Source organism: Copadichromis virginalis, linkage group LG3 (genome assembly GCF_057382275.1).
Source record: "Copadichromis virginalis isolate Kocher_CV1m ecotype Utaka linkage group LG3, C_Virginalis_male_GT1.1, whole genome shotgun sequence".
Classification (NCBI taxonomy): domain Eukaryota; kingdom Metazoa; phylum Chordata; class Actinopteri; order Cichliformes; family Cichlidae; genus Copadichromis; species Copadichromis virginalis.
Window position 1 is genome coordinate 27,541,790 of NC_140620.1, and position 72,089 is coordinate 27,613,878.

The window sequence follows — 72,089 nt, forward strand, 5'->3', positions numbered from 1 at the left end:
CACCACCTGGGTCTGGGTGCAGTTCCCCCCTCAAGGGGCAAGGGTACCTAGACCCGGTTTGTAGAGTACGCTTGGGGAGTGTGATCGTGTGTACAGCGTCTCTTTATGTCTGTCTCCACGTTGGTTGAGTGTGGAGTGCATATGAGAGCATGAGGGTGGGAATGGATGTTTGTGTCTGTGTGTGCCTGTATGTCTGTGTCTATATGTCAGGTTGGGTGTCAGGCGCCACCTCTCTGGGGACATCTCAGGCCCTCCAAGGTTTGGAGGCCTATCTCCCCCTACCACCACTTCCCCTGCCAGTGGCGGACTCCCTCAGACATCGGTGCGTTGGTGGTTCTTTGTGTCCGGGGATGGGCGTCCAGGTACACACCGGCTCACTCCTTGATGGCCGCTTATCGGGGCCTGGAGCCTGGGGCTCGCTCGGGCCACTTCAGAGGTGGGGTGCCCCCGGCCTCTCGGCCTGGGGCTCGGTCACTCAGGCACGGCTGGCTGCCGGCGGAGCTCACGGGCGCGTCACTGCAACTCCCCCTGGCTTCTGCTCCGCGGCTGCTGAGTGAGCCCTCATCTGGGACTCTCCTCAGCTCTTTCTGGGACAGTGGCGCGGCTGCCCCTCTGTTGGTCTTCCTTGGTCTCTTGTGTTCTGGGGGCCTCTGGATGTCTGGAGTTTTGATCTCCTCCATACCTGCTTCATGCCCTGGAGGACGGGGCTGTGGCCCCCCCACACCCTCTAGCAGATCATTACATGAAGGAACCTTTTAAAAACAAGCGCGTCCATGCTCACAGGTGTACACACGGGTGATCACACCCACAAACTACACCCTTTTTGGCTCCTACCTCAAAGCACACTGTGTTCTGTTGATCTTATGTGCTGCACAATAATGTTTAACATTTAGTATTTACTGTCATATTCCCATATATCATTGTGATGTTGTTTATTCTATGACTCTTGTTCTCTTCTGCTTGTTTTCTTTTTTCTTTCTCAACAGGTGATCCAGGTGATTGATATATGCATTTTTTTTTTTTCTGCCCGTTCTGTTGGTTTTTGTCTTTTGCCCTTCTCCCCCGTCCCTCTTCTCAGCTGTTTCTCTTTCCCTCTTTCTTTCTCCCCTTCTTTCCCCCAGTCAAGTCTGTCCCGTATTCAGCAAGTGAAAATAAAATAAACAATAAAAGGTGAATCAAATGGACCATTACGGCAAGGCTGGGATGGTCAATTTGGTAAAGTAAATCCGTTGGGCATCTTTCTTTGCCTTTAGACAACAATTCTGATGGCAAAAGAGCCAAACGGGACAGGCCAAAAAAAGAAAAAAAAAAAGGCATGGTAGTAAATACATCATAGTTACCTCGGGTGTTTTTGTGTCTAATTAACAGTAACAGTAGGATTGTAAACCATGTTGGATTAGCAGCAGCTGTTATTAAATGTTGTAGCTTTAGTCTTTTGTAGAAACATGTTTCCTTGGCTCAGCTTTCGATAATGGTACAGCAGCTCTATGTGATCAGCACTTCATAGCTCTTACCAAAATGTTACCTTGGGGATCTCAGACAATCTGTGGATCAGTTTTCAATAGAACTGTTTCCTCATGTTAATGTCTGTGGTACGTTTTTTAGTTAAGGTATTTAGCACATCTTTTTAAACTGTGGGAGAAGGTAAACTCTACAGAGAGGCTCCAGCTGAGCGTGAAGTTTGAACCAGAGCCTTTGTGCAGCAAGACCACATCAATAACCACGTCACAAACACAATCTTCTTGTTTCTCACTAAAGGGCAGCTACACTAAAACTTTATTATAAAACATTGCTACATATTGGGGTAAACTTTAAATTAAATGGAACAAATTTTGTTTAGAAAGAATTTCTTTCAGACTGTTGAAATAAATTCATACTCAAATAAAAACTAGAACACTTCAGTTCTGGACATGTTAGCAAACCTGTTAGTTATCCAAACCTGCATGCCCTGTGTGAAAAAAGTGATTGCCTCCTAAACCTAATAAGTGGTTGGGCCACCCTTAAAGGCATCTACTGCAATCAAGCGTTTGTGATAACTGTCAATGAGTCTTTTACAGCACTGTGGAAGAATCTTGGTCTACTCATCTTTGCAGAATTCTTGTGCTTAAGCCACATTGGAAGGTTTATGAGCATGACCCCAATTACTTTGTTCTCATTTGTTCCTGAATTTCCTTGGATCACAGCGAGACATGTGGCTTTTAAGAATCTCACGGTCTACTTGTCTTTGTCAAGCAGGTCCTATTTAAGTGATTTCTTGATTAAGAACAAGTGTGGCAGTATTCAGGCCTGGATGCAGCTAGAGAAATAGAACTAAACTTTCCAAAGATGTGGTACACCAAGGTTAATTTATGTTATAATGGTGGGTGGGGTCAAGCAGCAATAATTAACACATTAATTTAGAAATTGTATTTAGTGTTTACTTGTGTTATCTTTATTATTTAAATGTAGTTGATGATCTGAAACATTTAAGTGTGACAAAATTAAAAGAAAAAAAAACAGCAAGGGGGCAAACACCATTTCAGCTCATAGCAGCTCCATATGATATGCCTATATCCATCATGCACCTGAAAGCACAAGCCAGTGTCATGAAACTTATATCTGTCCCTTGCTGCAACCCGGCCCTCGAGGACTGGAGCTTGACACCCCTGTTCTAGAGTCCAAGCGCATTCCCAAAGAAGAAAAGCTTTTAAATCACTCCAAGTTATTTGCATATAATTTCAGATTGGTGCAACTTTCTTATTGCAAAATAACAAAAATTTCTTCAGAAAGTCTAAATCTAGTGTTCTAATTAGCTGCGCTGTAAACATGAGTGAAACCATCATCAGAGAGCCTCCACTATTTTCCGTGGTTCAGCCATCCAGTCGATTTCTTCCAGGTAATTTAATCAGGATACCAGTTACTTGGGAGTTACTTAGAAATAGAGCAAACCTCATTCCAGGCTTTTAATTGACCCTTCCCACCACTGGATTCCTGGTTAGTCAGTGCTGCTTATACCAAGTACAATGCCCCGAGACATGATTATCCAAAGAGTCAAAACATCACTTTCTATATTTATATAAAACATCAGAAACAAACTTATGTTAAATAAGAAAGATGTGCTGCGTTCATATTAGAGGTTTCATCTCAGAAAAAAAAAATACTCAAAAGATGTTTGAATCAAGTTTTTATTTAAACTTTAAGACAACATAAACACTAATAAACAACAGAACTAAACAATGAACCATCAGAGCAAAACAACTTTAACCTTCATCAAATCTAGGATCAGGATTTTCCTGATACAATAATAAAATAAATAATATAAACTGAATAAACAATACTGAGAGGATATAACTGGTTCAAGTCATATCTGCATTCTTAGCAGCAGTGTTCAAGTTGATTGTTTGCTATTATCATTTAAAAACAGCAAAAACTCAAAAGGTTGAAGGTTTACTGAACAGGCACATGATTCGTGTCTCACAGTGACTCCAAAATAATTTCCTGTCTTTGAACAATTAAAAAAATTAAAAACTGTCAACGTGTTTCTCAATCAATCATAAGACAATTATGTGATAGTTTTTCCATAATTATTGATCAGAAAAAAATACATGTTAATTAATTAACATGCTGGGAAGTAATACGGACTCATCAATTATAATTTGAAGCCCATTTTAGAAAAATGCCCGAAACAAGAGATTGTACAAAGATTGAACTGTTTGACTTGTACAATTATCATCTGCCTGTAAAGGCTGCCCAGTTAAATTTAATGCTATGATTCTTTTTCCACATCTTTCACACTGTGGCAACCGAATCAGCCAGTACAGTGGCATTACTGTAAAATTTAGGAAGGATATAATATAATATGCTTTTTTTAAATACATTTTTCCTTATTAAAACTGTACTTTAGATGTGTAAATGGCCTTGGCCTTAAATCAGTTACATGATTTGGAAATTCAGCAGTAAAGGTGTAAACACAAGGAGAGTTATTAATAATTGTAGGTTACCAAAATGTAGACACATTTGGTCTGCTCTCTGCTAGAGTTAAAGACCCACAGATTTTGAATACTTTGCCACTGAAAAATAAAAATATTAGTCACTAAATTTTAAATGCAAAGGTAAAGTTATGTCTTTAGTTGACAGACACACCAGTGCCTCCAAACAAGCTCGCGGAATTAAAATTATGAAGTAGCAAGATGCAGTCTCACTGAATCTGTCTCAATTTGAGTTGACAGTGAAGACTAAAAACTACCAGTTTTAACATTGTGTTGATAGGGAGGGTTTTCTAAGCTCAGCGCTTGCCCTTGTGATCGGGGGCAAAAAAACAAAGTATTGGTTGAACAATTCACCACATCAGGACCTCCCCAACATTGGACACTTTCAAAGCTCGTCTAAAAACCCATTTTTATTCCTTGGCTTTTAAATCAGAATGAGTTTGTACTCTTACTCAAATCTAATTTTTTGAGAGAACGAGGGCCTCTGTAAAGAGGGCGCAGAAACCCGATAAATTAATTAAAACATAATAATTAATCAACAATAATAATTATTGCAAATTATAAATAATTAATACATTTTTGAATATACAATAATTATTCTAAAAAAATAAAATAAAAAGTATCTTTATGCCGCCGAAACCTGTGATATGGTATTCTCTCTTTTTTTTTTTTTTTAGATTATAATTCTAATTATTTTTGCTATAAAGACACAATTTCCTACTTTTCCCCTATTGCGGGGGTCCCGGGACGTAACTCCTGTGACAACAGAGAATGCTGTAGTCTAAAAGACCCGTTTTTATTGTTTTTCGCCACTGACACACTCAGCACAAGCTGTGCTGACACAAACCAAAATGCTGCAAAAAATAGAAAAAAAAATCAGTTTTTAGCCAAAGAACACAAATGGACTGATGTAGAAACAGAAGATGTCTATCAGCTTTTTGGTCTCTGGATTTACATATCGCTGCCAAGACTAAGACTACACAATCATGGAGACACAATCATGCCTTGTCTGTGCCCCTTCCATCAATGACATATAGACAAGAGACAGGTCCAGAGCCATATTTTGGAACATCCACCTCACTGATCCTGAGTAGGTGGTAAAAAATTATGAAATCCTCTGTGGCAGCCAGCTTATTAACACCCGAGGAGGGAACTGGCAGTTGATGAAAGGATGGTGGCACCTAAAGCAAAGCCTGGCATGACACAATACATGACGGACAAACCAACTAAATGAGGGATGAAAGGTTTTACATTGGCTGAATCAACCTTTAGATTCATCACATACACTGTTAAGACTTTAAAAGCAAGTGATGCTGTCTTATGTCTTATGATGTGGTGATGAACCTTTTTCAGCTGTTGCTTAGCACAGGATGCCATGTTTACATGGACAGTTGTTTTGTACCAGTCCCAAATGTTCCTGGATCTGACCAGCACAAGATGTGGTGCATGTAGTATCTACACAGGGAATGCCTGGGAGGGAGGGAAAATACTCTCAACAAAAAAATGCGAATTAAGATCTGTGAGATGGATCAGAGATGACCCACTTGATATTGTGAAGTGGATGGACACGTGGGAGGTGCCTGTGTGCACCACCATCCACCTGTATGTCCAGGGTGAAGAGAAAGGTGGAGGATGCAGATGGACACTGGGCTGTGAGAGGGGCTGACATACTAGACCAGTTCATTCAGTATTAGTCCACCCACAGCAAGACTGCTGCAGGTACGGGACTGTGCTCTTACACTTCCTGGAGATTGAGACAAGAAAAGCATTCATCTTGCACCGTGAGGCGATCAGTGCCATGCAGGTGCTGCCCATGGCACACAAAGAATTTGTGGCGGAGCTGGTGTGTCAGCATGGAGACAGGCATTCCTCACAGCAGAAGAGATGAGAAGATTGTGTTCCCATTGTCACAGACAACGATGCCGTCCAAAAAGGCACTAAAGGCAAACGCTTATTTATACACCGTCTCGAGGTGGACAGCAAGAGGAGTGACACACCCCGGAAATATCAGGACTGTGATGTGCCCCTCTGTCTTGTGGTGGACAGGAACTGTTTTTGTAGAGGCATCTTATTGTGACACCTGATTGTTTTATTATGAATATTGTTGTTATTGCTGTTTTTTAAGGGTTTGATTTTATACTTTTTTATATTAACTGGTGCATTAGTTACTTGCCAAATTGCCCATAGGTGTGAATAATTGACCATCTATGTTTTAGCTCAGGAGCTGACCTGTCCAGGGCATACCCATATCAGCCTACGTCAGCTGTGATAGGCTTTGAAATGCAGAAATCTTAATGTATCATCCTTAAATAAAAAACATTTATTTTTACTGCTCTGCTCTACACAAAAAATACTGACTTCTTCACTCAAGTGTTGCAGTCATTAAACTTCTGGTCAGTGTGAGCTTTATGACCAACAGACTACTACTACTACTCACAGCTATCTTATCTAAGCACGAAACTTCAAGTAGTATGAATTTTCATGTGCCTACTTAAGTGTGGCTTTTGAACAAAGCTTTTGCCACAGATGCTACAAGAATGTGGTTTCTCTCCCGTGTGAAGTTTTACGTGAGTTTGCAGTGTTGATTTATGACTAAATTTTCTCCCACACGTGCTACACGAATACGGCTTCTCACCTGTGTGACTTCTTACATGCGTTTTCATTCCTGATTTCTGAATGAATCTTTTCCCACAAGTACTACAAGAATACCGCTTCTCACCTGTGTGGACTCTCCTGTGAGCTATGATCCCTGACAGGTCAGTAAATCTTTTCCCACAAGTGTTACAACAATGTGGCCTTTCACCTGTGTGAATTCTTAGATGGCGTTGCAACTCTGGTTTCAGACCGAAACTTTTCCCACAGGTGCTACAAGTAAATGGCTTCTCACCTGTGTGTGTTCTCAAATGACGCTTCAAATTTGATTTCTGAATGAATCCTTTGCCACAAGTGGTGCAACAATGTGGTTTCTCACCTGTATGAACTCTTAAATGTGCAGTCAGATTAGATGTATGTAAGGTTTTCCCACAGATTTCACATTGTACATACTTTTTCACTTTGTCAGATTTACTTTGACTCTCTGACACAGTGGTGTTGTCCAAGCTCTGACTGTGTTTCCTCTTCTTCAGCTCTGCATTTTTACTTGATTCTGAGTCCACATGCTTGTCTTCATGATCTTGGCTCTCTGCTTCAGGAGAGCTGTGAAAAAGGAGCTGCTCTTTGTTTGACTCTGGTTCACTGTGGTCACTTTCCTCATAAGATCGAGTCACCATGAAGATATCAGTCTCTTGCTTCAGTTCAACCTGCTCTCCCTCCTGACTGCTGCGGAGTTCCTCCTGTTCTTCTTTAATATGTGAAGGCGCTGGATCCTCCTGGTCCAGACTGGAGTTCTTCTCCTGGTTACAGACCTGCTGGTCTGTGAGAACTTCCTTCTCACAAATGTGTTGGTGTCGGAGGTCTGAAGAGACAAATTGGGAGAAATGATAGAAAAAAAAACAACAACAACCCAAACATCTGAGGAACATATTCTGATTTGAGCCCTTGTCTCTTGATAGTAGTCACTTCTGTGTCATTTTAAATCTCAGTAACCTTCTGCTCTTAACTCTTAGGCCTGTGTCTTGGTTAAAGACAAAGGAAGAGGGGTGGGTGAGGCATTGTTAGAGAAGAAAAGGCAGGAACATGAAGGTTAGAGTACAGGCTAACCTTATCTTGACCTCACTGGTACTTTACTTTCAGTGTCATCTCTGCAAACCAACACAGTTTGTCACCATGGAAGATGTCTGCTCCACCTCTGCTGTAGTTGTCACGCCTCAAGAGTCTGTGCATGGACCTCTTCTTTTCACCATCTATGCCCTTTCTTCATTACCACCTACTCAGCTGGACTTGGCACGGTTCACCACACACGCATACTTGGTTATAATGGAAAATCGATCAATTTGAGTTGAGTCGTGGCGTATCGTGCAGAGTCGATTTGAATAGGCATTAATGGAAAAGGGGCTTATATGTACCCCCTGCTCAGATTTCCCACCACCATGGTCTCTGCTTCCATTTCTATGCTGAAGATACACAACTTACCCTCACAATCACGTGCCATCTAACCCCCCCCAATATAAACAGTAATAAAACAGTGCTCCTGTTTGTGGCCCCCAAAGTCTCACTCAAAAATCCTTCACTGCCCCGACCCTCAATACCTGTGCGACCTGCTGAAGCCAAACGCACAGTCTCAGACACTATGGTGCTCTGCCTTGCATCTGCGTTCTGTCCCTCGCGTTAACCTCTAGTGACAGAGCCTTCTGTGTGGCAGCCCCGACCCTCTGAAACGCTCTCCCATCTTAGTTTTGCAAAACCTCATCACTGGACTCTTAAGAAACGTAAAACTGACCTCTTCAACAAAGCCTTTCAAACTCTAGCATTTTTGTATGTTTATAAATTGATTTATTTAAACTCCTTTGTACCGTGCCCCTGGGTTTCTTGAAAGGCGCTATACAAATAAGTTTTGTTATTATCATTGTTAAATATAGGGATGTGACTCCCCCATTCCTTATTTTCCTACTGGCCCCTTTGCTTTTCTGTAGAAACGAGAAATCGACTGGTATTTATTTCAGGAACAAGGGCCGCGTGCAGGGTTGTAGTAACTACAGTTAATAAGCCAGATATGCGAAACGTTAGCAGAAGTTAGGTTAAGGAGAGAGGTGATGATGAGCAAGCAGTAGTATGACTTCATGTTGCTTATTACAGTTGGACCTTCAATTCTTCCTGTGCCTCTAAAAAGACAAAAAAAAATAACTTTAAGCTCTGATTAGGATCCTACGTGAGTCATATTCATTGTCATTAAGCCCATCACAGTTTTACATACCCTTTCTGTGCAAGTTTATCTCAGGTTTCCAGATGGTCCCCAGCAGTCTGAGCTGCTCTTCATCAGTCCAGACGATAATGCCTTCAGTCTGCTTCAGTCCAAGCTGCTCTCCCTCCTGACTGCTGCAGAGCTCCTCCTGTCCCTCTTTAATCTGTGGAGGGTCTGGGTCCTCCTGGTCCAGACTGGAGTTCCTCTGCTGGTTACAGACCTGCTCCTCATCCAGACCCTCCTCTTCCTCACAGTCATGCTGTTGTGGGAGGCCTTGAGAAAACAAAGAAACACAGGAACAATAATCGAGAAGGTGTTGATACAAAAAAAAAAAAAAAACACACACACACAACACTATTTTACAAAAGCATGAATCAAAACCTGAATAAATGGTGATCATTTACACACAAATGTTTTAGAGACAGTGAGCTCAGATTGTGGCATGACTGGTGTCACAGTGAGATGTTGATCGTGTTAAATAAACTACATAAATATAAAATATTTTCATCAGCTGAGGCGCTCCCTGGTGGCACCCTCACATGCCTTGATGCACTGCAGCTTTTTGCAGGAATGTTTTCCACATTTGAAATGATCTGGTGTAAATTTTTAGAGCACAATATGCTTACAGTTAGGGCTGGGCTATATCATACCGTTCACGGTAATACCGGTGTAATTTTGGGCAACGATAGGAAAATGACATATCGCGATAGAATATGGTAAAACGCGCACGCGCAGTGCCTTTGTTTACATACGCACATGGTGGCGACGCAGAATGAGAAGAAAATGAGAAGAGCGAAAGTGGATCGTTGAATGAAACGGATGAACCAGAACTGGTTTGTAAAAATGCTGCAACTTCATTGGTGTGGAACTGGTTTAGCTTTCGTCCGTCAGACACACAACAAACCACTATTTTTGGTAGAGCGTGCTAGCGGGCCGTCGTTATTACCATGTTGTTTGGAAAATACAGCACACTTAAAATCAATCCTTTGATTTTTCTAAAAATCGACAGTGCCCCTTATAATCCCGTGTGCCTTATGTATGAATTCTGGTTGCGTTTACTGACCTCGAAATGATTTTATGTACACGGCACTCGAAAATCTGTCAAATGTTTTAGTGCGACTTTGCTAAGCTACGAAGCCGCACCACTTGATGGATTGTTGGAGTATTACGGCTATCGTAGGCAGGAGCCTCGCGGAGTGATACGTACTGTGCTGCATTGTGTGTGTGTGTGTGTGTGTGTGTGTGTGTATATAACCTCTTTTTAAGTTTTGTGGATATTATACATGGTTATGGTCATAATATGTCAGCCCATTTCACTGGAAATGCCTTTTGGTCAAACTGTCAGCAAGGAATTTTCATTTCCACTGTTACGTTTTTATATAACTTTAATGCACATAAAAACAGCTGCTTGTTTAAGTGAAAATACATTGATGGGTTTTTTTGCACTAATAAAGTTGTGGAGTTGTAAAGTATTTTGTCTAGTGTCAATTATATCGTCAGTTATATCGTTATCGCAAATTTTCAAATGTATATCGTGATAAATGTTTTTGGTCATATCACCCTGCTCTACTTACAGTCTACAAAAATCACAAGTCCAAAAAGGCTAGGCAGCGCCTGTACCACCTACGACAACTGAGGAAGTTCGGGGTCTCTCCGGGGCTCCTCAGGACTTTCTATACAGGCGCTGCGTAGAGCATCCTCACACAGAACATCACATCATGGTAATGGGAACAGCTGTATTAAGGACCAAAAAGCTCTTCAGAGAGTGATCCGTACAGCAGAACGCTGCTGCAGGACTGCTCTCCCCTCCCTGCAGGACTAGAGCAGCTCAAATACTGAAGGAGTCGTTCCGCTCCAGCAATAAACTGTTCCAGCTTCTGCAATCAGGCAGAAGGTTCTGCACCATGCGGACAAGAACAGAGAGGCTCAGGAGGAGCTTCTACCCTCAGGCCATCTGTGTGTTAACTCAGCCCCCCCCAATCAACCATAACGAACTGAGAAAGGACTCACATATTCCCATTTCATGCCTGATCCTTCTGACTTCATTGCGGCACAAGCCACTTTAACACCCCACTCACACAATGTACATTCCCAAATTTTGAACTGTAAATTTCCAGATTGTTTTATTCTAACTTAATGTACATAATTCACTCACTTATCACACGTAATGTCCTCTTTGTATATATCTACTTACTTACTGTATATATTGTTTTTTGTCTCTCTATTTTGCACAGTTGAGGAGCGTATCAGGTCACATTTCACTGTGTGTTAAACTGGTACAACTATGTACGTGACAAATAAAGTGATCTTGAATCTGATATTAAGCTTGTTTTATTCCATTTCATTTTACTTTTTAAAGCCTTTTATTAATGATTATCATAGAAAAGAACCAGCCTACCCTAAACAGAAACAGTGATGTCTCTTATTGGTGGATGTAGCAGTGACCATGGACCCGCACCAGTCCAACATAGCCCGTCACTGGACACTGACCCACAGCACTGCTAAATACCCACTTTAACTTCTTCTAGTAAAATCAGTCACGCTGAAGAATCTGAGCTTGAACAGCACAGAGTTAAAAACATGTCCATACCTATGATGTGTGAGTTTCTGTCGGGTGTCCGGCTGATATCCAGCAGTCTGTGCTGACGGTTGATCTCCTCCTCATACTGGACGATGGTTTTTTGAACCTCTGAGAAGATTTCTTCACAAACAGCAGTTAGTCTCTCCTTGATGAACTCTCTCAGATACTGAACTGAACTCATTGCTGCTTCAACTCAGGCTGGGCGGATCGATACAAGCATTGATAGAAGCGATACCGACAGTGGTATTGGTACCAAATCCGCACTAATGTGACGGGATCAGTACTTTAATTTGTGTCTCTCCTTTAAGTTCAGTCCACTTCATCAAACAGCAGCCATGGCCACACACCCACAGCACCTCTCGTTCTTCACAGCTTAATGGCATTTGGCAAACAGATCCATTATCGTCACCTGTGCAGACAGGAGTAAAGCAGGGAAATCAGGTACACACTTCCTGTGTGGCTCTCCCTGACAAATTCTTCCAATTCTAGCAAATTACTGCATCCAAGATAAAAATCACAGTGCTTCACTCATGATATGATGTGATATATGTGCAATGTATATGTTCTGTCATCTTTAAATCACGTCCTCACAGTGAAACTTTTGTCATTCTTATTTAATCCAATAAAACAGAAACAAGTAATCTGAGCTGCTTTGATACTTACACCATCTCAGAACAAAACCATCTCCGTGGTGGGGAGGTCTAACCTCATAGCTAATTTATCCACTGTACATCTTACTTTGCTCATAAAACTTAATAACAGCAGCCAAGCCGTTGCCGTTACATTTCTCCCTGTAATATGCCTTTTAAACCAGCACTATTTCCCCTGTTTTATTTTCTTTTTTCTATTTCAGGTACTCCCCATACCCCCACAGACGCTCTTTTGTTGTCAGGCAGCAGACTGTGGAGTTCATTAACGCTTATTTGACTGAGTCGTGTGTCTTTATCTTGCTGAACCACATCCCTACAAACACTCATCAGAGAGCCGTTTCTCAGTATTTTAGCACTCTTCATCTCCCTACAGGCGTATTTATCGCTGTTGTAGCTGAATCTGGTTCCACTCACCGAACGACGACCGTCTGGAGACGATTTTATGATCACTTTAAATCCGTCCTCGTGTCTCGTTGTCACGGTTACACTGCGCTCACTGTCCGTTTCCTCCACCTTACAGGTTTACTTTCACTCTGCTTGTCGTTTTTCGCCTGTTTTAACGTATTTCCGCTCTCCCGCCATCTACTTCTGTTCGCATTTCACTTCCTGATACGTCACTTCTCTCCTGCCCATTCACAACCAGCTGGCCAAACCCTGGTCGGCCCCGCCCCCTCCACTTCAGCTCTACTGTGGTCACTTGGAAGAGCTAAGTTTCTTTGTCTACTCTAAAACTATTTCTGTATTTTATTTCTCTAAACTATTTTATATCGCACAGAGACAGCGTTAACATCTAAATGTGCATCAGATGTGCAACATGTTGAAAGACACGGAACAACTGACGGAAAAAGTGTGGACTTTATACCAGTTTTTAAATTGTGTTGATAGGCCACGTAAAACCAGAGTTATGATAAAAAATATATGCAATGTTTGGTTTTCATCCTGAATACTATTGTTGTTTATATTTACTGTGGGAAGAAACGGGAAAAACAGCATCTTATAAGGAAAACGCTCGAAAGCCTGTGAGCAAAACCCCAAAAAACCCCACCCTTTCCGAAGGGTGGGGTTTTTTGTATGTACAATGTCGACCAGTCAAAAAAATGATATGGCAACATGACATTTAGTTGTTTAGGAAGGGGGACGTGAGGGGCGGGGTTAGGGGTGACAGTGTTTTGAGATGTGACAGATTTGCGACGTTTAGCGCAAATCTTGTGTAGTCAGTGTGTAGTGTAGCCAATAGTTTTGTTGTGTGTGTCAGAACAATGAGGCGACTGCTGAATGTTACAGGAGTGATACATGTGCTGTTGTCAGGCCTGCAGGTATCAGGCTGTTCTCCTTTATCTTATAGTGGACAGAATCTTTTTTTTTTTGCAGTGGCACAAATAATTTTTGTGGCATCAAATTTGATGCATAACAGCTGATTGTTCTGTAAATAGTTTGAAATGTTTATTTAAAAAAATGCCTTGGCTGCATTTTTATGTAAACAGCAGCAAAAAAAACCCTCAGTTCGACCTCCTTGGCTGTAATTGGTCCAGCCCAGAATCGATCATGACCAACTGCCCAATCCACCACCATTCATTTATACCGTTAAAAAAAGAAAAGAAATTAAACCCCATCGGCCTATAAAAACGAAAAATGATGGCCAGTCCAACCCTGGTTGTGGCTAAGCAGCTCACAACAGCTTTGGACAAATGAAGCATTCTTGATGTTTGTCGTTTCAGTGTGGCTTTCGTAGATTTCAAAAACTTTGCCTAAATGTCTGCGGGTGGTTTCAAACGCTGCAGCAAGGCCCCTGACCAAATCTTCTAAGTACTTGCATGTGACACCATTGCTAATACAGCTACATTGAATTCAGAGTCCATTTTAAGATTCTAGTTCTGACTTTTAAAGCTGTTAATGCACAAGCATCATTTTATATCATTGACCTTCTATCCCTAGCTGGTCCCTGAGGTCATGTGATCAGGGCCTACTTGTTATACAGCATACTAGGCTGAGAACTAAGGGAGACAGAGCTTTGATTGTGATTGTTTTCTTGCTTTTGCTGCAGATGTAAGGACACGTATTGGGAATTTACTCAAATATATAATGAATAAAGATAAACATTTCCTTACCTTTGTGGCAAATAGCCTCATTTATTGTGTCCATTGTGACTGTTTAGTTGTTGGCTCAACGGAAAATCCAGCAAATGATGCTACAAGAGGGTTCAAGGCCAGGAACGTTTATCATAACAGTCACTGAATCGAAGGACCAAAGATCCTTCAGAAGCCAAAAACTGATTGGCCTACCAATGTAATGGAAAGCTCCTTAGAACCAGATGACCCTGAAGTCAAAGGTGAGTCCACAGTAAATGTTACTAAAGTACAAGCCTTTTCTGATGCTATGTGTTGATTGATAGCGTACTTCTCAGAGTGGAAGAGGCTCGAGGTTGCTGTTGCTTGGTTCCTTAAAATGAAAACAATCCTTTGTGGAATAGGATGTAAAAAAAAAAAGGAAACGGTCATCCTAAGTCAAATAATCGTACCTGTAAAAGATGTACAAAAGAAAAGGTAACGATAACACAAATGTGTGGTCTATCCACAGAAGATCTTCTGGAAGTTGAGCTCGCCCTTATCCGATAATGCCAGCGACAAAGATTTGGAGAAGAGATTGCTACGTCGTTAAGTGGAAGCAATAAATCCTTAAGCTGACATGATAAGTACGGCTGGAGTTACTGGACTTTCTCAGTACCACAAGTCTCATACATAACAGAGGCATCAGATTTCCCTGCCCTCCTTGGGATGTCTAGAGGTAAGAATCAAGTGCACCCAAAGGAACTTTGCATCAGTGGCCATATGCTTACCATGCAGAGCAGATATTCGGAGCTGCTGCAGAGCATTGCAGTTGTAACTTGTTGTTTTATGTGATTAAGTTGTGCGTTAATGAATCTGTAATTGTTGTTCCTTTGGTAAATTAATTGCCGTGATTGGCCTTACTGAGGTAGATTAACTTTTTTATTTAAAGGTTGCATGTTAGTGCAGAATAAACAGGTTAGTTTGCTGCACTGTGATGGATTTCATGCTCAGAGTTCGGTTACATTAAGTGTAGCAGAGATGAATTTGAGTTAAGCTGATGGTGCTCAGATTCATTCACTAAATTCCACCTGTATAAATCCCACAGCTGTTTTACTTTTGTACATCAGCCTTTTTTTAGACAGTGTTTCACCTCCTGTAGTGGCAGCGTTACATCTGTTGATTCCCCTGCAGCAATGTGAAGCTTATTCACACTGCCCAAACCCACTGAGTGAGTAGTCATGATATCATTTATGTCATGTGTTTTCCACGATCGCTATGAGACGCAAATGATCAGAATGTGAATGTTAACACATCTTCTTATTTTATTTCCATCACACCAAAACAATAAGCAGTGCACGCCCTTTGACGTCCACACCAAGAAAAAAGCAAGGGAAAAATATTTTGTTTGTATTTCTTATTGACTTGGGTGAGTAATAACCACAATCAATATTTTTTTTTCAATAGACCCTGTAGTTTTTAAAATATTGATCTCTACCAAATGCTTGAAAAGTCACTGGTAAAAGTATGAAACGTCATGCAAATACAAGTACATTAGATAATACAGTTGAAAAAATCTAATTATAATTATAATTAAATTAATAACAAACTATCCAGGGCACAATAAACTGTATCCCTGTATCCAGGGATACAGTTTATTTCTAGTAGCATGCCAGTGACCATTGCTGGCTTTCATCCCATCAAAGGAAAGTATTACATCAAACAACAAAATACATGTTTTTTAATCTGCAAATGTGACAAGTGTGCAACAGCACAAAATTATCACATTCAGACCACTTCTGATTGAATGCTACAGTGCAAAATCATTTTTGTTTCAAAAATTAAAAATAAAAACAGTGCAAATCAAGCACATCTGCTTGTGGTTTTGGTCTATGGTGTAGCATTTATTCTGTGGTCCTGGAGAGCTGGATCATGGTTGTCCAACTCTAGATGCTGGCTTGTTAACTTGGTTCACACAGCCAGGTGGAAACCTTTTGAGAGCCATCGGTTTCTGATCCAGTAGGGCACAGTTCCTCTTGTAGACCAGGTATTCAAGTCAAGGATGTATCTGAACAGTGGAATATGCTATCTCCGTAACTTATAACTCGTGTAATATCATATCAGAAAGCTTAATTCCTCTTATATGCTAATTATATACAGGGATGAGTGATGGGCATGGAATGGTAATCTTTGCATTGGACTCTTTGCTCCACCGTTTGACGAATGAACCACAGGCATTGTTTAGGAGGTTGACACATCTCTTTTCAAACCATTTCATTGCAATCAGACCTTTATCAGAGCCTGTAATAACAAGCTCCATGGCCCTTCTTCATCAGGTTTTTGGTTTTAGTGTGGGAAGCATGGTTTTTCTGCTATCGGGGGAGCTCCACCAGTGCAGTTTGGTCATACAGTGCCAATGCACCTGACAGGTGTGCAAGTTCTGCACCAAGCTGAAACTTGTGAAGAGGTTCTTTTATGGGTTTGCATAGTGTTTTTTACAACTTTGGCCCCTTAGAGGTAGCTTCTGTTCCTTTTCACTGGGGGGAGAATTGAAGAATGTAGATCCCCCTTGATACAGCAGCAAGTCATGGATGATGCCAGATGAACTTGCTTGGCAGAACAATTTAAAGCCCCACTCATCAGTGGACCTGTTGTGGCGGTATGCAAATTGTAGAGGGTCCAGTGAGTCAGGTAGTGAAGAGCAAACGAAGTTCCTGACCAGCTTTTCGAAGCATTTACGATGGGGGTCAGGGCTACAGGTCGCCAGTCGTTCAATGCTGTCATGCTTATTAATGCTGTCAAGTGACATACATCTTTTTAGTAAGTCCTCTAACACTACCATGTATCAAAAAATTATATCTTCCTACCTTAGTTTCATCAAAAACACTCAAAATATGTTGGATGTTTTTTTGTTTCTGACTTCTTGGTTAGGAGAGATATAAGAAGAGCCAACAGTTCACATTCACAGTGCCTTCTGGTGGATTTTTTTGGCATTACAGATGTAAACCAATTGGTAGTGTGGGATTATAATATTATTTTATGCCATGTTAGACCCTTAATTAAAGATTGTGAATTATTATGTAGTTTTAGTTTGCATTATTCTCCTGAATTAGAAGAAGGTAATAACTATTACATTTGTTAGACTGATTTGCATTACATTAGACTGCTGATTTATTGTGAATGAATGATATTGTTTTATGATGCATTATACTGCTGAGTTATAAGAAATACTGTTCGCAGAAAGTTATCGCCTTATTTGTCTGATTAAAAGAGAACAGAACATGCTGGAGAGGTTTTCTGCCCCATCTCAGCAGGAGCAGATAAACAGGGAGCCAAGGTCGTAGCTTAGGCGCCGTGTGAGAGAAAGAATGTGAATGTTTAGGCTTTTATGATAAGGTGGGGGCCACTAGAGGCTATAAGAGTTTGATCAATGCTCCACCATTTTGAGATCTGATGCTGTCTGCGTACGGTGTCCATCTCCCACGCGTGTGATCATTAAAATCATCGTTTGACTCAACCCGGCTGGACCAGTGTTGTTATTGTGGTTTTTCCTCTTGTATCCATCCCCAATATTTGAATCCGTAACAGTAGAAAAGACTCAATAAGGTAGATCAATTTCAGTGAAAGCCCCAGTTAGATATAGGGCCTGAAAATGTACCTTACCAATTGGTTGAGCAGAATGCTAAAGGGTTACATTTTATGCTTCCCACACTAAAAGTTTCTGACCATGTGTAGGGAATTATCATCAGTTGTGTTACACTTTATTCTGCTTCAGCTGGAAGCTGGTGAAGGCCATTCAGAGAATGTGTTGTTAATTCAAACTGGAAACGTAAGGCTGGAAGCCCGTTTCAGAAATCGTGGATCATACCATGAATCTCATTTTTGATTCACTTATTGAAACTTCAAACATAAGGGAAGTACTCTTAAACTGTGTAAAGGACCCGGCATGACTCAGATGTGGGATGCTTTATATTTTGCCCAGCACTCTGCTGGCACTACCACAGTTGTGTTTTCAAATCAAATCAAATCACTTTTATTGTCACATCACATGTGCAGGCACACTGGCACAGCACATGCGAGTGAAATTCTTGTGTGCGAGCCCCACAAGCAACAGAGATGTGCAAACACAACAACACAAACGAGCAAAATACAAGAATGGCCAACCTGAAACTAATAAATATATGTACAATATATAATAGTGTATGCATTTCTGGATGTGTATACTAAATATTTTCCTGCGTGTGTGTGTGTGTGTGTGTGTGTGTGTGTGTGTGTGTGTGTGTGTATACACATTTTTACAAATTAAATAGTAAAAAAAAAAAAAAAAATTAATAATAATAATAATAATAATAATAAAATATATAAAATATACAGAGTTGAATATGTGCAAAACAAGTGGCATTTATATACAGTGTGGAGTGCATAATGTTGAAGTTCCAGTAGTGAAGCTGAGGTGTCTATGATGTGTTCAGCAGTCTGATGGCCTGATGGAAAAAGCTGTCTCTCAGTCTGCTGGTTCGGGACCGGATGCTGCAGAACCTCCTTCCTGATGGAAGTAGTCTGAACAGTTTATGGCTGGGGTGACTGGAGTCCTTGATGATCCTCCCCGCTTTCCTCAGGCAGCGCTTCCTGTAGATGTCTTGGAGGGAGGGAAGCTCACCTCCAATTATCCGTTCAGAGCACCGCACTACTCGCTGGAGAGCTTTGCAGTTGTAGGCGGTGCTGTTGCCATACCAGGTGGTGATGCATCCAGTGAGGATGCTCTCAATGGCACAGTGATAGAAGGTCCTGAGGATGCGGGGGCTCATGCCGAATCTTTTCAGTCTCCTGAGAAAGAAGAGGCGCTGCTGCGCCTTCTTCACTGTTTTGTTTGTGTGTACTGACCACGTAAGATCCTCAGCCAGATGTACACCAAGGAACCGGAAGCTGCTCACTCTCTCCACAGCAGCGCCGTTGATGGTGATGGGGGTGTGTACTTCTCTGCACCTCCGGAAGTCCACTATCAACTCCTTTGTCTTTGCGACGTTGAGGGTGAGATGGTTGTCTTGACACCAGTGGGTCAGGGCGCTGACCTCCTCCCTGTAAGCCGTCTCATCACCGTTGGTGATAAGACCCACCACTGTAGTGTCGTCCGCAAACTTCACAATGATGTTGGAGTTGTTAGTGGCTGTGGAGTCGTAGGTGTAGAGTGAGTACAGGAGAGGGCTCAGTACACACCCCTGTGGAGCACCAGTGTTCAGTGTGATGGGGGATGAGGTGATGCTGCCCAGTCTGACCACCTGGCGTCTGTCAGACAGGAAGCTAAGGATCCAGCTGCAGAGGGAGCTGCTCAGTCCTAGATCCTGCAGTTTCCTGTCCAGCTTCGAGGGAACGATGGTATTGAATGCTGAGCTGTAATCTACAAACAGCATCCTCACATACGTGTCTCTCTTCTCCAGGTGTGACAGGGCAGTGTGTAGTGTCAGGGCTATGGCATCATCAGTGGACCTGTTGTGGCGGTATGCAAACTGTAGAGGGTCCAGTGAGTCGGGTAGTGCAGAGCAGATGAAGTCCCTGACCAGCTTCTCGAAGCATTTGCTTACGATGGGGGTCAGGGCTACAGGTCGCCAGTCGTTCAATGAGGAGATGGTGGAGGATTTGGGTACAGGGACGATGGTGGCCATTTTGAAGCAGGCTGGGACTACAGACAGAGAGAGGGAAAGGTTGAAGATGTGCGTGAACACTCCAGCCAGCTGAGCCGCGCATGACCTGAGGACGCGGCCGGGAATCCCGTCCGGACCAGTAGCTTTGCGTGCGTTCACCTTCCTGAAGCACTTCCGCACATCCTCCTCAGACACAGTGTGCGCACTGACGTCATCCGCGGTGCGCACACTGTCCGGTCTCATGGTGTTCGCTGTGTCGAATCTAGCGTAGAATACGTTTAGATCCTCACATAGAGAGGCCGTGGTCTTTTTACACTCCCCCTGACACTCACTCTTGTGCTGCTTGTCCAGCTGCTTCACCCTCAGCTCATTTGTCTCCTCCAGCCACAGCAGCTACTTAAACAGGGAAGGTATGCTTAGATGATGCTTGCTGGCTGTGACAACCAGCCTCCCTTGACACCACACCCTGAACCCATTGCTCCACCCCCTCCACTGAAGCTGAGCTACAAAGCACACTCTGCCACAGTCTGCTAATAAGAATCAACATCCCACAAAACATTGGATAGACCCCCGACTACATTAGGACCGTGTTAGTGGAAAATGATTCTATGTTTCTTTACCTTCTTTTAAATGTACAAAGATGCCTTTTCTCTGCCCTTTGTCTATGGTTAGATTAGTTTAGAATTATCCTTTTAGACTTTCCCAGCAAAGACATATTGTTTTGGGACATATTGTTTTAGATTGTTTTATCTCTCACAGCTTTCTCCCAGCTCTCTGCTGACGAGATTAGCGCCACATATGGAGTTGTTTATTTTATCTGTTTATTATTTTCTTATCCTGTTCTCACTGTCTTTCCTATAAAAAGTGCCAAGCCTCTATTCACGGTGTGAGTTGTTTTTAACAGCTTACCCGTGTGCACGTTAAAGCATCAAAAGTAATTCTGTCTCATTGTGTCTTTATTTCTCCTGGGTTTTTTACAGAGTTTTCCCCCAACAGACCCAAAATAGACATGAGCTTCACGTCTATATTGGGTCTGTTGGTCCATGACCAGTTCACATCATGTGGACATCTAAACATGTCACTCCAACCTTTGCGCAGTTGGGAGCATTGTCCAACTTATTTTGAGACGCTTGTCTCGTGAATCCTGTATTCTGATTTTTTGGGTTTTATGGATATTTTTGAATTTGTCCAGAAATTCTTTGTATGATAACCAAAAACATTACAATGGATGTCCTTTTTGTTCCATTAAGTATGTATGTGGGAAGAAAACAATTCAAATGAGGTGCTTGAATATGATACATTTACATATTGATTGTTGTTTTTATCTGTAGTATTTTCTCCTCTCTGTGTCTGTGTTTTTCTGAAGAATGACAATGTGTATTTCCTGCTGTTTGTCTCCACTCTGCACTTTAGTCTTTCTTCCTGTCATGTCTTTGTTTGTCCACCAGGTGTCTCCCTCAGCTCATTTTCTCCAAATCAGAAGCATCAGATTTGTGGAGATGCTCTGCCTGCCAGACACAGCTCAGGGCAAAGAAACATGTCAATCCTCCACAATATACAGGCCTGTGTGTTATTTAGCTTTTATATTTCAATGTATAAATGATCGAGTGTCATCAAGCATTTCATCTGAAGAATGAGATTAAACGTCATCACTCTAGCTATAGTAATAATAATAATAATAATAATATCAAAAACCTCAAAGATTCAATTTTTTGTTATATTTTTAAAAGTTCAAACCTCAAAGACATTAAGTTTACAGTCATATATGATCGAAAAGAAAAATCAACAATCTTCACATTTCAGAAACTGGAACCAGCTTTAAATGTGACTAAAATAATGATAAAACAATAAATTCTCTAATCATTGACTAACTGATGAATCACTGCAGCTCTAATATATTTTTGCATTTGACAACCCACTACAGCAACTACAGAATAAAACCACTAACCAGACTGATGACAGATTTCAAACATGCTGAATATGAAGAGTAGTATCATTTAAACTCACATGATTATCAGCCATAAGAACAAATTCAGATTTATATTGATGTAAGGTATATAAATGTAAGTACAGTTTGAATCAGTGCAATATTATTTTCACACATCAATGGACCACTGAACTTCTCAGCTTCTAAAATGTAAAGCCTCATTTAGAAACTACACAAGTACATATAATGGTCAGGGATCAACATGAACCTGTCTTCTCTATTTGACTTTAATCAACTTTGCAGTGTCTCCATCTCCATAAAGCCAAAGTCCAGCATAGAGCGGCTGAGTGAATGTGGTCTGGACTCTGTGGATGAGAGTCATGGTTTCAGAGATGCTGTAGAAAGACAGAATACCTGCTCTGTGATCCAGGTACACTCCTACTCTGGAGGACTGAGGACCTAAGAGGTCAGTTTGGACTTTGTTGTGCCAAAATTTATAACTGTTTGTGCCACAATCTAATTCCCAAGATTTGCCATTGTATCCAAATCCACATTCATTGAGGCTCCCTGCTCTGCTGATATTCTTGTATGTGACTGCGAGACCAACTCCTCTACCTCTCCACTCCACCTCCCAGTAACAACGTCCAGTCAGACTCTCTCTACTCAGGACCTGTACACATCCAGTGAATCTGTCTGGATGATCAGAATAAGACTGTTGTTGTTTCATAAATGTTACTTTTCTGTTCCCCTTGGATAACAGTAGATATGCGTTTGCTGTGTTTGGATCCAGTGTGATTTCATGTGAATATTTTAAGAATCCAGCTCTGGTCTTTGGCTCTGCTGGTGACAGTAAAACATCCACTTCAGTGACTGTCAGTGAGATGTTTGTCCATTCCTTTCTCAGAATGTCCTGTAGTTTATCTCTGGTCTCTGACACAGCTGCTGTCACATCCTCAAAGTAGCTCAGAGGATGAATATTGATGCTGGATGAGTGTGTAGACTCACTGAGTGCTGACAGTGAGGGGTAGTTGTGTAGAAACTGGTTGTGATCCTCTGTGTGTGAGAGCTGCTCCAGCTCGCCGTCTTTCCTCTTCAGCTCAGCGATCTTCTGCTCCAGCTTCTCCTGAAGCTCTTTGACTCGACTCACTTCAGTTTCCTGCTGGGACCTGACCTTCTTCTTCATATTGGATCTTCTTTTCTGGATGAGCCGGATCAGCTCAGTGAACATCTTCTCACTGTCCTCCACTGCTTTATCAGCAGAGCCATTGATGGCCTCCACCTCCTGTTGAAGCAGCTTCACATCTTTCTCTCGCTCCTGGATTCTCTGCTGGATGTTTAGTCGTCTCACCTCGAGCTCTTTCTGCTTCTCAGTCCTTTCTGCTGCAGCTGGGACTGTTTCATGGCCTTTATGTTCATCAATTGTGCAGAGATAACAGATACTCTGCTGATCAGTACGACAGAAAATCTTCATCACCTCATCATGGCGAGAGCAGATGTTCTCCTGGAGCTTCTTGGAGGGGGCCACCAACTTGTGTTTCTTTAATGGAGCTGCATCATAGTGAGGTTCAAGGTGTTTCTCACAGTAAGAGGCTGGACAAGATAAACAGGACCTCATGGCTTTCCGCTTCCTCCCAGTGCAGACATCACAGGCCACATCTTCAGGTCCAGCATAGCAGTGATCAGCTGGAGCAGCTTGGAGTCCAGTCTTCTTCAGCTGCTCCACTAAAGCTGCTAACATGGTGTTTTTCTCCAGGACAGGCCTCAGTGTGAACGTCTTCCTGCACTGAGGGCAGCTGTGAATTCCCTTCCTGTCCTCTTCATCAAAGTGGGTTTTAATACAGTTCCTGCAGTAGCTGTGTCCACAGGTTGTAGTCACTGGATCCTTCAGTAGATCCAAACAGATGGAACAAGAGAAGGTTTCTCGGTCCAGCTGAACTCCTTTCTGCGCCATTTCTCCTCTCAGTGTCAGTGACTGTGTGAGTTTCTCTTCCTTATAACTGAAACTAGTCTGAGCTCTGATCTCAACAACATGTTTCTGCAGTGAATGGAGCCTGTCAGCTCTTACATGTCACCACATGTTGGTTACACCCATCTTCAAACTGTAGATCTGAAGGTGAAGGAATGAGAAAACATGTGGACAGAGAGGAGGTGCTGTGTTAAAGATCAGGAAGAAGAGGGAGGGTTATCAGGCTGTGCTTCACTCCAGGAAGAGGAGCAGTTAAGAGAGCGAAACTGTGTTTTTAACCCTTTTTTAATTACTGCTCACATCAACTTTTACGCTTGTTAACCTTTCTTTTATATAAATGAATTAAAAAATCCATCGTTAATGAACATTGGACATACATGTCTCATGTTTATATTCACATGACCAGATTCTAAACCTGTAACTGTCAGAACAGTAGAGGCTGTTGCATTAATTAAAGCATATAGCTCTCTGTAACAAGATGAGAGCTAGATAAATGCCAACAACAAATATGTAAACTGCATTGCTTTGAACAGTCTAAAGTCTGAACATATAATTACAGATATTACTGCAGAAAGTTAATAACTCCAAAGAATCTTGCATTTTGTTTTGTTTTTGCATTTATAATCACTGCGGCAACAGAAATAACCCAACCATCTTCATTCGCTTTATCCAGGGCCGGGTTGTGGGGGCAGCAGCCTAAGCAGAAAAGCCCAGACCTCCCTCTCCCCAGCCACCTCCCTCCAGCTTATCCGGGGGAACACCAAGGCGTTCCCAGGCCAGCCAAGAGATATAATCTCTCCAGCGTGTCCTGGGTCTGCCCCGGGGCCTCCTCCTGGTGAGACATGCCCGTAACACCAACCCCAGGTGGCATCCTTGTCAGATGCCCGAACCACCTCAGCTGGTTCCTTTCGATGTGGAGGAGCAGCGGCTCTACTCTGGGCCCCTCCCGGATGGCCGAACTTCTCACCCTATCTCTAAGGGAGAGGCCAGCCACCCTTCGGAGGAAGCTCATTTCCGCCGCTTGTATCCGCGATCTCGTTCTTTCGGTCACTACCCACCGCTCGTGGCCATAGGTGAGGGTAGGGACGTAGATCGACCGGTAAATTGAGAGCTTTGCTTTTACACTCAGCTCCCTCTTCACCACGATGGACCGGTGCAGCGTCCGCATCACTGTCACCGCACCAATCTGTCTGTTGATCTCCAGCTCCCTTCTCCCACCACTCGCGAACAAGACGCCGAGATACTTGAACTCCTCCACTTGGGTCAGAACCCGGAATGGGCACTCCACCCTTTTCCGGCTGAGAACCATGACCTCGGATTTGGAGGTGCTAATCCTCATTCCCACTGCTTCACACTCGGCTGCGAACCGTTCCAGTGTGAACTGGAGGCCTTCACCCGATGAAGCCAACAGAACCACATCATCCGCAAAAATCAGAGATGAGATTCTGAGGCCACCAAAGTGAAAGCCCTCCGCCACTTGGCTGCACCTAGAAATCCTGTCCATAAAAATTATGAACAGAACCGGAGACAAAGGGCAGCCCTGGCAGAGCCCATCACCCACCGGGAACGAGTCCGACTTATTGCCGGCAATGCGAACCAAGCTCTTGCAACGGCTGTATAGGGATCAAATGGCCCGTAGCAACGGGCCAGACACCCCATACTCCCGCAGCACCTCCCACAGGACACCCCGAGGGACACGGTGGAATGCCTTCTCCAAGTCCACAAAACACATGTAGACTGGTTGGGCAAACTCCCATGCACCCTCAAGTATCCTTGAGAGGATAAAGAGCTGGTCCAGTGTTCCGCGACCAGGACAAAAACCGCATTGTTCCTCCTGTATCCGAGGTTCGACTAGCGGACGAACTCTCCTTTCCAGCACACTGGCATAGACTTTCCCAGGGAGGCTGAGGAGTGTGATCCCCCTGTAGTTGGAACACACCCTCCGGTCCCCTTTCTTAAAGATGGGGACCACCACCCCGGTCAGAAGTCCAATAACAAAATACCACTCGGGTTCAGATCAGGGAGGCCGTTCCTCCCAATCACGCCCCTCCAGGTCTCGCTGTCATTACCCACGTGAGCATTGAAGTCTCCCAGCAGGACAACAGAGTCTCCAGGTGGAGCACCTTCCAGCACCCCACCCAGGGACTCTAAGAAGGCTGGGTACTCTGAACTGCCACTCGGCGCATAAGCGCAGATGACAGTCAGGACCCGCTCCCCGACCCTAATGCACAGGGAACAAACCCTCTCATCCACCGGGAAAAACCCCAATGTACCGGCAGCAAGCCGAGGGGATATTAGAATACCCACCCCAGCCTGCCGCCTCTCACCAGGGGCAACTCCAGACTGAGACAGAGTCCAGCCCCTCTCCAGGAGACTGGTTCCAGAGCCCAAGCCATGCATAGAGGTGAGCCCGACTATATCTAGCGGTACCTCTCAACCTCACGCACTAACTCAGGCTCCTTCCCCACCAGAGAGGTGACATTCCATGTCCCAATTGCCAGTCTTGGCAGCCGGGGATTAGTCCGCTAGGGCCTCCGCTCCTGGCCACCGCCCGGCACACAATGCACCTGACCCCTATGGCGCCTCCTGCAGGTGGTGGGCCTGCGGGAGGATGGGCCCATGTCCCCTTTTCGGGCTGTGCTCGGCTGGGCCCCATGGACTAAGGCCCAGCCACCAGACGCTCGCCCTTGGGCACCCTCGCCGGGCCTGGCTCAAGGGCGGGGCCCCGATAACCCTATCCCGGGAAGGGTAAATTGTTCCCTCGATGTTTTCTTCATAAGGGTCTTCTGAATCGCTCTTTGTCTGGTCCTTCACCCAGGACCAATTTGCCACGGGAGACTCTACCAGGGGGCAAAAGCCCCCAGACAACATAGCCCCTGGGATCCCTGGGACCCCTCCACCACGATAAGGTAACGATTCACAGAGAGGAAATAACCATGCTCTTTATATGAAAATACAAGTTTTTCCCTTTTTTCCCACCTGTTGTGAGCAGCACTTTGTCCCCTTCACCTCCATGTGTTCCTTTTTCATACGAATACAAACGGCTCTTTTAAGAACCATTCCTGTACTTATCGCTGCATTTCTCTCACACACACACACACACACACACACACACACACACACACACATATACACTAATAAACACACACACACACACTTTCTCTCTGTCTCTCTTTCCAAAGCTCTTCTGGAAGCCCTCCTGATTTCAGGTAAGTATTATCTATACCTTACTGTCTCTAATTGTTTGTGAGCACGGAAGTGCCATTGCCTGCTCTACATCTATTGTTTGGACTTTTTTTGCTTATCTTCCTAATGTAGTAGAGAGATCCTGAAGGACGTCAGAGACACAAAAACAGTTTTCATCTAAAGCTAGTCCATCTTCCAGAGGTCGTCTAACTTCCACGATTATTAATGCTAAACCAAGTCAACAGTCAAGTATCTTTTGTCATTAAGTGTATTTTAAACTAAATTCAGCTGTCTATTAGCTAAGCAGCATATAGTACTGTATTTATTTACTCACTGTGGAAACACTGGGTTGGGCTTATAGTTCATATCCCTCCTGTATTCTGGTCTGTGTTGAAAATAATAGTCTCTTTTTTAAAAAACATTTTCTATTGAAATCGTTTAAATGATGCTGTTAGGACTAGTGGATGAATCTGTTACATAACTGATTGACTTCATGTGTTTTAAATATACTTTTATTCTCAGACTAGAGCACTGAAAACACATCAAATTCAAATTTTATTTGTCACATACACAGTCACACACAGTACGATATGCAGTGAAATGCTTACACAACTGCTCATGACCTAAAGAAAAAAAAAAGGCTATGAATAAGATAGTAAATAAATATGAAGATTAAAAAGGGTAAATTTAACTAGGAAGGAATAAAATAAAATATATAACACACACACACACACATATATATATATATACATATATATATACATATATATATACATATATATATATATATATATATATATACATATATATATATATATACATATATATATATATATATATATATATATATATATATATATATATATATACATATATACACATGTATATATATATATATATATATATATATATATATATATATATATACACATATATATATATATACATATATACATATATATATATATACATATATACACATGTATATATATATATATATATATATATATATATATATATATATATATATATATATACATATATATATATATACATATATACACATGTATATATATATATATACACATACATGTATATATATATATATATACACACATGTATATATATATATATATACACACATGTATATATATATATATATACATGTATATATATATATATATATATACACATGTATATATATATATATACATGTGTATATATGTATATATATATATATATATACACATGTGTATATATGTATATATATATATATATATACATGTGTATATATATATATATATATATATATATATATATATATACACACACATGTATATATATATATATATATATATATATACACATGTATATATATATATATATATATACACATGTATATATATATATATATATATATATATATATATATATATATATACACACACACACATGTATATATATATATATATATATATATATATACACACACACATGTATATATATATATATATATATATATATATATATATATATATATATATATATATATATATATATATATATATAAGGGCTACAAGGCTACTGATTGTATCTCTTGTACTTTATCAACACAGTATCTAAAAACTTTGCACCGTAGTGGTTAAAATCTCATTCTAATAAGAGTTAAAAGCGCATTCGGTTATTAGGTTTACAGGGTTATTGAATTATGGTTAACGGTTGGTAGAATTTATTTTGCCACCCTTCTCCAAATCTGTGCCCCTACCTGGCCCCCCAACAAAAATTTTCTAGACACGTCACTGCCTGAGCGTTTCTCGTGAACCTGAACTTTGAACATGTGAACAAACATTGGGCATGCGCGGAACTAGGGCTGTTTGATATAACGATATATATTGGATAACGATATAAAAACGTCTATCGTTTCATTTTACGCTATCGTTTGTTTTGTGGTGTTGCAAAGTAAACAGTTTACGGCAATATTTTTTCATTGTTCTGATGGTCACTGTAGCGGTTATATTAATTTAATTTAATTAAGTTCTCTCTTTCTCTTATATGTAATATAACCACACTACTGACGGACAAGCACCTGTTTTTATGTGTTGTGGTTAGCAACAACGACGGTAACACCATCACGTGTCCGCTTGTTTATGTTCCACATAAACCTTTCACAATAAAGCTCAAGATCCTGTTGAGACTTCTCAAAATAAACTGAATCATGTGAAAGAGCAGATTATTTATGGATGAGAATTAAAAAAGAGCCGCCAGGTGCTAAAAAACAAACCTTAGACTCAAACGTTAGAACAGGCTTTTCCCCCGCAGCATGCCGTGTAATAAATACAAAGAAAACGGCGGCCGTTACAACTTATGTCTAAAAATGTATAGTTTCATGCATCGGTTAAAACACTTGACTCCGGGTGAAGGAGGCGCAGCTGGAAACACTTCACACAAGTCGAGCTGCCCGCTTCACAGAATTTACAGAAAATGTTACATTTTTGTGATTTATATCGTTATCGGGACGATAGAATTCTTATATCGGGATATGAGATTTTGGTCATATCGCACGACCCTACACGGAACTGCTCTGGGGTCGGAAGTCTGTGATCGGACATTGGAGTGTCCATCCTAAGCGGGTTTTGACTGCTGCAGGAGATCCAAATGGTCCATGTCTAACTGGTACAACAGGCGTAATAAGGTGGGTATGATCAGAGCCTATGAGCAGTAGAGGAGCTGCGTTGCTAATAAAGGGTAATGGGATACCTCCGTTGGAGAGATTATATGGGTAGGTGTGGTGTGAAAGTTCTAAGTAATTTGTAGCGAAGGCATTATTAATTGTGTAAGTTTTCTCTGGGTGTGTGATGGGTGAGATTTTGAAACTTACAGAAGAACCTTGAATATCCAAGGACCTATGCTGGTCCACAAACACATCAGCCCTAGTAAAGAAAGCCCAGCAGCGCCTCCATTTCTTGAGGGTTCTGAGATGGAACAGGCTGCAGACTGAACTCCTAGTGTCCTTCTACCGTGCCACTATCGAGAGTGTGCTGGTGCATGCCATCCCTGTGTGGTACGTTGGTTGCACAACAGCTGACAAGAAGAGACTACAGAGGGTCATCAGAACTGCAGAGAAGGTGATCGGCTGTCCACTCCCCTCCCTGGACTTAATTGCCAGCTCAAGATGTCTCTCCAGAGCCAGGGCAATTATAAAGGACCACCTCCATCCTAACCACCACCTCTTCAACATCCTGCCCTCTGGAAAAGGGCTCAGCTCGATCAGGTGCAAAACCAACAGACTAAAGAACAGCTTCTTCCCGTGGGCTCTCAGAACTCTTAATGCAAACTAAGAGTGTGTACAGACTTCCCCAACACATCCACCCTGACACTGCTGTTGATCATCTATGTGCAATATTTTTGGCTCATGTGCAATTATTTTGGTCCACACCATGTATATAGTTCCACTCACATATGTATAAATATACAAAGTTTTTTATTTTATTCTATTTATTTAATTATTTATTTTCCGCCTTTGTTGTATATTGGTTTCTCTTCTTCTTACTTTAGCACCTTTGTGGTTCAGCTACCCAATTTCGCTGTGCAAGAAACCGCACAATGACAATAAAAAGCTCTAAGTCTAAGTCTCTGAATGGTTTCAACTTCTTGATTGACTGTTCTGAGTGATAATTTTTAGCTTTCCCAGTTAGGTGGAGATGCTGAGCTGCTAATGTCAGAAGCATGATACGTTGGAAGCCATCATCAAGTACTGCATGTTTCCAGGGGTTTTTTGCCATTACGCAGGAGCACTTTCACAACTTTTAACAGTAAAGTAGGACAGTCACTCGGTCTATCAAAGTACAACATCCTCCCTACAGGATTAACTTCAGTTCTAGGTCTCTGAATCACCTCACACAGGATCTGTAGATGTTGTCCCATGCAGGTAGCACAGTCTTTTCCCAGATCGCACTTTGCAGCCTGATGAGTTCTAGCACAATGCCAGCACCATTTGTTTCCCTTTATTCAGTTTATTTTCTCATTCTTTGTCTAGTTAATAAACTCAGGGCACTTGCTAATGTGGTGTTCAGGTGAGCAGCAATATGCACATGCTGCCTTAGCTGTTATGATGGGTTGTGCTGCCTGTACAGGATGGGATGCATTTGTCCCATGTAATATTGTTCTGAGTGGAGAGGTGTACTTACGGGCAGGTCGTGGCTGGTTAAAGGATGAGACAGGACTGTCCTTTCTTGGTTGACACTTGCACTCTATTTGCAACCAGGACGAGAACAAAGGTAAGTCATACATCATATCTCCTTGTTTCCTATAAATGTGCCGTTTGAAGCAAGTAGAATTTGACAACCCACTACAGCAACTACAGAATAAAACCACTAACCAGACTGATGACAGATTTCAAACATGCTGAATATGAAGAGTAGTATAATGTAAACTCACATGATTATCAGCCATAAGAACAAATTCAGATTTATATTGATGATATATAAGGTATATAAATGTTAGTACAGTGTTATGGTCTGTCTAGGCGTGGCAAGACCATAACATAAGAGTGATCCATCCCCATCTGATCCAAAGCAGCACATCACGCAATTAATACTTTTTGACAGTGATTTATTTACAATGAGTGAATTTAGAAACAAAGGAAGGGAGATTATTATAACTTCGAACCTAAGGACAAAATAACAAACAGAAGGGAGCCTATCTCAGGGATAAATCAAACTTACCTATTCAAAAGAATTAAACCAAACCACAACGACTTACCTCCCTAACTAACAAAAACAGGAGAAAACTGTAATCAAACAAAAAGGCGGTCCACCCGTACATGCTCCTGCATTAAACAAACATTACTATACAGTAAACACACAGTCTGCCAGTTGGGATGGGCCGAGGATGAATGACTGGCCGTCCAGGGGGGTGTCTTCTTATATGCTGCCTCCTGGTCATTAGCCAATCGGTACAAACCGTCCCACTGGATGCACCAATCATGGAGAGGCACCTGCACACTCAGATTTGAATATTAAAATTACGACAACAGTCGTAACAAAAGTTTGAATCAGTCCAACATTATTTTCACACATCAATGGACCACTGAACTTCTCAGCTTCTAAAATGTAAAGCCTCATTTAGAAACTACACAAGTACAGTGGGGCAAAAAAGTATTTAGTCAGCCACCGATTGTGCAAGTTCCCCCACTTAAAATGATGACAGAGGTCAGTAATTTGCACCAGAGGTACACTTCAACTGTGAGAGACAGAATGTGAAAAAAAAAAATCCATGAATTCACATGGTAGGATTTGTAAAGAATTTATTCGTAAATTAGGGTGGAAAAAAAGTATTTGGTCACCTCAAACAAGGAAAATCTCTGGCTCTCACAGACCTGTAACGTCTTCTGTAAGACGCTTTTCTGTCCCCCACTCGTTACCTGTATGAATGGCACCTGTTTGAACTCATCATCTGTATAAAAGACACCTGTCCACAGCCTCAAACAGTCAGACTCCAAACGCTGCCATGGCCAAGACCAAAGAGCTTTTGAAGGACACCAGGAAAAGTATTGTAGACCTGCACCAGACTGGGAAGAGTGAATCTACAATAGGCAAGCAGCTTGGTGTGAAAAAAATCAACTGTGGGAGCAATCATCAGAAAATGGAAGACATACAAGACCACTGATAATCTCCCTCGATCTGGGGCTCCACACAAGATCTCATCCCGTGGGGTCAAAATGATCATGAGAACGGTGAGCAAAGATCCCAGAACCACACGGGGGGACCTGGTGAATGACCTGCAGAGAGCTGGGACCAAAGTAACAAAGGTCACCATCAGTAACACACTACAACGGCAGGGAATCAAATCCCGCAGTGCCAGACGTGTTCCGCTGCTGAAGCCAGTGCATGTCCAGGCCCGTCTGAAGTTTGCCAGAGAGCACATGGATGATACAGCAGAGGATTGGGAGAATGTCATGTGGTCAGATGAAACCAAAGTAGAACTTTTTGGTATAAACTCAACTCGTCGTGTTTGGAGGAAGAAGAATACTGAGTTGCATCCCAAGAACACCATACCTACTGTGAAGCATGGGGGTGGAAACATCATGCTATGGGGCTGTTTTTCTGCCAAGGGGACAGGACGACTGATCCGTGTTAAGGACAGAATGAATGGGGCCATGTATCGTGAGATTTTGAGCCAAAACCTCCTTCCATCAGTGAGAACTTTGAAGATGAAATGAGGCTGGGTCTTCCAACATGACAATGATCCAAAACACACCGCCCGGGCAACAAAGGAGTGGCTCCGTAAGAAGCATTTGAAAGTCCTGGAGTGGCCTAGCCAGTCTCCAGACCTCAACCCCATAGAAAATCTGTGGCGGGAGTTGAAAGTCCGTGTTGCTCGGCGACAGCCCCAAAACATCACTGCTCTCGAGAAGATCTGCATGGAGGAATGGGCCAAAATACCAGCTACTGTGTGTGCAAACCTGGTAAAGACCTATAGTAAACGTTTGACCTCTGTTATTGCCAACAAAGGTTATGTTACAAAGTATTGAGTTGTATTTTTGTTATTGACCAAATACTTATTTTCCACCCTGATTTACGAATAAATTCTTTACAAATCCTACCATGTGGATTCATGGATTTTTTTTTTTTTTGATTTTTTTTTTTCACATTTTGTCTCTCACAGTTGAAGCGTACCTCTGGTGCAAATTACTGACCTCTGTCATCATTTTAGGTGGGGGAACTTGCACAATCGGTGGCTGACTAAATACTTTTTTGCCCCACTGTACATATAATGGTCAGGGATCAACATGAACCTGTCTTCTCTATTTGACTTTAATCAACTCTGCAGTGGCTCCAAGTCCATAAAGAAAAAGTCCAGCATAGAGCGGCTGAGTGAATGTGGTCTGGACTCTGTGGAGGAGAGTCATGGTTTCAGAGACGCTGTAGAAAGACAGAATACCTGCTCTGTGATCCAGGTACACTCCTACTCTGGTGGACGGAGGACCTGAGAGGTGAGTTTGGACATTGTTATGGCGAAATTTATTATTGTCTGTGTACCAATATAATGCCCAAGATTTGTCGTTGCGTCCAAAGAAACATTCATTCACTCTCCCTACTCTGCCGATGTTCTTGTATGTGACTGCTATACAAACTCCTCCCCATCCCCACTCCACCTCCCAGTAACAACGTCCAGTCAGACTCTCTCTACTCAGGACCTGATAACATCCTGTGAATCTGTCTGGATGATCAGAATAAGACTGTTGTTGCTTCATAAATGTTACTTTTCTGTTCCCTTCAGATAATAATAGATGTGTGTGAGTTGTGTTTGGATCCAGTGTGATTTCACGTGAACATTTTAAGAATCCAGCTCTGGTCTTTGGCTCTGGTGGTGACAGTAAAACATCCTCTTCAGTGACTGTCAGTGAGATGTTTGTCCATTCCTCTCTCAGAATGTCCTGTAGTTTATCTCTGGTCTCTGACACAGCTGCTGTCACATCCTCAAAGTAGCTCAGAGGACGAATATTGATGCTGGATGAGTGTGTAGACTCACTGAGTGCTGACAGTGAGGGGTAGTTGTGTAGAAACTGGTTGTGATCCTCTGTGTGTGAGAGCTGCTCCAGCTCGCCGTCTTTCCTCTTCAGCTCAGCGATCTCCTGCTCCAGCTTCTCCTGAAGCTCTTTGACTCGACTCACTTCAGTTTCCTGCTGGGATCTGACCTGCTGCTTCACATCAGAGCTTCTTTTCTGGAGGAGACGGATCAGCTCAGTGAACATCTTCTCACTGTCCTCCAGTGTTTTATCAGCAGAGCCATTGATGGCCTCCACCTCCTGTTGAAGCAGCTTCACATCTTTCTCTCGCTCCTGGATTTTCTGCTGGATGTTTAGTCGTCTCACCTTGAGCTCCTTCTGCTTCTCAGTCCTTTCTGCTGCAGCTGGGACTGTTTCATGGCCTTTATGTTCATCCATCGTGCAGAGATAACAGATACTCTGCTGATCAGTACGACAGAAAATCTTCATCACCTCATCATGACGAGAGCAGATGTTCTCCTGGAGCTTCTTGGAGGGGGCCACCAGCTTGTGTTTCTTTAACGGAGCTGCATCATAGTGAGGTTGGAGATGTTTCTCACAGTAAGAGGCCAGACAGACTAAACAGGACTTGATGGCTTTCAGCTTCCTCCCAGTGCAGACATCACAGGCCACATCTTCAGGTCCAGCATAGCAGTGATCAGCTGGAGCAGCTTGGAGTCCACTCTTCTTCAGCTGCTCCACTAAAGCTGCTAACATGGTGTTTTTCTCCAGGACAGGCCTCGGTGTGAACGTCTTCCTGCACTGAGGGCAGCTGTGGATTCCCTTCCTGTCCTCTTCATCAAAGTGGGTTTTAATACAGTTCCTGCAGTAGCTGTGTCCACAGGGAATAGTCACCGGATTTATCAGTAGATCCAAACAGATGGAACAAGAGAAGGTTTCTCGGTCCAGCTGAACTCCTTTCTGTGCCATTTCTCCTCTCAGTGTCAGTGACTGTGTGAGTTTCTCTTCCTTATAACTGAAACTAGTCTGAGCTCTGATCTCAAAATGTGAATGGAGCCTGTCAGCTCTTACACATCACCACATGTTGACTGCATGTCAGAATGATAGAAGTGATACAGACGATGGTATCAGATCCACATTAACGTGATGGTATCAATACTTTAGTTTGTGTCTCTCCTTTAACTTAAGTCCGCTTCATCAAACAGCACCTCTCTTCTTCTTCAGATCTTAATGGCATTTGGCAAACACAGATCCATTTTCATCACCTGTGCAGACAAGGGTAAAGCAGTGAAAAGGAAAAAAGAAAATCTTTGAATCAATCAATTACACAATTGGCCTGACAAATTCCTTCCAATTCTAGCAAACTGTTGCATCCAGTAACATGTGTTTTACTGATTTGATTGTTTTCCTAACCAATGTTTCCAAGACAAGTGAGAATCAACAGACACCCCAACATAAAACTGCCAGTCCTTTACTCAGGACATGATATGTGCAATTTAGACATTTGTCATCTTTAAATCACGTCCTCACAGTGAAACTTTTGTCATTCTCTTTAATAAGAAAGAAACAAGTAATCTGAGCTGCTTTGATACTTACAGCATCTCCGTGGTGGGGGGAGGCCTAATCTCATAGCTAATTTATCCACATCTTACTTGGCTCATCAAACATAATAACAACAGACAAGCCGTCACCTTTCTCGCTATAATATGCATTTTAAAACAGAACTTTTGTCCCCGTTTCTGTTTTCTTTTTTCTATTTCAGGTACTCCGGATAAAACCCCACAGACGCTCTTTTGTTGTCGGGCAGCAGACTGTGGAGTCCATTAACGCTTATTTGACTGAGTCGTGTGTCTTTATCTTGTTGAAACACATCTCTACAAACACTCATCAGAGAGCCGTTTCTCAGTATTTTAGCACTCTTCATCTCCCTACAGGCGTATTTATCGCTGTTGTTGCTAAATCTGGTTCCACTCACCGAGCCGAAGAGTTTTTCTTCTTGGGCCATTTTTTTATACTTTACGTCCCTCTTCGTGTCTCGTTGTCACGGTTACACTGTCCATTTTCTCCACATTACAGATTTCATTTTGCTCTTATTGTGGTTTTCGCCTCGTTTAACTTCGTCGTCGTCGTTTCTTGGCGGTTAGCAAACAACGACGTGGCGCATTACCGCCACCAAGTGGCTTGGAGTGTGGACTAGCGTTAGCTCATAGCAAACAATCAAATAAATAATACAGTTTATTATTATTGTTGTTGTTGTTGTTGTTGTTGTTGTTGTTGTTGTTGTTGTTGTTGTTATCAACAACAACAACAACAACAACAACAACAACAACAACAACAACAACAATAATGCTAGAATAAAACACATAACACAACGTTGACAAAAGAAGAGCAATAAACACAAAAGCACAAGATAAAATGAACAAACAGTGGGTTCACAGTGAATATGCAGATTTGAACAGATGGGTTTTGAGTCTTGATTTAAACTGGGGGAGCAAACCAATGTTTCTTATATCTGGGGGCAGAGAGTTCCACAGCCTGGGAGCAGAGCAACTAAAAGCTCTGCTTCCCGTGGTGGTGAGGCCATAAGAAGACACAGAAAGCTGGATAGAAAAAGAAGATCGAAGTGAACGGGCAGAAGAGGTAGTGCTTAACAGGTCAGAGAGGTAAGGAGGAGCAAGGTTATGAAGGGCCTTGACGGTGAGCAGAAGAAGTTTGTATATTATCCGGAAGGACCCAGTGAAGTTTAGTGAATTTTGAACCAGTTGAAGCTTATGGGGGGATTTTGGAGGAAGACCCTGGAAGAGAAAATTACAGTAGTCAATGCGGGAGGTAATTAAACTAGGACAAGAATGGATGTAGACTGGGTGGAAAGAGAAGGACGTAATCTGTTGATATTGCGTAGATGGAAATAGGCAGAACGAGATTATTGATGTGAGATTTAAAGGAAAGTGAACTGTCTAGGATGACACCAAGGCTCTTAACCTGAGGAGAAAGGAAAACTGTGGAGTTATCAATAAGCAGATAGAAATGATTTGCATTCAAAAGGTTGAATTTAGTGCCAATAAGGAGGATTTCAGTTTTATCCTCATTTAGCTTAAGAAAATTAGAGCTGAACCAGGATTTTAAGTCAGGCATTCTGTAAAAGAAGAAAGTGGGAGGGAGGATGGATGGATGTCAGAGATGCTGAGAGAGGAAAGTCTGCTTAGAAGGACAGAGTGAGAGATGAGATCACTGAGGAAGACAGGTTCAGGGGGGCGGTATACAGTAGCTAAGATGGTGCGAATAGGTCCAGTCAGACCAAATTCAGACCAAACACATGGGTCAGCCACACGAGTAAAAATAGGACCGTAATTTCCTAGCATGTACAAAAGAAAATGACTGTAGTCATTGTCAAAGAGATTGTTAAAAGTTTGAAAATAGTTGCCGTCTAATTTTTAAATGGCGATAGATTGCCAACTGAATGACACTTTACTGACCATCTATTTGAATTCTTGTTATATTCTTATACAGCAACATATATGTGATTTTTTATGTGTTAGCAAAGTTAATTGATAGATAATACAAGTATTTGCTAAAATGACCCCAACTGTAGGCAGATTTTAGACTGACAGCAGATATTATCGACAGCTTAATAATCTAATTTTCCAGCAAAAACAAAAAAACAACTCAAGTGAGGGAACTTTACCTTAGTGCACAAAACAGATACTGACAACATTTAGATTTAAGGACATAATTTGCAGCTGGAAATAAATGTGATAAATAGCAATATGCTCATATTGCAAAATGTTAAAAACTAATAGCAATAATATAGCATTGTGAGTGAAATATTGTGATGAAATTCGTTATTATGGCTGATAATGTGAGTTTAATTTATACTGGTATTTATATTCTTTAAATGTCTCAGCAGCAATCAAAATAATAATTATTATTATTTTAAAGAAATCTGAATCTGAACATATTTCAAAGCTTCAAAGTGAGTTCTTCATACATGATACGTGACAAACATTGACACACATTTCACTTAACATTAAGCCGCTGTGCTTAAATAACATGGATCTCACAAAGGCCAGCACTGTTAAAATAGAGCATGGAAAGGGCCAGTGTGCATCTAATGTGTTACATTTTTGCAGTCAAAGTATTTTACTGAATATATTTTAATGTATTGATTCTAATTATTTCAACTTTATTTCATTTCCACTATATTTGTCTTGTATACATTGTAATTTGCACTCTCTAGTGGTGGAAAGATAAAGCTCCATGGAGCATTGAAGCTTTTATCTATTTGCTTCGTTCATGGACTGAAGCTTTACGATGCTTTATTTGCTCTTTTGTGCCATCAAGTGGACAATAAATGTAAAACAGGCAGAGTGATTATAACGACACTCTGTGAGGTATCGTAATGAATAAATGAATGAATTATGTTTGTGATGCCAATATATAAATTGTGAACATATTAACTCTGTGTGTGTCTACATGGTACAATGGAGGGTTCAAAAGGGAAACTGAAACCAAAATGGCGGGAAGGTTTTGCACTTGTGCTACTAGGGACATAATGTAACACCTAAAATAAGAGCAGTATTTTAATCATTTCAAGCAACAAAAGTTTATACAAGTTGGAATTTACGTTTTTCTGTCCTTTCTAATACTCTAGATGTTTCCAGTGTTTGGTTGACCCAGCTATGTTTGAACCTCCACTGTTGTGTCCGCAGGTCTGCGGTATTCAAATGATGGGACAGTTTTCTACAATTACATTATTAGAATACATCAATTTACCTTGAGTCACAAGGGTGACAAGTGTGTGTGTGTGTGTGTGTGTGTGTGTGTGTGTGTGTGTGTGTGTGTGTGTGTGTGTGTGTGTGAGTGAGAGAGGTATCAGAAAGTGAAATAAGAACAGAAGTCGATGGCGGGAGAAAGAGCGGTGGTGAAAAAAGTTCAACAAGAGGCGAAAACACACACACACACACACACACACACAACAGCAGAGGAGGGGGGAGGGTCCACGAGAGGTTTGACCGGCAGGTCTGCGAAGGGACCGGAAACAGCAGAGCGACGTGACGTTTCAGGAAGTGAAGTAAGAACAGAAGTCGATGGCGGGAGAGAAGAACGGGGGTGAAAAAAAGGTCAAACAAGAGGGGAAAATACAAAAAAAAACAAAAAAAACAGTGAAAGTAAATCTGTAATGTGGATGAAACGGACAGTGAGCGCAATGTAACCGTGACAACGAGACACGAGGACGGATTTAAGTCGAGGTTAAAAAACTGTCTCCAGAAGAAAAAGTCTTCGGCTCGGTGAGTGGAACCAGTTTCAGCTACAACGGCGATAAATAAGCATGCAGGGAGGTTAAGAGTGATATAATACTGAGGAACGGCTCTCTGATGAGTGTTTGTAGGGATGTGGTTCAGCAAGGTAAAGACACACGACTGAGTCTAGTAAATGGAAAGGAGGTGCAGTTTGGGCAAAGTGTTCAAGCAGTAGGTAGAATGACAATGTGGTGGAAAAAGTGACAAGGTGGTGATAAAGTGGCTGAAGTGATAACGAGCTCAGCATAGACAGGAAAACATGACAAACATCATGTGGAATCAGCTCATTGTTATTAATATTTTTACTTCAGCTGGGGTAATTGATGGATGAAGGAAATAAGTTCCACTGAATTACAACAAGTAGATATAGGAAAATAAGATATGTGTTACTATATAAGCTATGGGACAGATTTATGAAGCAGGACAGATTATTGTGACGCAGCAGTTGCAGTGAGATTTAGAAACATTGTACTGTAATTTATTTAGAAGCGTGAAGCCAGTTCACTTGAGTAAAGAACAGCTCAAAAACCAACCGATCTGATGAGGGAAACAGTGATGGCCTACTAGCTAAATCAAGATGTGACCCTGTGAACGACTTCCCTAAACCTGCAGTCCAGCAGTTCATCTAAACAAAAGGCACCTAGACTAAAACAGATGTACTTGTGTTTGCTATACCATAAAACAATAAAAGAAGGTACGAGCTCTTCTTGTGACTCCAGGATCTGAGTGTGAATGCCAGAACACTCTGGAAGACACACAGTCTTTGCAAACTACTAAGGATCACACATCCTATCACTACACAATCAATTATTCACCTCTAAGCATATATGGTTTTATTTTTCTAAGCATAAATGACAATCAACAATATAAACCTGACAGACTTGAATGGCCCGTATTTGTGAGAAACACAAACTAAAGTATTGATCCCTTCACGTTAGTGTGGGTCTTATACCAATATGTCTGTATCATTTGTATCGATCCGCCCAGCCCCAGCCTCAGCAGCAATGAGTTCAGCTCAGTATCTGAGAGAGTTCATCAAGGAGAGACTAACTGCTGTTTGTGAAGAAATCTTCTCAGAGGTTCAAAAAACCATCGTCCAGTATGAGGAGGAGATCAACCGTCAGCACAGACTGCTGGATATCAGCCGGACACCCACACATCATAGGTATGGACATGTTTTTAACTCTGTGCTGTTCAAGCTCAGATTCTTCAGTGTGACTGACTTTACTAGAAGATGTTAAACTGGGTATTTATCAGTGCTGTGGGTCAGTGTCCAGTGATGGTAAATGGCCTGCATTTGTATAGCGCTTTTCTAGTCCATAGGACCCCAAAGCGCTTTACACTACATTCAGTCATTCACCCATTCACACACTGGCGATAGCCACATTGTAGCCACAGCTGCCCTGGGGCGCACTGACAGAGGCGAGGCTGCCGGACACAGGCGCACACCGGGCCCTCTGACCGCCACCAGTAGGCAAACATGGGGTTAGTATCTTGCCCAAGGATATTTGCAGCATGCAGCCAGGAGGCAGCCTGGGATCGAACCACCGACCTTCTGATTAGTGGCTGACCTGCTCTGCCACCTGAGCTACAGCCACCCTGATGGACTATGTTGGACTGGTGCAGGTCCATGGTCACTGCTAGATTAGGTGTTGTGCTGTTTGGAATAACACTACCCTCAGCCGTGGTGAGAATATCCAGAATAAATCTAAACTAGTTTATATCATTGCACAAAACCAGATTTCAATAAATGATTAAATATGTTGACCGAAGTTTTCTGCAGTTAAATTTAAATATAGTTAACGAAAGCTCCTTTTTTGATTGACATATTTTGATTCATTTATTTAAAGTGTTTGTCGAACAGATTCCACTGTTGAGTTCATCGAGTGTCAGTTTTCCTCTCCAAGCACTGAGACTGTGCAGTAAAGATAAAGGTAGATCTCAGATATACAATACACATTTAACTTTAAAAGTTGTTACCAGACTTCTCTGAAGTGGATGACCTGTTAGGAGGCAGTAAGAGAGGAGGAAAGACCACAGAGGAGGTTCATGGCTGTGGTGAAGGAGGACATGCAGAGAGTTAGTGTGAAAGCGGAGCGTGCTAGAGATGGTGTGGTGCAGGCAGATGATCTCCTGTGGAGGCCACTAAAGGGGGCAACCTTTTAGGATGGCTGCCAAACGCACAAAGTGCTTTTTAAAAATAGTGTTTTCTGTTACTGTTCATCACATTAATGACCTTTTTATTGTGTTTCTTTTCTCCTCAAGACCCCCCACAACAACATGTCTGTGAGGAAGAGGAGGGTCTGGATGAGCAGCAGGTCTGTAACCAGGAGAGGAACTCCAGTCTGGACCAGGAGGACCCAGAGCCTCCACAGATTAAAGAGGAACAGGAGGAGCTCTGCAGCAGTCAGGAGGGAGAGCAGCTTGGACTGAAGCAGGAGGCTGAAGGCATTATTGTCTGGACTGATGAAGAGCGACTCACACTGCTGGAGACCATCTGGAAACCAGAGTTAAAGTTGGATAGAATAGGTATGTAAAATTATTATTGCTTTTATATTATTAAAATGAATATGACTCATGTAGGATCCTAATCACAGGTTACAGGTTTTTTTTCCTTTTTAGAAGCACAGAAAGAATTAAAAGTCCAATCAGCATGAATGCATCTCTTTTCTCTTAACATGTAACATTAAACCTCCACTTGGTATAAGTCAAAGAAACTGACTTGAGTCTGTATGTGTGTACAGTACCGTATCTTATATGTTGGAGCTATTTGTTCTTTATTTTTTTCATTTTTTTCATTTTAAAATTTGTTTAAAGTTTGTTGTTAGTTTGTTGTTAGTTGACACATATTTTATACTGTAGACAATAGCCCAGCAACCAGACCCTGAACTTCAACAGATAACAAACTGATGAGCAGTCAGGCCGAAGCCTCCATTTCTACCTGTTCATGTTTATAAAGTAAAATCACTATGACGACCACTTTAAAGTCTCTTTCTATTGGTTTTCATTTTTAATTTGTGTTTTCGGCTTTGTGTTCATACCTTAATACTAAGAGAAAGATCATATGTGTGTCCTTATTAGGATAGGGATTTGTGTTGGTGTGTGGCAAATTAGTAGAAAATGGATTTCAGGTCATTTTCACAGAGAAATGTGAAAGTAATGAGAATATTCAGAGTTTACAAAATATTTTCACCCGTTTTTCTATCATTTTTCTCTGTTTGTCTCTTCAGACCCCACACAGCAGCAGGTCTGTGACCAGGAGGACCCAGAGCCTCTACACATTAAAGAGGAACAGGAGGAGCTCTGCAGCAGTCAGGAGGGAGAGCAGCTTGGACTGAAGCAGGAGACTGAACAAAAACTAAGCAGTGAGCAGCTCCTTTCTCACAGCTCTCCTGAAGCAGAGAGCCAAGAAGATAAAACAGGTCACGATCAGAGAGTAGACGACACTCCTGCATCAGACAGTCAGAGTAAAACTGAAACAAAGACAAATGTTCTAACATGTGACAACTGTGGAAAAATGTTCAACTCTGAGTCCGATCTGACTACACATCGGAGAGTTCACACACGTAAAAAATCATGTTGTTGTTGTTGGACCTGTAGGACAAACTTCTGTCAGTTCTTGAAACTTCACACAGGTAAGAAATCACATCCTTGTAGCACCTGTGGGAAGGAATTAGTTTCAAAGTCAGCACTAGAAGCTCACATAAGAACTCACACAGGTGAGAAGCCGTTTTCTTGCAGCACCTGTGGGAAAAGTTTCTGTCGGAAATCAGCACTGAAAACACATACAAGAACTCACACAGGTGAGAAGCCGTATTCTTGCAGTACCTGTAATAAAACATTCGGTCAGAACTGGACACTGCAAGCTCACGTAAGAACTCACACAGGTGAGAAGCCGTATTCTTGTAGTACCTGTGGAAAGAAATTCAATCGGAGCACACACTTAAAGAGACACATAAGAAAAATTCATAATGCTTGAAATATTCATGCTTCCAAAGTGTGAGACAGCTTTGAGTCGTAGCAGTGTGTGGGTGGTAGAGCTCACTAACCAGAAGTCAAATCGCTGCACTGATTTAAATAAATGTTTAAACTGATGTTTTGACTCTTACAATCTTTTCACATTTGTGACCTTAATCTGGTCAGTCCTTGAGTATGGGTGCATAGTTTTATGTTTTATGATAAGTGTGGTTTGGATGATCCTGTGGCTGGACTCCAGAGTTGGATCAGTTTGGCAGCGACTGTAGTTGTAATGGCTCTGCTAACGTATCCAGAATTGAAGACGTGTTCCAGTTTTTTGTTCGATACTGAAATAAATATGTGTGTTGAGGAAAAAGTCTGGGTGTTTTCTTTTGTTAAAAAAAAGAGAGAGAGAAAACAGTCTTAGAGGAACTATTTGTACACAGAATGTGCTCGTTTTTATTGAAAATGTAACCACTAGGTGGCAGTGTTTCATGAGACAGAGTTAGTGTAGCTGCCCCTGCGCTTATTTGAGCTAGTTGCTAGAAGTTGCTAAATGTCATTGACTTTCTGTGGTTTCTGGTTGTTAGTGATTAGCAAAATTACTTCATGAAACCAGCTCCACGGGGACACCTGCTGGCCAATTTTGTTATCGCTACATGTTGTAGATGCTGTTCTGTCAAACAATGATTCAGATAAGCCCAGCACAATTTTAAACAAAGTTCCTTACTACACCAGGCGATCAGTAATTACGATCAACAGAACACAGGGTTCCAACTGTTTTTGGATTCAGTTGGCTTTGGTTTTTGATCACAACCCATAAAGTTTGGTTGACATTTATAATTTCTAGTTCTACAACATCATCACAAGCATCAGTTCTACACTCTCAGCCAAAGGTAAACGCTGGCATAGCATTAGGTTCTAGTTTAAATTAATTAAAAAACATATATTGAAATGGAAAAAAAGACAAAATATGCTCTCCTCCTATATAAAAAAAGTAACGTTTGTTATATTTTCATGGGCTTATTCTGACCAATCATAATAGTCCATTTCACATACATTTTAAAATAATTCTCTGTTGACAAGCGTCTGTCATCATCTATATGACAGAAATCACAGAATACGATTATTTATTTAATTACACTTCTAGTGATTCTAATGTTTAAGAAACTACATTTGTCTGCGCAATCTACAGCAAAGTAAGAGAGACAGTTTTCTTTTGCACATGCTCGTGTAATATGTCATTTTACAGAGTAATGCAAAAGTAATCAGTGTTGGGAAGGTTACTTTTAAAATGTATTTGACTACAGATTACTGAATACATGCCCCAAAATGTATTCCGTTACGTTACTCTGAGTAACGTAATGGAATACATTGGATTACTTAATGTATTATCATGCTTTTTACAACTACATGAATGTACTCTTGCTGCGTGATTTTTTTTTTTTTTTACTATTACTGAAGGTTACTCGTTATACCAATACCAACTAGATTTTTAAATCCTAATATAAAATGAGTAACAGTAGGGTGGACATTAGGTAAGCCTGCACTTTTTGCAGTGATCTCGTATAGAAAACTATTCCGTGCGTATATAAACAGGTCCGCAGCTCCGAACCGTAGTAAAGGGACCTCTGGCTAATAGGTCGACTTCCGTGTCAGGCCGAAAACTATCTTTACTTGTTTGGGTCAACTTTGCCCAGCGAGACAGAGAGAGGCGTTGAAAGGCTGCTCCAAAAGAACTTATTGTTTCGAGAGAAAAAAACACGAGCGCAGCGTACAGTCGAGTCTTAATAGCTTACTTACAACTGGGCTTGTCAGGCTCTCTTCTTGGCTGCAGTGGTTATTATGATATTTACATGCTTCCATCTCCCGTTTCTGCTCGGTGACAACTCCTTTTTCTCCCTCCCTCGCTCACAGACACATAACGGGTATGGCAGTCCATTCTCCCTCAGCATGGACTACACTACCCATGAGGCCACATTCTTTAGAGCATTGCCTGTAACACTCTGCCTATTGCCTTCAATTAAAAATCAAAATTAAATATTTTTTGAATAATAATTTGTAAAAATATTTCATCAGGTCATTATGAGGGCCACAAGTAGAGGTGACATGAGCCACGAGATTGAGACACAGGCATACAGCCTCTTAATACATGTTTTGTTTGGTTTCCACCACCATGGAATTACCAAAAATAGAGAGGGTAGAGACTAACATATGAAACAGGAAAAGACCCTGTGTAATCCATTTATTTCAACAAAGTAACTGTATTCTGAATACCACCCTTTTAAACGGTAACTGTAACGGAATACAGTTACTCATATTCTGTATTTTAAATACGTAACGCTGGTACATGTATTCCATTACTCCCCAACACTGAAAGTAATATAATGAGAAGTGTAACAAATTACTTTCTCCTGGGAGTAGTTAAGTAATGTACTGCTTTACTTGTAAGAAAAATGTTCTGTGTAATATTTAAATTACATTATTTTTCTGAGTAATGACCCCAACACTGATCACAAGAATGAAGGGAAATGCGTCCAACATGCATAAACATTTGACCTGACAGCATGTAATTAATCGGCACAATGTATTTGATTTGATTTGCTGCTTGGTGATAGTGGTGACTCTCAAAGCAGAGCCAAGGAGATTTGATAAGAGAATCAAGAAGTGATGCTGAGAATGGAATCGGAATCTCAAAATTCTTATCAATCCCTAATCACATCCCTAAGAAGTCGTTCGGACCTCTGTGCCAGACAGCAGGAAGGTCGAAAGTTTTTCAATGTCTAATGTCTTTGTGTTTCCCTGATGAGCATCACTAATAAATAATACAGATTTTTGCACACAACTTTTATTCCTTGAATTATTTTTCTATTGGCAGCAAAGAATTTTATTGTTCTACTAGCACACAGGAGACATGCCCTGTACTTGCTGACCTCATATCAACTCTTAACTTGGACTATGTTGGAATTCTGCCTTTATATCTCAAACCTTTAAACAGCACCGAGTCTGCACCAGAGAGCATAAGAACTCAAACTGTCTGGAGCAGCTTAGCCTCATTTATTAGAGGCAATCAAGTCTTATTTTTAGATCCAGTTTAAAGTTTGCGCTTTTCCACTCTGAGCGCTCAAAGTGCTTTTTACAACTTGCCCATTTCACCCACTCAAGCAAGCTCTTTTTTTCTATGCTGTTCCTATGTAAGTACTTTCTAACATTCACACACAACTTTCACAAACACACGCACTGATATTGTTTCATGCTTAAATTTCAGATGTACTGCCACACAATTTGCCTCACTGTTAGAAAAACTAAATGACAAACTGAGACTGAGCAGAGGCAGAAAGTTTGACCTTGTCTTGCCAGAGGTGTAAATGGGGAAGTCTGTTGTGCCTTTATACACTGCCTCCTAGTGACACAACCTGACGAGTTGTTTAAACATAGCAAAACAAACAGGGGTGAATGTACATGCAACAGGTGTGTGCCATGATTAGTTGTTTCATCATAAATGGAATGGCGCAAACATGCAGACTGGTTGGGGATTGAACCACCATCCTTGTGATTAACAGATGACCTGCTCTACCTCTTGCAAAGCCAGCTGTGTCTCCCCTGATAGATTTTCTCATATAAAATTTGTAAGTATAGCTGTGTATTTGCAAATGATGGTCCTTGTTGCACATTAAGCGTGTTTCATGACTGCTTTCAATGCAGTGAAAGCAGAGGCAGTGGCAGCTTGTCAAGTGTGCTAATCTCCCTCAACATATGATGCATTTTTCCGCCGTTGTTGTCATTCTGACTATAAAATGCAATTTTAAAGATTCTATTAAATGAAGATACCATTATCTTTAATGTGAACAAAAAGATTTTATATGAAATAAAACTGAGCAAAATCTTTTCATCTTTCTTCATTCCAGGATGTCACTCACTTTATTTTGTGTTAGCAGGAACTTCATGTTCAGCTCAGTGTGATTGACTTCAAATGTGAGAAATCGTTACACAACTGAACCAGCAGTAAACATTAAAGTGAGCAGAGAGACTGAAAAACAAAGAAACTCTTCTTCATCATGGTTGTAGAAAACTGTCACACAGAGCTGAGCCGAGGAGGACACCTGGTGGACAAACATAGACATGACAAGAAGAATCACTAAAGCGCAGAGGAGCGACAAACAGCTGAAAATACTTAATGAAAAGGATTCTCACGCACCATAAAAAGACTCAACTTACAAAGTCTAACAGTCTTTTATTATCTGTCTGTATAATGTGACCAACATGTAAATATAAAGACCGCGGCCCTATGGGACTGTTGAGGATTGATCACGTGACACGAAAAGCGGGAACCGCTAGCTTAGACGACGTAAGCTTCATGTTTGATTTGCACTTAGCCGAGGACTTTAGTTTGGTGATCTTATATGAAAATATTTCAGTTGTGAAGCAGCAATGAGTTCAGCTCAGTATCTGAGAGAGTTCATCAAGGAGAGACTAACTGCTGTTGGTGAGGAAATCTTCTCAGAGGTTCAAAAAACCATCGTCCAGTATGAGGAGGAGATCAACCGTCAGCACAGACTGCTGGATATCAGCCGGAAACCCGACAGAAACTCTCACATCATAGGTATGGACATGTTTTTAACTCTGTGCTGTTCAAGCTCAGATTCTTCAGTGTGACTGACTTTACTAGAAGATGTTAAACTGGGTATTTATCAGTGCTGTGGGTCAGTGTCCAGTGATGGACTATGTTGGACTGGTGCAGGTGTTCCAGATCTACTGGCGTTTAGATCAACTGGCGTTGGTCGAACAGATGTGTGGCAGTCTTGCGTTTCAGGAGCTGCTACCGACAAACCAGCAAAAAAACGCCAAATGTGTCATCTGTGACACTTGTGAGGTTGTCTCAAACACACTCCGTCAGTCTTGATGCTGTTGAACAACAAAATGTTTAAAAATGTGGCGAGTTTACCTGGTGATATCCTCATGCGCGACGCGATCGCGAAAACAGCAAACAATTAACACCACGCCGATGTTGTTCACAGGACAGCAAGAGTAAACGATCGGGAGACTCTTGTCGTCGTTATCGTTCCCCTCGCACGGTTTATTTCTCCGATTTCAGCGTTTTTGCTTCACAACTAAAGCGAACAGTTTACTTTGTGCACTAACATGGAGTCGAGTCAACCAGCGCCACCTCTGGCCAAGTGCCACAGCCTACAGCCAGATCAACCTGTGACACACATCTGCAGCACGTTTGAATTCGTGTCATGCACATTTGTACCTTTCAATTGTGTCTGTTTGTGCGTCATGCAAATAAACCTTTGAAAAGAATGAAATGACACTAATATTTCACTAGTGTTGTGTTGCGGGAATTGCCGTCTTGTGTGTGACTGGATGCAGTAAGGAGTGTATGTGATGTGTGTGTGTGAGCATGCGCGTGAAGGAAACGCGGGGAGCGAAAGAGGAAAAAGAGAGGGAGAGTGTGTCATGGGTAGAGAGGGCGACCGGGAGCAGCGTTCTAACGGGCTACTATGCAGTGTGTTTTCGAAGTGTGCAGTACTGTTATTAAAGCCTCATCTCTTCAGTACTCTCCGGTGCCTCGGCTGATTTCTGTCTGCCTCACTACTCCACAAAAGTGAAGGGAGTTAACCCCGAAGGAGGACAAACTTCGGCCCTGGAGGAAGCGTCTCCCCTCGCGTCTCCCGACCACGGTCAGGGGACTGACGGCGAGGAATGGTTAACAGTTGTAACATCACATGTCGTTAGTGTAGTCTGTCTGTGTCTTTTCTCTGCGAACAAACATTTTAGAGTTGGTTGTTATATACAGTCTGTATAAGTGTGGTTAATAAACATTTGTAAGGAGATGGCAGTTACTGTGAATGTACTGCAGGTGATTAGTAATAAACAGTCAGACAATGACTCTGACAATCTCATTCAGTCTTGCAGATCGAATGCACCTTCTGTGGAAAGTGGTACCACACAGTGTGTGTGGACTTTCCCTGTGCAGAAGGCGACTACAGATGTTGTGGGTGCTAAATAAACAGAAAAAACTGATCCCTGTTGTCTTTGCTTACTGATTGTTTTTAGTGTTGACAATCCACATTGCTGGGATTGCATCTGTCAACATGTTTGTGGGTAGATCTGGATGTATCAGGGGTTAGTGCAGCCACTCAGTCTCTACTCAATGCGATCATAGCAGCAGGTGCAGATGTGTGTCACAAGTTGATCTGGCTGTAGGCTGTGGCACTTGGCCAGAGGTGGCGCTGGTTGACTCGACTCCATGTTAGTGCACAAAGTAAACTGTTCGCTTTAGTTGTGAAGCAAAAACGCTGAAATCGGAGAAATAAACCGTGCGAGGGGAACGATAACGACGACAAGAGTCTCCCGATCGTTTACTCTTGCTGTCCTGTGAACAACATCGGCGTGGTGTTAATTGTTTGCTGTTTTCGCGATCGCGTCGCGCATGAGGATATTACCAGGTAAACTTGCCACATTTTTAAACATTTTGTTGTTCAACAGCATCAAGACTGACGGAGTGTGTTTGAGATAACCTCACAAGTGTCACAGATGACACATTTGGCGTTTTTTGCTGGTTTGTCAGTAGCAGCTCCTGAAACGCAAGACTGCCACACATCTGTTCGACCAACGCCAGTTGATCTAAACGCCAGTAGATCTGGAACACCGGTCCATGGTCACTGCTAGATTAGGTGGAATAACACTACCCTCAGCCGTGGTGAGAATATCCAGAATAAATCTAAACTAGTTTATATCATTGCACAAAACCAGATTTCAATAAATGATTAAATATGTTGACCGAAGTTTTCTGCAGTTAAATTTAAATATAGTTAACGAAAGCTCCTTTTTTGATTGACATATTTTGATTCATTTATTTAAAGTGTTTGTCGAACAGATTCCACTGTTGAGTTCATCGAGTGTCAGTTTTCCTCTCCAAGCACTGAGACTGTGCAGTAAAGATAAAGGTAGATCTCAGATATACAATACACATTTAACTTTAAAAGTTGTTACCAGACTTCTCTGAAGTGGATGACCTGTTAGGAGGCAGTAAGAGAGGAGGAAAGACCACAGAGGAGGTTCATGGCTGTGGTGAAGGAGGACATGCAGAGAGTTAGTGTGAAAGCGGAGCGTGCTAGAGATGGTGTGGTGCAGGCAGATGATCTCCTGTGGAGGCCACTAAAGGGGGCAACCTTTTAGGATGGCTGCCAAACGCACAAAGTGCTTTTTAAAAATAGTGTTTTCTGTTACTGTTCATCACATTAATGACCTTTTTATTGTGTTTCTTTTCTCCTCAAGACCCCCCACAACAACATGTCTGTGAGGAAGAGGAGGGTCTGGATGAGCAGCAGGTCTGTAACCAGGAGAGGAACTCCAGTCTGGACCAGGAGGACCCAGAGCCTCCACAGATTAAAGAGGAACAGGAGGAGCTCTGCAGCAGTCAGGAGGGAGAGCAGCTTGGACTGAAGCAGGAGGCTGAAGGCATTATTGTCTGGACTGATGAAGAGCGACTCACACTGCTGGAGACCATCTGGAAACCAGAGTTAAAGTTGGATAGAATAGGTATGTAAAATTATTATTGCTTTTATATTATTAAAATGAATATGACTCATGTAGGATCCTAATCACAGGTTAAAGGTTTTTTTTTCCTTTTTAGAAGCACAGAAAGAATTAAAAGTCCAATCAGCATGAATGCATCTCTTTTCTCTTAACATGTAACATTAAACCTCCACTTGGTATAAGTCAAAGAAACTGACTTGAGTCTGGAACCTAACTAAGCTGTTAGCTTAATGAAGTTTTATTGCCTTAAAGGGTTGTTGGTTGTTTTCTAAATACAGTATTTCCTCGATTATCAGGAGGGTTGTGTTCTGGGACCCACCACATTAGGTACGAATCAATGAAATGGAAACCATATCTTTTCTAAAATTATTTTTTAGATGTTTTAAGCCATAATAACCCTCCCTACGCTTTTTCAAACCCTTTGTATAATCTTAAAACATCTGTATGTGTGTACAGTACCGTATCTTATATGTTGGAGCTATTTGTTCTTTATTTTTTTCATTTTAAAATTTGTTTAAAGTTTGTTGTTAGTTGACTTATATTTTGGGGTTTATTCACAAGTTTTATTTGTAGGTTAATATTTGTTTTAATGTTTGGTGTGGTTTTGGTGTTTACCTTGTTAAGTCAGTCAGTAAGAGCTGTAGGGCCATTTGTTTGTATAAATATAGAGACTGGTATTGGACCAGCATGCACTGGCCTATGTTTTTTTTTTTTTTTTTTTTTTTTTTACCAGAGCAGGCGAAGCAGCAGCAGGAAGTAATAAAAAATTAATCTTGCTATTGCTTGCCAAACTGGACGAATAAGCCATAAAAACGCAACTTTCAAGTATGGATAGTGGACTGCTTTTGCCTGCGTACAAAATACAGGGAGTGCAGAATTATTAGGCAAGTTGTATTTTTGAGGAATAATTTTATTATTGAACAACAACCATGTTCTCAATGAACCCAAAAAACTCATTAATATCAAAGCTGAATGTTTTTGGAAGTAATTTTTAGTTTTAGCTATTTTAGGGGGATATCTGTGTGTGCAGGTGACTATTACTGTGCATAATTATTAGGCAACTTAACAAAAAACAAATATATACCCATTTCAATTATTTATTTTTACCAGTGAAACCAATATAACATCTCCACATTCACAAATATACATTTCTGACATTCAAAAACAAAACAAAAACAAATCAGCGACCAATATAGCCACCTTTCTTTGCAAGGACACTCAAAAGCCTGCCATCCATGGATTCTGTCAGTGTTTTGATCCGTTCACCATCAACATTGCGTGCAGCAGCAACCACAGCCTCCCAGACACTGTTCAGAGAGGTGTACTGTTTTCCCTCCTTGTAAATCTCACATTTGATGATGGACCACAGGTTCTCAATGGGGTTCAGATCAGGTGAACAAGGAGGCCATGTCATTAGTTTTTCTTCTTTTATACCCTTTCTTGCCAGCCACGCTGTGGAGTACTTGGACGCGTGTGATGGAGCATTGTCCTGCATGAAAATCATGTTTTTCTTGAAGGATGCAGACTTCTTCCTGTACCACTGCTTGAAGAAGGTGTCTTCCAGAAACTGGCAGTAGGACTGGGAGTTGAGCTTGACTCCATGCTCAACCCGAAAAGGCCCCACAAGCTCATCTTTGATGATACCAGCCCAAACCAGTACTCCACCTCCACCTTGCTGGCGTCTGAGTCAGACTGGAGCTCTCTGCCCTTTACCAATCCAGCCACGGGCCCATCCATCTGGCCCATCAAGACTCACTCTCATTTCATCAGTCCATAAAACCTTAGAAAAACCAGTCTTGAGATATTTCTTGGCCCAGTCTTGACGTTTCAGCTTGTGTGTCTTGTTCAGTGGTGGTCGTCTTTCAGCCTTTCTTACCTTGGCCATGTCTCTGAGTATTGCACACCTTGTGCTTTTGGGCACTACAGTGATGTTGCAGCTCTGAAATATGGCCAAACTGGTGGCAAGTGGCATCTTGGCAGCTGCACGCTTGACTTTTCTCAGTTCATGGGCAGTTATTTTGCGCCTTGGTTTTTCCACACGCTTCTTGCGACCCTGTTGACTATTTTGAATGAAACGCTTGATTGTTTGATGATCACGCTTCAGAAGCTTTGCAATTTTGAGACTGCTGCATCCCTCTGCAAGATATCTCACTATTTTTGACTTTTCTGAGCCTGTCAAGTCCTTCTTTTGACCCATTTTGCCAAAGGAAAGGACGTTGCCTAATAATTATGCACACCTGATATAGGGTGTTGATGTCATTAGACCACACCCCTTCTCATTACAGAGATGCACATCACCTAATATGCTTAATTGGTAGTAGGCTTTCGAGCCTATACAGCTTGGAGTAAGACAACATGCATGAAGAGGATGATGTGGACAAAATACTCATTTGCCTAATAATTCTGCACTCCCTGTATTATCTCAGTACAGCAGTAGCTTGTGGATTTGTAATTGTGGGATGCTTGGTTTGTCAAACAAAAGGAATTGCCACTACACTATATTTTAAAATACTTTGCACATATTTTATACTGTAGACAATAGCCCAGCAACCAGACCCTGAACTTCAACAGATAACAAACTGATGAGCAGTCAGGCCGAAGCCTCCATTTCTACCTGTTCATGTTTATAAAGTAAAATCACTATGACGACCACTTTAAAGTCTCTTTCTATTGGTTTTCATTTTTAATTTGTGTTTTTGGCTTTGTGCTCATACCTTAATACTAAGAGAAAGATCATATGTGTGTCCTTATTAGGATAGGGATTTGTGTTGGTGTGTGGCAAATTAGTAGAAAATGGATTTCAGGTCATTTTCACAGAGAAATGTGAAAGTAATGAGAATATTCAGAGTTTACAAAATATTTTCACCCGTTTTTCTATCATTTTTCTCCGTTTGTCTCTTCAGACCCCACACAGCAGCAGGTCTGTGACCAGGAGGACCCAGAGCCTCTACACATTAAAGAGGAACAGGAGGAGCTCTGCAGCAGTCAGGAGGGAGAGCAGCTTGGACTGAAGCAGGAGACTGAACAAAAACTAAGCAGTGAGCAGCTCCTTTCTCACAGCTCTCCTGAAGCAGAGAGCCAAGATCAAGTAGAAAGTCAGCATGTGGACTCAGGATCAACTAGAAACATGGAGCTGAAGCAGAGAAGACATCACAGAAAGACAAGTCACGATCAGAGAGTAGACAGCACTCCTGTGTCAGACAGTCAGAGTAAAACTGAAACAAAGACAAATGTTTTAAAATGTGACAGCTGTGGAAAAACTTTCAACTCTGAATCCGATCTGACTACACATCGGAGAGTTCACACACGTAATAAATCATGTTGTTGTTGTTGGACCTGTAGGACAAAATTCAGTCAGTGCTTGAAAATTCACACAGGTAAGAAATCACATCCTTGTAGCACCTGTGGGAAGGAATTCGTTTCAAAGTCAGCACTAGAAGCTCACATAAGAACTCACACAGGTGAGAAGCCGTTTTCTTGTAGTACCTGTAAAAAAACATTCACTCAGAACTCAACACTGCGATCTCACGTAAGAACTCACACAGGTGAGAAACCGTATTCTTGCAGAACCTGTGGGAAAAGATTCAGTGAGAAATCAAACATGGAAATTCATACAAGAACTCACACAGGTGAGAAACCGTATTCTTGCAGAACCTGTGGGAAAAGATTCAGTAAGAAATCAAACATGGAAATTCATACAAGAACTCACACAGGTGAGAAGCCGTATTCTTGCAGAACCTGTGGGAAAAGATTCAGTGAGAAATCAAACATGGAAATTCATACAAGAACTCACACAGGTGAGAAGCCGTATTCTTGTAGTACCTGTAATAAAACATTCACTCAGAACTCAACACTGCGATCTCACGTAAGAACTCACACAAGTGAGAAACCGTATTCTTGTAGTACCTGTAAAAAAACATTCACTCAGAACTCAACACTGCGATCTCACATAAGAACTCACACAAGTGAGAAGCCGTTTTCTTGCAGCACCTGTGGGAAAAGATTCAGTAAGAAATCAAACATGGAAATTCATACAAGAACTCACACAGGTGAGAAGCCGTATTCTTGTAGTACCTGTAATAAAACATTCACTCAGAACTCAACACTGCGATCTCACATAAGAACTCACACAAGTGAGAAACCGTATTCTTGTAGTACCTGTAAAAAAACATTCACTCAGAACTCAACACTGCGATCTCACGTAAGAACTCACACAAGTGAGAAGCCGTTTTCTTGCAGCACCTGTGGGAAAAGATTCAGTAAGAAATCAAACATGGAAATTCATACAAGAACTCACACAGGTGAGAAGCCGTATTCTTGTAGTACCTGTAATAAAACATTCACTCAGAACTCAACACTGCGATCTCACATAAGAACTCACACAAGTGAGAAACCGTATTCTTGTAGTACCTGTAAAAAAACATTCACTCAGAACTCAACACTGCGATCTCACGTAAGAACTCACACAGGTGAGAAGGCGTATTCTTGCAGCACCTGTGGAAAGAAATTCAGTCAAAACACACACTTAAAGAAACACATAAGAATTCATACTGGTTGAAATATTCATGCTTACAAAGTGTGAGACAGCTGTGAGTGATTTCAATGCAGTGAAAGCAGAGGCAGTGGCAGCTTGTCAAGTGTTCTAATCTCCCTCCAGTCTATTGGTGACCTCACTTAACATTAAGATAAATCCTTCTGTTGTGATTCTGTGATTTATAAAATGTAATTTTAATGATTATATTCAGTGAATATATGTTTGTTGTGAACAAAAAGCTTTTATATGAAATAAAACTTTGAACAAAATCTTTTCATCTTTCTTCATTCCAGGATGTCACTCACTTCTGAAAATGTGAAACTAATCTTTGGCTACGTTCACACTGCAGGCAAAAGCGCATCAAATCCGACTTTTTTGACCCTATGTGACCCATATCCGATCATGGTATGACAGTGTGAACGGCACAAATCCAATATTTTCAAATCCGATCTGGGTCACTTTCGTATGTGGTGCTGAATCCGATACACATCTGATGTTTTAGAAAGCGACTGCTGTTTGTATGGTCACGTCGCATTAAAGGCGTCTTTTACGTCACTGACACAAGACAGACGCCAATTATCAGCGCCGGAGAAGACATCGCGAACGCTTCCTGGCCATCTCGTGTGGATGTTAGTGAAACAGTTGGTAAGACAGCGTTGGAGGAACGTGGAAATTTTATTTGTACTGTACAATCGGCAGATTTTGACAGAAATCTGCAACTATCCTTTGAAGCACCGCTCCTCTCTAAAACAGCAATAAGGATCATTATTAGGCCATATGTAAATAACACAATAACTTTATTACTCAAAGCAAAATTGGGAAACGTAAAGTCCGAAGTCTTTATATTAAGGGCCAACAGTCAAACAATACGGTTTGCTCTGGGTCTAAACAGAGCGCGTTGTGTGAGACGTCTTTTTTTGCGCATGCGGGCTGCTTTGAGGGTTCACACTAGAGCACATTTGCTGTTGCATTTTATTTGTAGTGTGAACAAGCAGGCAAAAAAATTGGAATTGAGCATTAAGACCTGCAGTGTGAACGTAGCCTAAGAGACGTGTTTGGTTTTGCCTCATAAATCATTGTGTGTGTGTGTGTGGAGAGAGTTTTTCCGGAGGGTTAAATTGGGTGTTTTGCTAAAAAGTGATTCCAATGTTTCCATTTGTTTTGTTTTTTGTAATGTATAATGTCTTTACTTAAATTGTCTAATAGACTTTAGTGAGCAGGATTTGCAAAGGGGTTATATACAAAGTGTAAAAGTGTCTTTATGACTTTGCATTATTGTACCAACATTATAACCAATCCACTCCTTTTTGGCCACTTGAAATATGTTTACAGCCAGCTCATGCTTAAAAAATACATTTTTAAAGTCAGTGAGGTTTTTTTGGCTGGATAAACAAATGATATATAAAATTCACTTTGCAAATAACATAATTCAGTTTTTGACACCATCAGCTCTCCTTCACAGTTGAGTGACATCCAACTCTTGAATTGAATTGAATGAATGCTTTATTGGCCATATGCAGGTCGCCCCGCAGAGGAATAGGACCCCCCCCCCCCCCCCCCCCCCGACTTACACACACAACAAAGACATCACATGGGAATACAGTCGGAGATTGGCAGCATTACAGAAAAAAAAACACTGAAAAAGTACACAACAATGGGAAAAGTACGAGAGGAAAAATAAAAAGAGACCTCTCCTCATGCTGGGCACCTATGGGAGGACAGCATGAGAACAGGAAACAAAAAAAACTCCTCTGCACAGAGAGCACATAAATGTCCACATCACAACATTGGAGCACGTGACAAGCCACAGGGGTTGGGTAGGGGGTGAGGAGTAATCCGAAGGAAACACAGCAGTCGTCCTGCACAGCGCAACCATTCCAGCGCCGCACACAGACCCGCCGTCTTCCCCCACAGGAAACAAGCATCGAAGGCGTTTGGAAAGAATAGAATAGAATAGAATTCAACTTTATTGTCATTGCACATGCACAGGTACAGGGCAACGAAATGCAGTTTGCATCCATCCAGAAGTGCTTTAGTGATATAGATATATTACAATATATATTGGCAATAATATAGATATGTGAGTATATTACAGAAATGGGTCTATTATGGTATGTTATAATGTACACGGTATGAAGTATGTTGTGAATATTCTATAACTATAAGTATGTACAGGCTGTAGTGAGTACAAGCTATGTACAGGATATGAACAGGATATAAATATGAAAAACTATACAGAATATGAAATAAATAACTTTACAGAATCTGAGATATACAGCTATACAGAAATGGGAACTATGCAAGTTGTAAACAGTTGTAGGATTAAAAATTATCGAATGTACAGAATGATTATTTACACAGAGCTATACAGTAGTGCAGTTAAGATAAGTGAGGGTGTAGATAGTTTCTACAGAGGCTATATAAAGTGCTGGTGGTTGTGAGTGGTGGTTCAGTCCATGTTATTATTGTGTGTTTGAGGGTACAGTTATCCATTGTGGGTGTGTGTATGTTCAGTCCATGAGTTTAACGTGGGTCAGATGTCAGGAGGCAGAGTTCAGGAGTCTGACAGCTGTGGGGAAGAAGCTGTTCCGGTACCTGGTGGTCTTAGTCCGGAGGCTCCTGTAGCGCCTCCCAGAGGGCAGGAGGGTGAAGAGTCCATGTGACGGGTGACTGGGGTCTTTGATGATTTTCCCAGCCCTTTTCAGACACCGCTTCCTGTAGCCGCGTCATATAACGTGCGGAGGGCGGTGAAAGAGGCGAAGCAGCGCTACGGGAGGAAACTAGAGTCACAACTCCAACAGAGTGACTCTAGGAGCCTGTGGCGGGGACTAAGGACAATAACGGACTATAAAGCACCAACAACCGGTATGACGAACGCGGCCGTGACTCTGGCAGACGAGCTGAACACTTTCTATGCTCGCTTCGAGGCTGCAGCTAAGGTCTCCAACAATGCTAGTGTTAGCGGTGCTAACGGCTGCAGACAGGAAGATACTGCCAGCACCGGAAACGTGCTCGTCATCTCCGAGCATGAAGTAAGGAGAGCCTTCAAGAGAGTGAACACCAGGAAAGCAGCAGGACCAGACGGCATCCCAGGTCGTATCCTAAGAGACTGCGCATACCAGCTAGCTCCTGTGTTCACTGAGATATTCAACATCTCTTTATCTCAGTCGGTGATCCCCACATGCTTCAAAGAGTCCATCATTGTTCCTGTCCCAAAGAAACCCCACCCTGCTTCTCTCAATGACTATCGCCCTGTAGCCCTCACCTCAGTAGTGATGAAGTGCTTTGAACGCCTGGTCAGAGACTTCATCATTTCTTCACTACTGGACCCACTACAGTTCGCTTACCGTCCAAATCGTTCCACAGACGATGCCATCTCTCATCTCCTCCACACATCACTCACTCACTTGGACACTAGAAGGGGGAATTATGTTAAAATGCTCTTCATAGACTACAGCTCTGCATTTAACACCATAATTCCCTCCACACTCACCACCAAGCTGGAGCATCTGGGACTCAGCTCATCTATGTGTCAGTGGATCTCCAACTTCCTAACTGGCAGACCACAGGCAGTAAGGATGGGCGGACATGTCTCAGCCTCCACCACTCTCAGCACTGGAGCCCCCCAGGGGTGTGTTCTGAGCCCCCTGCTGTACTCTTTGTACACATATGACTGTGTGGCCACTACCAGCTCCACCACCATCATCAAGTTTGCTGACGACACCGTCGTGGTGGGCCTGATCTCTGATAACAACGAGACGGCCTACTTGAAGGAGATTAGGAATCTGGAGAACTGGTGCCAGAGGAACAACCTCCTTCTAAACGTCAGTAAGACAAAGGAGTTGATAGTGGACTTCAGCACTTAGCAGGAGAGGAACTACCAGACCCCCGTCATCAACGAGTGCCCAGTGGACAGAGTGGACAGCTTCAAATACCTCGGAGTTCACATCACGCAGGACCTGTCATGGTCCTGTCACATCAACACCGTGGTGAAAAAGGCCCGACAGCGTCTCTACCACCTCAGACGCTTGAGAGACTTCCAACTGCCCTCCAAGGTGCTCAGGAACTTTTACTCGTGCACCATAGAGAGCATCCTGGCGGGAAACATCTTAACCTGGTTCGGGAACAGCACCATGCAGGACAGACGAGCTCTACAGAGGGTTGTGCGGTCAGCTGAGCGCACCATCCGCTCCGAGCTCCCTGACCTGCACTCAATCTACAGCAGGCGGTGCTGGACCAAGGCCAGGAAGATCATGAAGGACCTCAGCCATCCCAACAACAGACTGTTCTCTCTGCTGAGGTCAGGAAAGCGATTCCGCTCCCTGAAGACCAACACAGAGAGACTGAGGAGGAGCTTCTTCCCGCAGGCGATACGGTCTCTCAATCACACCACCACACAGTACTGACCCACACATACAGTTCTTACACACACACTGGACTTTCTGGACTTTGGTTTTGCACAACACTGGTCACTATATTCTTCATTTCCGGTTAATACTTGTACAGCTGCTGTTATTGTGTATATATTTATTTATATTTAGATTTCTTCATACATTCTTATATAGTTCTATATTGTGTATTTTGTTGTACAGTTATTTTATTTTCAACTTTAATTTATATATTTATCTTTATCTTATTCTTCCCAGTTAAATTTACCCTTCATTCTAATTTGTGTTGTACAGTTATTTCATTTTTCGTTTCAAATATTTTTATTGAGAGCAAATATCATGATTGTAATTTTTACAAATTGACATAACATAGCTTATGCTCCTTTTTTTCTCTAAACTAACAAAGCAAATAATTAAACAACACCAACAACAACAAAAAAAAAAAAAAAACCCGCAGTCACCCATAAGGGGTCCCAATACCCCGGCTGTCGGCAAAAGGGAAGAGAAACAAGTAAACAAAGTTTTATATTTTCCCAAGGTATATAAGTAAAGGGTGCCAGATTAATTCAAACTCTTTTACATTGTCATTCATACTATATCTTATTTTTTCAAGGTGAAGAGTGTTTATAAGTTCAGTAAGCCACATTTTTAATACAGGAGTCTCATTGCCTTTCCAAAGCTGCAGGATCAATTTCTTTGCAATAATCAAAGCATATGCCATAAACCTTTTTTGAGAGTGTTGTAAATTTTGTGTTTCGTTGGAAATCCCAAAGATGATTACTGTCGGATTTGGTTCAATCTTACTTTTAAAAATATTAGACATATAAGTAAAAATATCATACCAAAAACCCTGAAGCCTTGGACATAGTGCAAAACAGTGTAACAGATTTCCATAGTGTATCTTGCATTTTTCACAGAGGGGGGAACACTCTGGATACATTTTGTGAAGTTTTTCCCTTGAATAGTGTAGTCTGTGTATAATTTTGTACTGAATTAAACAGTGACGGGAATTAATAAAAGGCGTATTTATGTTGTGTAAGGCCTCCTGCCAGAAATCTTCTGATAGGAGAGTCCCAAAATCTTTTTCCCACTCCTCTTTGATTGAAGTAGTTGAAGGTATACTCATCTCCTGTATTGAATTATAAAATAATGAAATTCTCTGTTCAAACCCCCTTCCATCACTAAGACATCTGTCCAAAGGATCGGACGATATGTTTTCAAATTGTGGCAGGTATGTACGGATATAGTCTCTTAGTTGAAGATATCTAAAAAAATGACTGTGAGGCAATCCAAATCTATCTTTTAAATGTTGGAATGACATAAAAGTATCATTTAGGTATAAATCTTTTAATTTACAAATTCCCAATTCCTGCCATATATTGAAAGCTCCGTCTACACATGATGGAAGGAAAGAGGGGTTAGCTGTAATAGATGTACACATTGATAGTTTTTTCAATTTGAAGTGCTTAATTATTTGTCTCCAAATTTGTACGGTATTATAAATCACTGGATTCGAATTGTAATATGAGTTTGTCAAAAGAATAGGAGAGAGTAGTATTCCACCAACACAGTAAGGAAGGCAATCCTCCCGCTCCATCTGTAAGCCGTTAGGGAGTATTGCTGTGTCATCCAATAGAAGGGAAATTATTCTTAAATTTGATGCCCAGTAGTAGTACATAAAGTTAGGTAGTGTAAGTCCACCAAGGGATCTATGTTTGCATAGGTGGTCTTTTTTTATTCTATGTGTTTTGTAATTCCATATAAATGGCATAATGATGGCGTCCATCTTTTTAAAAAAAGATTTGGGCAAGAAAATTGGGATGTTTTGAACCAGATACAAATACTGCGGGAGGAATACCATTCTTATTGAATTCACTCTCCCTATTAAAGAAATAGGAAGTGTCCTCCAGTACTGAATGTTATTTTTAAGTTTCTCCAGTAAGGGAAGAAAATTCTCTTTCATTAGGGAGCTGTATTTTTTTGGTATTGTAATGCCCAAGTAAGTGATTTTTTCATAGGATATTTTAAATGGGAGAGATGTAAGCCATTGTTTATTCTCTAATTTAATGGGCAGTATTTCGCTTTTTCCCCAGTTAATCTTGTAGCCTGCGAAAGTACTGAATTTATCAATCACGGAGAGAGTTGCTGGGAGGGATATTAATGGTTTTGTTATGTATAATAATATGTCGTCAGCATAGAGCGATATAGAATTAGAAGTGTATGTTGTATCATAACCGTGTATATCCATATGGGTTCGAATTGTCTGTGCTAAGGGTTCCAAAGCCAGGGCAAATAATAATGGACTAAGAGCGCATCCTTGTCTTGTACCTCTGCTGAGTTTAAACTGAGTTGATAATGTCTGATTTGTAAGAATTCTGGCTGTGGGATTATTATAAAGTAGTTTTATCCAAGAGATGAAATCTTGTCCCAGTTGAAATTTTTCTAGGACTGCAAAGAGGTAGGACCACTCCACATGATCGAATGCCTTTTCGGCATCCAAGCTAAGTATAAGTAGGTCCTGTTGTACCTTGGGGGAATAGATTATATTAAATAGACGTCGAAGATTATTAAAAGAACTCCTGTTTGGAATGAAACCTGTTTGGTCTGAATGCACCAATTTATCTATTACTGTATTAAGTCTACTCGCTAGTATTTTAGCCAGAATTTTTTGATCAGAATTTAATAGAGAAATAGGTCTATATGATCCCACTTCCTCCGGTGCTTTGCCTTTTTTTGGAAGTACTATAATAGTTGCTTCATTCAATGTTGGAGGTAGGGTGCTCATTTTGTATGCATGGTTATATAATTTAAATAGATATGGACTTAATTTGATCTTAAAGTATTTATAAAACTCATTCCCTAACCCATCAGGGCCTGGACTCTTGTTGTTTTTTAGTAATCCGATAGATTTTGTAATTTCTTCAATTGTGATCTTAGCGTTCAAAATATTGGCATTTGTCTGGTCTAACACAGGAAGATCACATTTATCTAAAAATTCCTGCATTTCATTAGGCCCTGCAGTGGGATGAGAAGTATAGAGGGATTCATAAAACTGTCTAAAGTTATCGTTAATATCTTTGTGTGATGTGACCAAATTTCCGTTACTTGTTCAGATTTTATGAATCGCTCTATCATTTTCTAGTTTCTTTAGTTGTCTGGCTAGCAACTTATGGGGTTTATCCCCAAATTCAAAATAGTTCTGTCTCACAAAAGTGAAAGTTCTATTAATATTAATAGATAATATTTGGTTTAGTTTATATTTTAGTGCACAAATAATATTATACTTATCTAAAGAAGGAGCCATTGCATTATTGACGTCCAGTTCGTGGATTCTTTTTTCTAAATTTAGCTGTTCTAATTTATTCCTTTTGTTCCGTGACGCTTGATATGATATTATATTATTATTATATATACAGTTATTTCATTTTTAACCTTAATTTATATTTTATTCCTTCCTAGTTAAATTTACCCTTTTTAATTTTTCATATTTATTTCCTATCTTATTCATAGCCTTTTCCTTTTTTGTTTTCTTTAGGTCACGAGCAGTTGTCCAAGCATTTCACTACATATCGTACTGTGTATGACTGTGTACGTGACAAATAAAATTTGAATTTGAATTTGAGATGTCTTTTATGGCAGGAAGTGGTGCTCTGGCAATGCGCAGGGCAGTTTTCACGACCATCTGCAACGCCTTCCGGTCCGAGGCAGAGCAGTTCCCGTACCAGACTGTTATACAGTTGGTCAGGATGCTCTCGATGGTGCAACGATAGAAGTTCACCAGGATGTCTGAGGACAGGTGGTTCTTCCTCAGAGTCCTCAAGAAGAAGAGGCGCTGGTGAGCCTTCTTGACCAGCTTGGAGCAGTTGGTCGTCCAGGTGAGATCCTCGGAGATGTGGACTCCCAGGAACTTGAAGCTGCTCACACGCTCCACAGCCGTCCCCTTAATGTGGATGGGTGGATGTGGGTCAGCATTCCTCCTGTAGTCCACGATGAGCTCCTTGGTCTTCTCGGTGTTAAGCAGCAGGTTGTTTCTGTCGCACCACTCAGCCAGACGATCCACCTCCTCCCTGTAGGCGGCCTCATCGTTGTCACTGATGAGGCCAATCACCGTGGTGTCTGCAAACTTAATGATGGTGTTGGAACCATCAGCAGGTCTGCAGTCGTGGGTGAAGAGGGAGTAGAGGAAAGGGCTCATCACACAGCCTTGTGGTACACCGGTGTTCATCGTGATTGTAGATGAGCAGCGGTTATCCAGCCGGACATGTTGGGGGCGGTTGGTCAGGAAGTCCAGTAACCATTTGCAGATGAGGGAACTGATGCCCAGGTCTGTCAGTTTCCTGATGAGTTGTGAGGGGTGGATTGTATTGAATGCTGAACTGAAGTCTATAAACAGCATTCTGGCGTAGGTGTTGTTGTTGTCCAGGTGTGAGAGGACAGAGTGCAGTGCGATGGAGACTGCATCCTCTGTGCTCCTGTTCTGGCGGTATGCGAATTGGTGGGGGTCCAGGGTGGGGGGGGGGGCAGGATTTGAAGTGTGCTAGGACCAGCTGCTCTAAGCACTTAGTGATGATGGGGGTGAGTGCTACTGGGCGGTAATCATTGAGGAAAGATGGGTTGGAGTTTTTGGGTATCGGGACGATGGAGGTGGATTTGAAGCAGGCCGGTACCACAGCGTGGGCCAAGGACAGATTGAATATGTCTGTGAGCACTCCTGCAAGCTCCCCAGAACATGCTCTGAGAACACGCCCGGGGATGCCATCAGGACCTGCAGCCTTGTGGACATTGATCCTGCTCAGCACCGCTCCTACATCGGTGGGGGAGAGAGTCAGAGGTTGGTGGTCTGGCGTCATGTCTGCTTTGGTTGTGGTTGTGGGGTTCCCTCGCTCAAAACGAGCATAAAAGTTGTTGAGCTCGTTGAGGAAGGAGACATCAGAGGATGCGGGGGAGGGTTTGGTGTTCCTGTAGTCTGTAATGGTCTGGAGTCCTTGCCACATGCGTCGGGGGTTGGAGTTGGAGAAGTGTTCTTCTACCTTCTTTTTGTAATGGTGTTTGGCTTTTTTGATGCCCTTCTTTAGATTAGCCCTGGCTGTGCTGTAGGCGTGTGCATCTCCTGACCTAAAGGCGGTGTTGCGGGCCTTCAGGAGGAGACAAACATCCCGGTTCATCCAAGGCTTCTGGTTGGGGTACATGGTGATCCGTTTCTGGGTGGTGACACTGTCTGTGGTTTCGGAGATGTAATCCAGTACAGATGAGGCGTACTGGTCCAGGTCTGTGTGGGTGAACATATTCCAGTCTGTGTTTTTAAATCTGTCCTGGAGCACTGCGTCTGTCCCCTCTGGCCACACTTTAATTGTCCTCACAGCAGGTTTCACATGTTGGATGAGTGGTGAATACCTAGGTGTGAGGAACAGGGAGAGATGGTCCGATTGTCCAATGTGGGGAGCCTACAATGTGTGGCTTTGTAGGCTCCAGCCAGGTTGGAATACACAGGGTCTAAAGTCTTGTCTCCTCTGGTGTGGCAGGAGACATGTTGGTGGAATCTGGGGAGGACTGTCTTTAAGTTGGTGTGGTTGAAGTCGCCAGCAACAATAAAAGCAGCCTCGGGGTGTTTATTCTGGTGTTTGTTAATGGCTGCAGAAAGTTCTTTCATGGCCAACCTAGCATTAGCGTCGGGGGGTATATACACGGCAGTGAGTATGATCGAAGTGAGTTCTCTGGGGAGATAATAAGGTCTGCATTTGACCATTAAAAACTCCGCATTAGGTGAGCAGTGACTCTCAGTAGTAGTGGAGTTCATGCACCAAGCATTGTTAATATAAATGCACAAACCTCCACCTCTGGTCTTGCCGGAGTCATCTGCGGGAGGGGGATGAGTGCGTGCTTATCAGTGTAAGTGTATGTGTGTGCGTGTCTAGAGTTCAGCTGAGACAGTGTCCTTCGCTCTATCAGGCTAAGTAAACAGTCTGCCAGCCAACCCAGGTGGCCTTGCATGGGATGGGAAGAATAGTCATCACACAGTCGTTATCAGGGAGTTGTCTTGGTCGGCTCCAGCCTTGGGCCTGAGCAGCTGGCGCCGTGGTGTCCATATGTTGAATATTAAGATTATATGACAATAAAAACAATATAAAAGGAACTTGGGATGTGTTAAACAACTTAATTAAACAAGGATCTTCTGGAACATCATATCCTGAATATTTTACTGATGCAAATGGTGAAAATCACAAAAAACAAATTCTTCATAAATGTTGGCCCTGAACTAGCAGCGGACATCCTGTGTCATAAAAATGAAAATATCAGTAATATTAAATCAAATCCATTTTCACTGTTCCTCTCAGCTACAAATGAGCAAGAAGTAATAAATATCACATTAAAATGTAAAAGTAAGTCTTCAATGGCTTATCATGACATAAATATGTCTGTAGTTAAACAGGTTGTTCTGAATATTGCTAGTCCCTTAACATATACTGTATCTGTAATTTATCATTTCAGTCCGGTTGTTTTCCAAAAAATTGTGAAAGTAATACCACTATATAAAAGTAATGACAAACACAGTTTTACCAATTATAGGCCTATTTCTCTACTGCCTCAATTCTCAAAAATTCTAGAAAAACTTTTTAATTCAAGATTAGAAAAATTCCTTGAAAAACATCAAATAATAAATGTTGGTCAGTATGGTTTCAGAACACAAAGAACCACTTCAATGGTGATAATTGAGGCAGTAGAAGAAATTACTGATACACTGGATAAAAATAAATATGCAGTTGGTATTTTTGTTGATCTCAAAAAGGCCTTCGACACAATCAATCACTCAATTTTATTGGATAAATTGGAAAGATATGGTATTCGAGGGAAAGCTGGTAACTGGTTAAAAAGTTACCTAACGGGTCGGGAACAATATGTTAGCATAGGGCATTACCATTCAGAGAAACTTGGTATTACATGTGGTGTTCCCCAAGGGTCAGTGTTAGGACCAAAACTTTTCAATGTATACATAAATGATATTTTTGATGTTTCTCAAGTACTTAAACTCATACTTGTTGTGATATTTTGATACCATGGTAGCATTTACAGGATATTGTTTTATAGTGATATTATACAGGAAAACTGTTACTCAATAAGGCCCATTTACTAGTTGTTTTTCTCTTTCTCTGTGACCCAAGAATTAATGTGTAAGAATCACAGGATGGTACCTCAAGGTCGAAAATACCACAGAGATCACTTCCTTACTCCCATCCTCCCTTCTTTATCTCTTAGAAAAAGGCTTGTTAAAGGCCAGGTGGTTTGTTTCAGAATTCACTAATGAAAGAACTCTGTATTCTATGTCTAGGAGTGTATTTCGCTGGGATAATCATAAATTGTAGCTGAACTGATAAACTATACAAAGGATACTTCTTTGCTCAGAGGGCAGGAAGACGCTTCCTTATTTGGTCTGTACCGGTTTGAACTGAGAATCTGCTGACACACGAACCTTTTTCCTCTATATAAACTGTTGTATTATGAATAAACCTTTGAGTTGGTTTGGGAAGGCAACCTGAAGCAGTCTGTGTTTCCTTGTTCTCCCAAGCTACTCCCGACGTCGTAACTAACCTGCTGAACGGCATAATTCTGGTGAATTTAAAGAATTCTGCGATTCAATTAATCTTACCCAGCTAGTCTATCTTCCTACCAGGCCAAATCTTAAATGCCCTGAAAAGTCTACATTAATTGATTTGGTTTTAACAAATGTACCTCATAAATTCTCTTCACTTGGTGTTTTCTGTAATGACCTAAGTGATCACTGTGTTGTTGCTGTTTGCAGAAATGCTAAAATTCCAAAATGTAAGCCACGCATAGTGTGCAAAAGGAATCTTAAACAATTTAATGAACAGGCTTTTCATCATGATTTGTCATTAGTTAATTGGGAAAAAATCGGACTATTACCAGATGTAGAGCTAGCTTGGACATATTTTAAGGAAAGTTTTATGGGAATTGTTAATAAACATGCCCCCTTACGGAAAGTTAGAATTAAAGGTCGAGAAAATCCTTGGTTTTCGCAGACACTCGCAGATAGCATACACAAGCGTAATAGAGCATGGGACAAGGCGAGACAAACAGATACTTCCACTGATTGGTCTGTTTTCAAACAGCTTAGAAATAAATGTACTTCTCTTATTAAAAAGGCCAAATCTGAATACTTTTTGTCTGTCACCACTGAGAACCTCAATGATCCACAGAAATTTTGGAAAGTAATCAAGTCTTTTTCCGCCAATAAAATGACTCAAACCTTTCCTAAATCTGTTGTAAAAGATTCAGTCTCAATTAATGATAAAACTGAAATTTTGAATTGTTTTAATGAACACTTTCTATCAGTGGGTTCCTTGTTTGCTTCTGCAGAAACTTTTTTAACAAATACTTGCCCAGAACTCTCTATGTTTTCTGGAGACCGTTTTAACTTTGTACCTTTTAGTGTTTATGAAGTGCATAAAGCTTTAAAGGCTTTGGATCACAGAAAACCTCCTGGTCCAGACTTGATGGAACCTTATTTTTTGAAGTTGGCAGCTGATTTTATTGCAGAACCACTCTCAATTCTATTTAATTTTTCAATTAAAACCAAAGAAATTCCAGCGGTTTGGAAATCAGCTTTCGTTTTGCCTTTATTGAAAGGAGGTGATCCATCGGTGTTGACTAATTATAGGCCAATATCAAATTTGTGTGTTTTATCCAAAATCCTGGAATCTCTAGTTTGTGACCAGTTGAAAGAGTTTTTGTACTCTAATGATATTGTCTCCAAATTTCAGTCAGGCTTCAGGAAAAAACACAGTACTAACACTGCCACTATGAAAGTGATAAATGATATTATTGTGGCACTTGATAAGAAATTGTACTGTGCGTCACTCTTTATTGACCTCTCAAAAGCTTTTGACACTGTTGATCATGCAGTCCTAAAAAACAGACTGCTCAGCTTTGGATTGTCAGAACATGCATTAGCGTGGTTCTCAAATTATCTGAAAAATAGAACCCAGTGCATTAAACTTGAAGGTCTTTGTTCTAAATTTGTTGCTGTCCACAAGGGGGTGCCACAGGGCTCAGTTTTGGGTCCCCTTCTGTTCCTTTTATATATCAATGACTTGGGTCAAAATGTCTCAGACACAAATTTGCATTTTTATGCTGACGACACAGTTATTTACTGTTATGGATCATCTCTTGCTCAGGCCATTGAAACTTTACAGAAAGCCTTTGTTGCTTTCCAGCATTCACTTATTCAGCTAAAATTAGTTCTCAATGCTGACAAGACTAAGCTAATGTTGTTTTCCAAGTCAAAGAAGGTCCCGGAGCCTATTCCAGTGGTGTCCACCCTTGAAGGAAATGTCATAGAGATAGTTCATGAATATAAATACCTTGGTGTCTGGATTGATGACTCCTTCACCTTTAAACCACATATAGAGAGACTAGTAAAGAAACTGAGACTTAAACTTCGTTTTTTCTTCCGTAATAAACAGTGCTTTTCTTTTGCAGTAAAAAAACGTCTTGTCACTGCAACCTTTTTATCTGTGTTAGATTATGGTGACATTCTGTATATGAACGCTTCTTCTTCATGTCTTCTAATGTTGGACACGATGTATCATGCTTCCTTGAGGTTTATTACCAATTGTAAATACCTGACCCATCACTGTGATTTGTACTTAAGAGTAAAATGGCCTTCTTTGGCCATTAGAAGACAGGGGCATTGGTACACTTTTATTTACAAAGCTATGCTTGGATTGCTGCCTCCTTATATTTGTACTTTGGTCACAAGGACAAATAGTGGTTCTTACTCCTTGCGCTCAAATGATCAGCTGCTGTTGTCTGTTCCCCTTGTCCGCACAGAGCTGGGTAAGAAAGCCTTTGTCCACTCTGCGCCTTTTTCATGGAACATGTTACAGAAAGACTGGAAACTAACTGAATTGTTGTCTTTAAATGTTTTTAAAACTAAACTCAAAGGCCTACAGGCTGCCTCAATAATGTGTAATTGTTTTGTGTAATTTTAACTTTGTTTGTTCGTATGTATTTGTCTTGAAATGTGCTGCCTCTTGGCCAGGACTCCCTTGAAAAAGAGGTCTTTGATCTCAACGGGACATTCCTGGTTAAATAAAGGTTAAATAAATAAATAAATACCTGAGTGTTACTTTGAATAATTTTGAATCTTACAGGGTAAAGACAAAACTCTGCTTATAGGTGCCCACGCCTCGGAGGAAAACCCGATCCACGGATGACCCGGGACGGAGATTTCTTTCAATACTGTTGGCAGATGACACCAACATATTTTTCAGTAGCGATGATTATACTGATCTTGTAATGACCGTAAACAGGGAGCTAAAATTAATAAAAAAATGGATGGACATAAATAAATTATAATTATAAATTAATTATCATTAATTTAAATATAAATGAAACTAAAGCAATGTTTTTTGGTAATTTAAAATATAATATAGAATTACCAATTGTCATTGAAGGTGTACCAATTGATAATGTGAGTGAAAACAAGTTTTTGGGAGTCGTAATTGATAATAAAATTTCATGGAAACCCCACGTCAGACACATAAAAACCAAAATTTCCAGAAGCCTCGCAGTTTTGAACAAAGTGAAACAATTCCTTGATAAAGATGCACTTCGTACTCTGTACTGTACCCTGGTTCTTCCATATCTTACATATTGTGTGGAAGTGTGGGGAAATACATATAAAAATACAACTAATCCATTAGTCACAGTACAGAAACAAGCACTGCGTATTATTCACAAGGCTGGTTATCTAGATCATACTCACAAATTCTTTCTTCAGGCAAAGTTACTTAAATTCCAGGATCTGGTTAATTACAATACATCCATAATTTTGTATAAAGCTTTTACTAAACTTTTACCGGCAAATTTACAAACTAGATTTGAAATTCGAGAAAACTTTGCAATCGCGTGAACTGTGTATAGAGAGCGACAGCACTGATTGGTGAGTGATGATAATTTGCGCACCAATTCCTCTGACATCGTCTTATTAATCGTTAGCTTACTATGCAAACATGACAAGTGAAATCTCCCGCAGCTTAAACATGTGAGAGGTTGATCGCGCAGAGAATCGCTGAGCTTATGTGAGTGCGTGTGTAAAAGCAGCAGGATATATATTTCAGTTCTGCTGAGCCAAATAAGACAGGTCAGGGTGAAGAAGTGACAGCCAAAGAAAAGCTTACCACAAAACGGAGAAGTTATGACAAATAAGGCAAAAAGAAAGTGCAGCTTTATGGTTTCATGGACAAAATAATTTCTGTGGCTGCGATATGATGAGCTAAATAACCAGGGGTGCACATAAGTGGTCCGCAGGTGCGCATTCGCTGTCAAAATAAAAAACACGCACAAGGGTTAGGGTTAAATTTAAAAACTGTACTTTTGAGTTAAAATATATATTTATAATTTTAATAAATGACAAATTAAAAAGGCATGAACATTTTATTTTGTATCGAAAAAATATCGAACCGTGAATTTTGTGTATCGTTGCACCCCTATATTCTACCATATGCAAACTTATATCACTAAAAGATTATACTGACTACTAAATACAATTTTCCATTGACATTCCCTCCTGTTGTCAGTAAAACTAAAAGTGAGATACCAGTTTGTAACATCTTGTTGTACATTTTCAGTCACATCGTCATTAATCACACAAAGTCTTCATGTTCCAACAGGTCGGGGTCATTATCATTATCACTTGTCATGGCTATGTATGCAGCAACAGTAGAAAATATTATGTAGTTAATCATGAGTTTTAGACATGGCAATATACACGTTACAAAGACACAAAATAAAAGTAAAAATATCCCAACTCCGATGAGTAGTCTTTTTAGCACCTGTAACCAGGAGTCGGTGTAGAGCCAAGAAAACCAGTCACTTGTATCACTTACATAGTCCTGATTTTGGGCCTGCTGGATCTGTCTCAAAGCATTCAGGGCGTCAGTCATGTTTAATGAGTGTGCATCTTCTTTATGTAAGTGCAGCATGTGTTGTTGAAGAGGACACAAAGTCCCCTTTCTCTGCTAGTATCATAG

The 72,089-nt window shown here is 41.2% G+C and overlaps 4 protein-coding genes and 1 pseudogene across 7 annotated transcripts; 2 read left to right on the forward strand and 3 right to left on the reverse strand.

Moving 5' to 3' along the window:
• Positions 1-3,146: 3,146 nt before the first annotated feature.
• On the reverse strand, positions 3,147-12,695 carry LOC146713847 (uncharacterized). Of its 3 annotated transcripts, none has more exons than XM_085450491.1 (4): positions 12,454-12,695; positions 11,399-11,798; positions 8,821-9,081; positions 3,147-7,422 (listed from the first exon to the last, which is right to left on the reverse strand). In XM_085450491.1, the coding sequence occupies exons 2-4, from the start codon at positions 11,568-11,570 to the stop codon at positions 6,431-6,433; spliced, it is 1,425 nt and encodes a 474-aa protein (XP_085306617.1). In that variant the 5' UTR covers positions 11,571-11,798; positions 12,454-12,695; the 3' UTR covers positions 3,147-6,430. The 3 variants fall into 3 exon arrangements, with proteins under 3 accessions (XP_085306617.1, XP_085306618.1, XP_085306619.1); XM_085450492.1 differs by lacking the exon at positions 12,454-12,695 and adding an exon at positions 12,053-12,442; XM_085450493.1 differs by lacking the exon at positions 3,147-7,422 and adding an exon at positions 7,489-8,728 and having other exon boundaries at positions 12,454-12,692.
• Positions 12,696-21,429: 8,734 nt separating this feature from the next.
• Positions 21,430-23,709, reverse strand: LOC146713848 (tripartite motif-containing protein 16-like). Its single transcript, XM_085450503.1, has one exon. It carries the CDS (start codon positions 23,602-23,604, stop codon positions 21,931-21,933), a length of 1,674 nt encoding a protein of 557 aa, XP_085306629.1. The 5' UTR covers positions 23,605-23,709; the 3' UTR covers positions 21,430-21,930.
• Positions 23,710-33,493: 9,784 nt separating this feature from the next.
• Positions 33,494-36,462, reverse strand: LOC146713849 (tripartite motif-containing protein 16-like). The gene is made up of 2 exons (XM_085450472.1): positions 36,291-36,462; positions 33,494-35,580 (listed from the first exon to the last, which is right to left on the reverse strand). The coding sequence occupies exon 2, from the start codon at positions 35,282-35,284 to the stop codon at positions 33,611-33,613; it is 1,674 nt and encodes a 557-aa protein (XP_085306598.1). The 5' UTR covers positions 35,285-35,580; positions 36,291-36,462; the 3' UTR covers positions 33,494-33,610.
• Positions 36,463-39,320: 2,858 nt separating this feature from the next.
• LOC146713850 (uncharacterized) lies at positions 39,321-43,966 on the forward strand (annotated as a pseudogene). The gene is made up of 4 exons (XR_014918733.1): positions 39,321-39,603; positions 40,603-40,780; positions 41,881-42,144; positions 42,846-43,966. The product of XR_014918733.1 is annotated as an uncharacterized LOC146713850 (transcript).
• Positions 43,967-47,706: 3,740 nt separating this feature from the next.
• LOC146713851 (uncharacterized) lies at positions 47,707-55,914 on the forward strand. The gene is made up of 3 exons (XM_085450361.1): positions 47,707-48,175; positions 50,857-51,120; positions 54,021-55,914. Exons 1-3 carry the CDS (start codon positions 48,004-48,006, stop codon positions 55,673-55,675), a joined length of 2,091 nt encoding a protein of 696 aa, XP_085306487.1. The 5' UTR covers positions 47,707-48,003; the 3' UTR covers positions 55,676-55,914.
• Positions 55,915-72,089: the final 16,175 nt, after the last annotated feature.

Coding starts and splice junctions, on each gene's coding strand:
- LOC146713847 (XM_085450491.1), bottom strand. CDS start 11,570: ATGAGTTCAGTTCAGTATCTGAGAGAGTTCATCAAGGAGAGACTAACT. Junction 9,082..11,398: donor CAGAAACTCACACATCATAG/GTATGGACATGT, acceptor TGTTTTCTCAAG/GCCTCCCACAACAGCATGAC. Junction 7,423..8,820: donor GATAAACTTGCACAGAAAGG/GTATGTAAAACT, acceptor TTGTCTCTTCAG/ACCTCCGACACCAACACATT.
- LOC146713848 (XM_085450503.1), bottom strand. CDS start 23,604: ATGGCGCAGAAAGGAGTTCAGCTGGACCGAGAAACCTTCTCTTGTTCC.
- LOC146713849 (XM_085450472.1), bottom strand. CDS start 35,284: ATGGCACAGAAAGGAGTTCAGCTGGACCGAGAAACCTTCTCTTGTTCC.
- LOC146713851 (XM_085450361.1), top strand. CDS start 48,004: ATGAGTTCAGCTCAGTATCTGAGAGAGTTCATCAAGGAGAGACTAACT. Junction 48,176..50,856: donor CAGAAACTCTCACATCATAG/GTATGGACATGT, acceptor TTTCTCCTCAAG/ACCCCCCACAACAACATGTC. Junction 51,121..54,020: donor GTTAAAGTTGGATAGAATAG/GTATGTAAAATT, acceptor TTGTCTCTTCAG/ACCCCACACAGCAGCAGGTC.